We start from the raw sequence: 72089 nt of genomic DNA, 5'->3' as shown, positions 1-72089 counted from the left end.
CATCATATTATAAAATTGAGAACCAAAATAACTATTATTGTTACTTTGTCTAATATTTCAATCATAATAGTGTTTATGGAAACGTCATAGTAATACTATTTGTCCTACAACATACTAATGTTGGACATTAGTAAGTGTAATTGTAATCCATACCTTGAAATACAAATATGTCACCATTTATTAGAAGACATATTTTAAACACCAGTATAATAATGAATGGAAATATTCATTGTACTGCTATATTTCTCTGAGATACCTTAAATAAATAATATTGTATGCAGACCTTACTAAATACAAATTAAAGAATCAGAGAAAAGTTGGTGATGTTTCCTAAAGTTTACTCAGAGTGAGAACAATGCCAAGAACTAATGAACTGTAGAGAAACACTAGATATTGACCTTAGTTTTGCTGTGTAAGTGTTAAATAATGTGAATATTTGCCATTTGTCGATAGTTTGTTTTGAAATGATGGAGATTATATCAGCATGATCTGTACTCTAAAGAAGAATGAATATTCAGGGTCTGAATACACAAATTTAAAATTTCAAGAATATTTATGGTGGAAATCTGATCATAATGAAGCTGCTGATTTTCATTAATGAAAATTTATCACTAAAATATGTCATAAAAATATTAGATCTAAAATATACAATTTACTGCACTCCAGTGAACCCATTCTGTTCTAAGCTATAGCCTCAAAATTATAAAAATGCAGAACAAATGAAATTTCTAGGGAAGGATCACCAAACATTTACTGACAGTAGGCATATTATCATTGTTCTAGGTTTGCAACTATTTCAGAAAAATAAAACAAAAGCCTTGCTTCATGTTCAGAAAATGCCAACATCTGAGGCATCTGAAAGATATATACAACTTAGATAAGTATTTCTATGAAAACATGAAAGCTCAGGTAACACACACATGCTTTCTGATTATGTTAATAATCACACTGGGAGAAGATCAAGATGGCAGATAGCTGGCAGCTCCTGAGACCTTGACCTGCATGATTTCAGACAAATAATCCACATTTTCATGGTAGGAAACATCAGCTGACCTTGTTTTTTCTGCCAAATAAGATACCATCAATAAAAAGGGGGCACATAATATTCATTGACCAATCCTTACATCAGATTTTTATAGTGCATAACAGCTGCACACTGGGACAAGCAGCCAACAGTCTGATGGTCTGTCAGTCCACTGGCTGGGAAACTACTTTTCTTCCTTTTTTCCTTCTCTTTTCTTCCTTTTTTTCTTTCTCTTATTTCCTTCCCACATTGACTGGTGAAGCAAAAACGCAATGCAGAGACCTGCAGAAAGAGATCTGCAAGCATCTGCGAAGACCTGGACCCACCATAATAGGGGCATGGACAAAGAACCTCTGACTGCTGCGTGCCCACACTGCCCTGGAGTAGACTCATTTCCACTGAAGTGAGTGTGCGCCCCTGCCAAGTGAGGATGACACATCATCTGCTTTAGAAGGAACCACATAGTCTAGTGTAGCTTTGGGGCTGATTGCACCCTCCCCCTGGAAAAACCTGGTGGCAAGTACATTGACGGAACATTTCCCCTCTGCCTGGAGGGAAAGGGGAAGAACACTAAGCTGAATTAGCCTGTGTGGGGTGAGGTGACTCAGCAGCACTGTGGTGAAAACTACACATTGCACTGCCTTAGAGAAACTGGGAGTGAGCTGAAACATATATACTTGCCTCTTCTATTCTGTCCAGACCCCAATTTGCTTCTCCCTCTATTGTTCTATTTTCCTTTCTCTCCCCCAATTTTTTTCTCCTCCCTTTTCTTCATCTCTCCCTTCCTTCTTTTTCCTTACCTTCCTCTCCTTCCCCTCACTTTCCCCCTACTGCCCCAACACTCACCACAAATTGAATAGTCTATTATAGAAACTTTACACATTATCCCATCCTTCCTATCCCTTGGCAATCACTGACAATAGCACCGTCCCCACAATGACTGAATTACACTTTAACACACATTAGAGTCTTATTATCTAGAGCCACCACACCTCACACCCTTTTGCCCCTCACCTTATCCCCTTCCTGCCCCCTCCTCTAGTGCCATCTTTTTAATTACTTAAGTATCTATTATCACCCAAATCCCCACTGTTTATAGATAATATAACCAAGAGGTTCCCTATATAATATGTAAACAGAAGGTCTGGCATTGAGTCATTGAATGTTTTATTGCTAATCTATATCTCCAGGTCAGGGAACAGAAATAACACATCAACCTAAATCATGATTAAGCCAGTCATGACACAGTAATTAAGTTAAGGGAAATATAATATATTATTAAAACCTCCAAGTAGCCAATCAATAACATAAGAGCACAGCACAAAACAGAAACATGAGGAGAAGAAGAAAGCAGGGGAATTCAGCCCATCAAAAGACTAACAAGCCAGTAGAGGATTTAGGGGGAAATGAAGGAAATAAATACCCAGCTGCAGACCCCAGTTAATGATGATATTTGTCTAATGAGGTCCATAAAGAAATTCTCAAAGAGGAGTTCAAAAATGAGCTCATAGAAGTGTTAATGAAGGAGCTTCAAGTGAGGCTTAAAGAGAACATAATTTAAAAAAAAACTCAAAGAATATCAAGACAACAGAAATAAAAAACTTAAGAAGACACAGAAACAACTAAATGGACTCAGAAGTGTTCAACAAATTCCAAAATGAAACTAAAGAGATTATAAAAAAAAAAGAGATGCATGAAATAAAGAAGACAGGCCAAGGTATGACAAAGGAGTTCAACAAACATAGAAAACTTCAAAAAAAAAAATCAAACAGAACTCCTAGAAATAAAAAGTTCCTTAAATAAAATAAACAATACAGTTGAAATCCAGTACAACAGACTACAGTAAGTGGAAGAATAAATTTCAGGGCTGGAGGACAAAATAGAAACACTCAAGATCTGTGAAAGGAATACACAAGGACTCCCAAATGTTTTTAATCTTTGTTTAAGAGTTCTAGTGTTCTGTAGGAACTTTTCCCCACATGTACACTTACAATTGGAAGCTTTTCTTCTAAGAGAATAATAATTTTCCTTTTGAATATAGCTCCATGAAATATTATTCTGTTACTGCTACTGTGTACACAGCCAATGTTCTAATGGGAATGGATTTTACTGGCAAAGTTCTATGCCTCAACTATAAAGCCACTAAAAAAAAATAAGTAAAAAATTGACTAAGATATTTGAAGATAACTGCCGTGAAGTCTCAGGTAATATTCTAAATGTTATGAATGAATCAACATTTGCATTTAAAAAAAAGAGAAGTTATTAACTGTAGCCACCACTCCTCAATTTATCCACTGATTTTAGAGCTTTTCTTTTATACAGGAGAACATAAGAAGTGCACATTGCAATTCCAAGAATACCATTACAACCTTCAGCAGAAAGAGAGAAGACCATAAGTATTTGAGTAAATGTATTTTAAAAGATATTTCAGAAGTAATAAAAGGAAATTTTTTTTCTGAAACAGATACAAAGCTTTTTTTGGTAGAAATGAAGTCAAATAAGTCTGATAGGATAATATTAAAATTACCAAGAGAACAAGCATTAACTTTCTCTCTTGTATGATTTCCTTATTGATGTTGTTATGGAAATTCATAAGAGCATACCCCAAATTGATTTTGTTTTATGAAAGAGTAACAGAAGGGGATAAATTTGGTCTAAGTACATAAAATGCACATATGAAAATTTAACAATGAAACTTTTAAAATTTAAAAACCTACTTTAACAATATACATTGCATTGTTTCTTTTTATGCTTTCATTCACACCACTCATCATAAATTTGCTGCTGAGAGAGCAGTTGTTACCAAATGAACCAACACCCCATTGTATGTCTTCCACATGTGCCACCCACCCTTCTGCTTAATATCACAAGTAGAAACAACATAAGGCAGGCGCCAATGTGTTTCCTTCTTTTCTAATGATGTAATAGCTGTTACAACGTTATAGCACAAACCATGACTCACCGGAGACATGGAGTACCTTTCTAAAAAAAAATTCTGTTATCTTAGTTTTTAACAAAATAACTTAAAAGTCACACATATCAAAAATTACAAGTAGTTCAGAAGCTTATAGAATAAAGATATTAAAATATGTTTTTGTACAATGATACAATGTTGAATTTTAAATTAGGCACCACTTCAAGAATCACAAAGATTAAAAGGGTTTAAAAGTTTATAAAGAAAGAGTAAACTAGGTTAATTTATGATTAATGAAAATTTTGTTTTATAAATTTATTGTTGTGTAAGTGAATAGTGTGTGTAAAGTCTGCAGTAGTGCACAGTAGTGTCCTAGACATAAACATTTACTGAAACCTCACTCACTATTACCCAAAGCAAGCTCACTTCATAGCAAGTCTCTCTACATATGCACTATTTTGAAAAATTTTGTATTTTTTCAGTGATATTTTTCTATATTTATATATGTTTAGATACACAAAAATACTAGCCATTGTGATAAAACTCCCTTAAGTATTCAGTACAGTAAAATTCTCTGCAGGTTTATAACCTTAGAGATGTGAGCTAAACTATATAGCCTAGGTGTGTAGGAGACTGTACCATCTAGGCTTGTATAAGAACACTTTGTGATGTTTTAATCATGTTGGTTGTCTAACTATGCTTTTCTTAGAATGCATCATAATCATTAAGGTGTTCATTACTATCAACATATTTTTTCAAAAATTGTACAATCACAAGTATTTTGAAATAGCAACAGAAAGTGAATTAAGGCATAACTCTTTGGCACTGGATGGTAAGTATTGTATATGTGTCTGATACCCTAAAACAAAAATTTTACCTATAGTTGTTTTATCTTTTATCAAAGATATCCTCATTAGTTGCCATTGTGATCACCAATTATTTGAGACAATACACATACATATGTAAAAACTCAAACTATTTGAATTATTGTTGTCTCCCAATTCTTTATTGTAAAAACAAATTTAGATACATTTCAAATTTGAATGGCAAACATTTATCATTTTTATTAATTAAAATTAACAATGGAAGCATCATCTTTTTAAAGTAGAAAAAAATGTCCTATTAATAGACTGTCATCTTCACATTTAAAAAAATCGAGCTGTATAGCAATATTATCTCATTTTCATGCCAATATTTACATTGAATATAGCCATACAAAAGAAATACATTTGAAGAAATATTTCCTTCAAGAAATATTTATGGCTTTAACATCATATTTTCATTTTCTCCTTATAATACTGTACATGTGCTATAAATAATATATTTTAAAGAATTCAAGGAAATTTTCATTACCTTACTATACTGATTTCATTCTTTTCTGTAGTCTGTATTCTCATTCAATAAAGACAAGATAATAGAAATGCAAAGAATGTGCACATATGTGAATCATTTTTGGAAATTCTTATCGAATTTGGTTCAATATTAAGCTGGAAGAAAATAAGAAGAATTATATATATCATTTTATCAAAAATAAAACTATTTTCTATATCAATAGTTTGATTGTGTACCTTCAGGGGTCAAAAGTGGCAGTCAGCCAATTATTTCTGTCACCAGCAATTATAGTTGCATACTTTTGAATATAGAAGCTGTGACATATTCATCTAGTATTGATTAGTCTACTAAATGTCATTCTGAAATGGAGTTAATGATCCACTAAAAAGTTTCACACCATAATGGAACTTTCATAAATATTGAAGAAGCGGGTGCATAACATTGAAAGCAATGACAACTTTTACTTTAATATGCATATTTTGGATCATTATGTACATTTTTATAGTGAACTTGTTAAAAGTATCTTTCACTTGGAATAATAGGAAATAAATACATATATAACAGTTTATTTTTCATATATAAGTAATACAAAGAAGTTTTACTTTAAAAACATTAAACACTTTTATTTTACTGGCTATTTTTGTCTTATTCACTCCTGTAGGATGAACCAAGAAGAAATTATTGTACTTGTACACTATGCATAATATAAAGCATGATTTCAGTAAATTCTCATAATATTGCTAGAGTAAGAAAAAAATGTATGGACATGCAAAATATATACAATGATTACTTGAAAGAATTGGATTTCTGAATTTTTATTCACCATAAGTCTATAATTAATATGAAGGTGACAGTGTTATCACAAAAAGTAATTAAATATTTAAATAATAAACATCTAACTGAAATATATATAAAATATAATATCTTATGCCTGAAATGAAACTAATTATCCATCCTTACATAAAATTCTGATGTTAAAAAAAGTGAAATAGTCAAATCCAAAAAGCTGAAGGGATTTTTTTCCTACAACAGTATGGTTGTCTAGATAGTCAGAATAGTATTGTGAAGTAAGTAGATGTTACAGGAAGTATTGTTACCTTTATTTTAAACTGTTTTGCAAACAGGAAATCAAAGAATTCCACCAAAACTAAATAACAAGAAAACAAAAATAAATGAAATTTGGTAGGCATGTGCTAATTGTTTGCAACTACCTTGTGGAATGCTAAATAATTAGACTTTGTGTTGATGTAAGCTGGACAATTAAAATTGAGACATTCTAAATAACCTGCTCTAGGAGGAAGAGCACTCTTAACAAAAAGAAAACTTGTGAAACATCAATTATTCAGAACAAAATCTTCAGTAATAACATATTTATTCTCTTTGCTTTTAAAGTGAAATAAAAAAAGGTGACATTCATGTTTACTAGTAAAACTCAATATCAATGCCTATTCAGATGTCTTATTAATGAAATATCAATATGATTGGAAATTGTATAACCATGAAGATTTAAAATTGTTGATCCATAAAACAGGATGTCTGAAAATGAGCAAAATAAGACAATCACAAAACCCTATGCTTTCTATTATTTAGTTTCATAAAGTTTGAGCATTGTTAAAATAATAGTGTCAGAAAAGGGTTGTCTTGAAAGGAGATGACTAGAAAGCACAAAATGAGATTCTGACATATTGACAAAATTACATTTCTTGATGTAAATGCTGGTTACACAGTTTATCAAAATCCCTCCATATATACATTTACACTGTGTACACATTTCAATATACATATTCTTTCCTATAGATTCTGCATAAATTTGTTTACTTATTCATTTACTTATTTATCTTTCATGGCACTGAGAACAAACCCAGGGCTTTTCACATGCCAGCTCAGTCTGTTACCATTGAGCTGTACTTGTAACCTCATACTGCATAATGTTTTAAAAAATGAAGATTTGAATGTAAGTTATGGCCTCAATGTTTATACTTTGCATAGTGAAACTAGACACACTGGGATCAACATGCATCCCTTTATGGAATTCCATTCTCTGTTCTGTTGGATCTGCAGTGGTAGTTTTGGTTCACATCAGTCAAATTCACCACTCCAAACAGCCATATTATCCTGTTTAAAGTTTGACTTGGTTTTAAGAAAAAAATATACGCAGCACTCATTTTTATTGTTATTAATTATTATTATTACTTTCAGTACGATCTTCCAGTCACCTGATCACTGTCTTTAAAGTTGACCAGACATTTTCTTCCTGTTTGAAAGGAACATTGGTGAGTTCCTAGAAAATGACTGCCTCTCATTGCTCTTACCCTACCCAAGAGGAGCATCCAGTTATGCTTTTCCACTTACAGTCCGCATAAAATCCATTTTCAAGGCCCAAAGGAAACCTTACTACTTTGGGATAAGCGTTGTCTGTCTACCAAAGGGTTGAGTGCATGGTCATGATGCAAAATAAGTTACACACAAGTTACACAAGTAACATGGCACATGAACCATTCATATCAGTTGAGAGCCGTGTTTCAAGATGCATGACAGTTGGTGTGCAATAAAAGTCCTCGTAATTATCTTTTTGATGTTCTAGACAGAAATAATACCTGGTATTTTGCCATTCTAGGACAATGAAATTAACTCTTTTCTAATGTTTCATCCATACTCATATCTGCTCTAATCGAGAAAACCAAGCAGAATCTGACATGGAAGTAGGCTGTGAAATATCTTTGCCTTCAGACCCAGGCAGTTTTGTTTACAATATTCTATTTACAGTATTTTGCTACTCAATCAGTAGTCATATTTGCAAATGTATTGCTCAAATATTCCAGTTTTGATAATATGAGCTCATTCTATAATTACTTTTTTATTGTTATGCTGGGTTAGGGTACATTATGGCATTTACACAAGTTCTTACAATATATAAAATATATCATACTTGAATCCACCTCCTCCACCATTCTTCTCCATCTCCCCTCCCCCTATTCCTGAAATAATTTCAACAGGTATCATTTTTCAATTTACAAACATGTATATACAGTACATTTCCCTACCTCTTCACCCCTCTTACCAGTACCAAACCATCCAGGCAGGACCTGTTCCATCCTACTGTTCTCTGATTTTGCATAAGAAAAAAATGACATTTCCACTTGTTTAAGATAGCTAACATGGGGCACTTCCATGTATATGTGTATTATCGCCCAATTTGGTTTGTCTCCTCTTTTTTCTTCTTTCTACCTTACTCCCTTTCTATGGTGGTTTCAACTGTTTAAAACTTCTATATTCATTCTTGTATAGAAAGCAAATTAACCATATTCACCTCCTTAACTTCCTTTAACACATAGGCATCATTAAATTTTTTCTTTGTTTTCATGGGATTTGTTTTGTTCCCCACTCCCAGGTGTTTCCTAAGTGTGGCACTGAAATATATTATAAGCTTATCTTACATATTTACTGTCCTAAGATCAGCTATTTCTGTTTTATTTTAATAGATAATGGTTTCAGAAACCAAGATCTGATATTAAGCATGCTCACTGAATTTGGGAAGTCACCACTTTGGGCTTCCATTGCTGACAGGAAAAGGAAGAATATGTATGCATGCAAATCTATGAATATACTCATCTCTATACATACTGATGTATGTATATCTAGATGTATCTGTATTTCTATTAACTAGATAGGATTTCATACAATGTATCAAATTCTAATTCATCACTAACCTAATCATTGTAGCCTTCTTGCTTCTTTGAAATGTCCTTAATCAATTTTAAGAGGCCTAGTTCCAACAATCTAGACCTGCATAATTAGTTGCTCAATATTTATGCATTTCTCAGTGCCTTTTGAATTAGTAAGTTGTAACATTATGGAGAACAACTTTATTAACTAGATAGCAGTGCTTATTTGTAGTACCTTCACCGTTAGTATTAGATTTCACTCATTTATAAAGTCACTGATATGTTGGGAATTTTGAAATATATTATAGGTTGTTTTAACCAATAATTATAACTTTCTCTAATAAAGAGGAAACAGTAGTAACCCCTTCATTCTGACAGTGTTCTGGGGACTCTTATTAAACTTTTTCCATCCCTTACCATCTATCCCTTCCCAGTTTCCAGTGATCACTATTCTATTCTGGGATGAATTCAAGTATGATATATTTGATATACTGTAAGAACTTTGTAAATGACACAGTGTACCCCTACCCAGAAAGATATTAGTTTTCAAAAGTGAATAAGAATGTGAGGTATTTGTCTTTTTTGTGTCTGACTTATTTTACTTAACATCATGGCTTCCTGTTCCATCCATGTTACTGTAAATCACAAGATATTGCTTTTCAGGACTAAGTAGGACTCAATCATTTAAATGTACCACATTACTCTGACTGTGCCTGGTCTTTGAAGTTAAACAGAGTTAGATGTGGTTAGCACTTCATTGGGTTTGGAAATTTTTAAATATTACCATGCAGCATGACTAACTAAAAGTGGACAAGGTGCATACTTGCTTAAGATCTAACTGTAGGCTATAAGAATAAAATCCACCTACACTTCACACTAATACCAATTAAGCATTGAGTGCATATTGAATGAATATTACCGTTATAATGTTTTCTGTTGTGTTTCATTTTTCAATTTGTTACTTCACTAAAATACCAGTGACCACAACTGAATAAAAAATTTATAATAATCATTTCTCATTATCCAGCAGGTCATAAAATACATTGTGCACTAGTTTCAGTCTGCTATTAGAGACTATAGGAAATGGTCCTTTATCACATGCTGGGAACACATCAGAAGATTTTGGACCTTAACTCTGTCATCCCTCTACACACTGACATAAAAGGCAGAGATTTAGTACACTGCTATAATACATTTACTCTCAATAAAACTCAGCATCACTGACCATAGAAATTATTAAAGTGTCCTATACCATAATATAAATTTGAAATTTTCCTGTTTTACTACAAGTGTCCTTATTTATCAGTGACTTGCATTAGCTTAATTTTACAATCCTTATGTTACTTCAGTCATCCCAGTAAACCTGCCATTCCCTCCCCTCCTTAAAACTGTTTTCCTGGGCTCTGTAATAATACATATTGCTGACTTTATTGTCCTTATGTTCAGAACATTTATCTGTATCTTTCTTTAGATCTGTGCCTTCTATCTTAATTTCTACACTCACAATACTCTTACCTTTCTACTATCTACTGCTTTTTCATATAAACATATGTTTATTCTCTAGAAAATCTTCATAAAATGTTGGCATATTTTTCTGTAAAAAGTCAGAGAACAGTCTTCATTACAGTCAAGTTATGGAATCAGCCTAGGTACACATCAGTATACTAAAGGATAAAAAAAATGTGATGTCTCTCACACAGACACACATACACACACACACACACACATATACACACATATATATATATATGTTGATAAACACACAATGAAGTATTATTTAGGCATAAGGATGAGTTCAATTATGTAATTTCCAAGAAAATGGATGGAACTGGAGATCACTATGTTCATGGGAATAAAGCAGACACAGAAAGAAAAATATTACTTTTTATCTCATATGTGGAATCTAGATTTTAAAAATGACATGAAAGTAGAAATGTAACAGTTTGGAAGTGGAAGCAGACAGGATAATGGCAAGGGGCAAATATGATCAAAGTACATTTTATGTATATATTTGAAAATGTCATAATGAAATCAATTATTTCATGTAATTCATATATACTGGTAAACATGAGCCACAGAGTAAAGATTTATACTTTGTATACCATACAGATTTATCTTAACTACTCCATTTTTAATTTTTCAACCAACCACAGACAATATATAAATCAATTGCTATGGCACTGTTCCCTAAAACTTTAATTGACAAAAGTATGTTTTTTTTCTTTCCTTAGGTTATAGTTTAGTAACAACTGATTTTTCCCAAACCCATTCTATTTGTTTCTCTTCTACTCTCATACACATGATTCTTCACCAGGAACATTTTTGTTACCTTAAGAACCTTTGTTCACCTCAGTTTTTAGTATGTCCAATTGGCCATAAGACAAAATGTAAAATTCAAGAATTCAAATAATAAATCATAATTTTTTTGAAATTACTTTCTTCCATCTCAGGAAAAAAAAACAATTCCTTCTTCATTCACCTTTTGAAGGCAGAAAAATTATCACTCATATTTTACTTCTTTCTTCCTTGTTACTATTGCTTTCTTCTACCTTATTTGCTTTTAGGTACTGAACAGATTTCAAATAACTCCATATATGAAAACACCGATGATAAAGTTTATTTAGTTAACTAGTCTTTTCCTGAAACACACTGAAGAATTATCACACTCATCAAAGATATCATATTCATTGTTCCTACTCTGGGTATATGCTAATGTAATCATTCATAGATGATGTTTTGTTTGATCATTGATTTTATTCTATAGAGAACCAAGTTGAAAATATGTTCTCAAGTGTCAGGAAATTTATACGTTAAAATAAGTTGGAATCTGGTGCATTACTTTATCAGAGTAACCATAACAAAATTCCATAGTGGTGGCTTGCACAACAGAAATTCATTTTCTCTTAGTTCTGGAGGCTAGAAGTTTAAATCCATCTGTCAGCGGGTTTGGTTTATCTTGGAGCATTCTAATTGGCTGTAAATGACTATGCTGTGGCTAAGAGCTCTCCTCTGTGATTACACTTCCTGCACATCTCATTTGTATCCTAATTTTCTCTTTTTATAAGGATAATAGTCAGATTGGATAAGAGTCAACCCTGATAGTTTATTTTAACTTAATCACCATTTTAAAGGATGTATTTCCAAATGGAGAAACATTCTGCATTCTGGAAGGCTGGCTTTTAAGGTTTCAACAGAGTTTAAAAGGACAAAACTCAGTCTATAATATTTGGGAAACTGAGTCACATATATATATTAAAGCACACATTGCCATTTTGTCTTACAATTTCTCTTGAGAATTTTTGAGGACTAAGATAATCCCTACATTCCTTTCCGACCTTTTTGTATCCAATTACTTGGCACTTAGTAGAATGAAAAATAAAGCAATTTTATCCTGTTAAACTGGATTCAATGCCGCATTATAAAAGGAGGTATTTTAACATTGAAAAATTCATGTTTACTTACTATATACAAATCCTCAATATATTAATTGTGCAATATCCCCATAGAAGTTGACAAAGAATTAAACAACATTTTGTGATCATCACCTTCTACCAGCTCTGGTGCACTCTGTGATTCAAAGATCCTGATTTTTTTTTTTTTTTTTGGCTCCAAATGCAGACTCCAAGTATAGCATATGGATGGGGTTAGGTAGGACAGCTTTACTGAGAAAAGGGGAGTCACCTGTTCTACCGGGTGAGGAAAGGGAAGCAGAAGCAGAGGGCATGGTAGGTGGAGGTGGAGTCTGCCAGCAGCGAAGTGTACTTTTCTTTTTCAGGTGCCTTTAAAACCTACATTACCCCATGGTAGGGCAGGCCCAGAGGTTCCCATCTAATAATGAACGAGTGGGGAGGGGCTGGGTGGATTGTTAGGGTTTCTCATGTAGATCTGGGTTGCTCATGGAAATCTCATTCATTTGTATAGCTTGATAGCTTTATTGCCTCATGAGTCAGGTCCTAAAGGCTTTTACTCTGGAAGAGATAAATCTGATTTTAAAGGCATGACCTGAACATTAAACATTGAAAGGAGCAGCAGAAGGGACCCTGGGACAGGGTGTTCGTCCAATTAGAGAGTAAATGTCAATGAGTCATTCTGTACTGAAAGAAAACACACAGCATTCTTAAGCAGAAGTTAGATATAAAGTTATATTGCCTTTGTCTAAATAGAAGGCCTTGGCAAAAGACATGAGTTTGCATTTTGCTAAAAGTCTAGAAGGCTTAACTATTAAAGCACATGCATAAGAGCACTCTTTTTTAGTATGTTCTCCCTCATATGTGGACATTAGATCAACAGTAAACACAACAAGGGGATTGGACTTTGAGCACATGATAAAAGTGAGAGCACACAAGGGAGGGGTGAGGATAGGTAAGACACCTAAAAAATTAGCTAGCATTTGTTGCCCTCAACGCAGAGAAACTAAAGCAGATACCTTAAAAGCAACTGAGGCCAATAGGAAAAGGGGACCAGGAACTAGAGAAAAGGTTAGATCAAGAAGAATTAACCTAGAAGGTAAGACACAAGCACAGGAAATCAATGTGGGTCAACTCCCTGTATAGCTATCCTTATCTCAACCAGCAAAAACCCTTGTTCATTCCTATTATTGCTTATACTCTCTCTATAATGAAATTAGAGATAAGGGCAAAATAGTTTCTGCCAGGTGTCCAGGGGGTGGGGGGGCAGAGGGAGGGAACAGAGTGGGTGGTAGGGGAGGGGGTCGGGGCAGGGAGGAGAAATGACACAAGCATTGTATGCACATACGAATAAGAAAAAATAAAATAAAATAAAATAAAATCCCTTGGCTTTGGTTACTTTTTTGAGGTCTGGCATAATTGACTCCATCTGAATCTGGAGAAGTCCCCTCAGTTGTGTAGTCCTTTTGACCTACCTCAGGTGGCTGAATGACACTTGTTCCTCTGAGAAGGTGGGGGACACTACCTCTTAAACTGTTTTTCTGAAGAGTCATCTCTAAAGATTTTGCTAAGTTGGCAGTTCTGTCCCTCAGTTCTGGGGTGTTCCCTGGGAAAGTCTAGAAAATCAGATTCTGTTTCACAGAGGAGACAAATCAGAGGTCATTGCCAATGTGATCTTTTTGGCCAAATTAAGCAACAAAGAGATTTATAAAAAAGTGTCTCTTAGGCTGGGCTTAATTAATCTAATTGCTTGTTCCATAGGGGATGTACTGACACTGTTAAATTGCTGTAATGTGTTAATAGTTAATGGTTATAAAGTTTTACAGGAAAAATACAAAATGACCCCAATAGTTAAAGTTTGTCCTGTTTGATAGACAAGCACTTGTCAGAGTCATTTTTTATGGACCTGCCTATGACTGTTCTTAAAGGATCAGTGGTTAATTACAATTTAAACCTTGAATTTTGGCTAGGTAAAGTAGCAAGTTGGTGATTGTCAGAACTGTCAGTACAGTAATGACTGTTAAAAATGCTAAATTTTTCAATTGTTAAGGGAAAGCAGTAATTTTAAACAGTCCCTGTTTTGATGTTCAGTTATAAATTATATATAAAACGATGTTCATCAAGTTAATGTCAGATAAACCAATGTCCATCTGATAAACAGATGTCAGATAAACCAATGTTTAGCTGATCAACTGATGTAAGGTTTAAATGATAGAACTTTTGGCATTTGTCATAAAGAGCAGAAATGTTAAAGACCTTATTAAAAGGTATCTTTGATAAAAGAACTATAGCTGCTTTCATGTATATACTTTTAACTCTATAAATGATTTTATGACATTTAGACACAAATTTAAGGCACTAGGAGTATTAGAACCATTTAAGGAATTTTACTTAGTTTAAACTTAGTTTTTTTAGTGTTATTGAAAAAATACCTTAGGTTTTTGTGTTTGGCATGAGACTAATTTAAGCAGGACATAAAGAATAGTGAATACTCATAAATAGGCTATGAAGAAAACTAGTTATCTTATTTTAGTTAGCAAGATCAAAGCATCTCCCAACACGTAAGGATATAGCCAAATGTATATTTTGGCTTTATCTGTGCTGGCTGATAGAAATAGAGAGAGGGAAAGGGCAGGTGGATAGTTGCCTTTTCAGGGAAAGAAATACAAGAACTTTCTGGATCCTCAAAGTGTCCTTCTTTAATCTTCTGAAAGCGTCAATACAGGTTCTTCAACCTGTTTCCATCACAAGTCTGTGGAGCAAGGGAGTTTCAGGGTACCCTGGCTTGCAAGTCAACTGTTCGCTTTAGGGTCAGCTTCATCCAGTCCAGGATGAGTTTTTTGATGGTATTCCTATCTTGAATGTTGTCCCAACTATTAAAACAGCAGAGCTATTAGGACCAGTACAGAATCTAAATTGTACCAAAGTAAGCTTAGCTGATACAGACCCATCACTTGAAGTTAGTTTTTATATCAGGCCATGGGGTTTTAGTCAGCTTGTAAACTGAGAGAAATGGGAGAACATGTACAATTTTTAATAATAAACCAATTAAGATTAATGTCTCAAAGAATTAGATACAAAAACAGATATAAGGGGTTAAGCATATTACTACATCTAGAGGGTAAGCATTTCTTTGGTTTTGGTAAAATTTTGTACTAGGCTACAGCACCAAAATATCTTGATAGTTATCTTGATAAAACAGAAGCCCATTTTTAAATACATATTGGTATCTTAAATTTTAACCTTAGAAAACTTCTAGGCAAATTTTAAATTATAAACTTATACATTTAAAGACCTTAATTTGTATATTGCAATAGTCTTTGTAAAACCCAAATTTAGATAACACTGTTTTAAATAAAGGTCTTAGTAACTTTATAACTTAAAAAACTTAGGAAGAAAATCAAATTAAACCATCTTTTAACATTTGCATTCTATGAGGAACGATGGTTAATAAATCTAATTATAAAAGAGTTAAATGTTAATAACACTCATAGTAGAATAAAACAATTTGAAATTATTATTTATAAAATTTTCTTTAGTCCTAAGGGAGTGAATAATTAGGCTTGATTGGGATTAGAATTTTAGATAACCTTTGACACACTTATGCACATTAACATTATAAATGTAGCTTCAGAACCATCCTAAAGACATCTAAACATATACAGAGGCTCATAAATGTTATGATGTAGGCATGCCAAAGAATATAAGTGTGCATAATGAGCTCAAAATAGTAAAATTTAAGTGACCACAATTGGTAGGAGATAAAAACATACAGAAAACACACATAAAACAATCACATTGCTTTAGAGTACACCTTTAAACCATGCCTTTGTCATTGTTTTAATACATTTTAGCATAAATACTCTCCTTTTGGTCCAATCCTTAACAGATTAATGCATTAAATAACCTGTGTAGAAATTATGTTAATCTAGAAAATTTTAACCACAAGTTAGTCATAATTTTCCTAGAGGAAGGCAAGATATCACTTCTGAGTTTCCTATTCCTAGGGATAGATGGTAGGTCCTTCATGGTGGCATTTCCTGTGGCCATTTGGTCTCTTTAAAGGTTCTCACAAATGGAACACAAAGACACATTACATGCAACATAGAAGCTCGAAATAGCATTCTGCTATAGGAATAAAAGACATAGCCCCTTGAAATACAGGTGTCCATGAGTTAGGCATATTAATGAAAAGACCAGATAAATTGAAACAAGCTAAGGTGTGATTTAAAAGGTTTTACTATTGTCTAATTTGCTCTATGTGTGTATAATTAGATCCTGGATTTTCTTATAAATGGGTTTTATCATTACCTAGAAAGCTAAGAATCTAAAACCTATAGAACCCAATCATTTATAGATTTACAGTTTGGAAATCTGTAAGGACCTTAAATAAGTTTGGAATTTGACATACTACTTTGAGCTATACAGAAAAAAATTGTATGAATTAAAAAAATAATTAATTGTTAAGAATAATATCTGTAATTAAATTATCTATTTAAAATGTCCACATATAAAAATCCCATTTTCTTTACCCTCTTGGCTGTAAGCCTAATTTTATCAGCAGAGATCAGTTAAGGTTAGAATGTTTTTAAAGGTTTATTATATATTGCATTATAGAATAATAATTATGATGGATAGCATTAATTAGCACTGCATTTTGGTGTAATAAGATGACATTGTATTAATAAATTTTTTCTAATTTTTCCTTTAGAGTAAATGAATTTTAAATAAGTTACAATGCTTTTTTTCATATTATGGATATACTTTGTGGGTGATCAATGTTAAATCCTTAAATGGTACTGTTTTTAATTTTAGAAAACATGCTTTAGAGAATTGACATATATTTCACATTTAAGGACAGCAACAATTAACACCACAGCTACACAGAAGCAATCTATATGTTAATTTGGATTTTACCTTTGAATGGAATTTAGAATATATGACTAAGATAGGCTTAGAAGTTCTTGTTAGTCCTGGGACAAGGCAGTGTGACCTTAGTGTGAACATTTCTGTGACCCCCTATAGGCTATTAGGATAAGGTGAGCAGGCAAGAATTTATATAGGGTGGCTGGGATAGATAGGTATGGCAGGTAGGTGGGTAAAAGAGTGGGTTTCAGGAAGGAGACAGAGAAGAAGGCAGTTTGGTTAGGCATGGGAACTTGGTCACCAGACGTGGCTCCTCATCCACCTTTTCCCCAATGTCATGAGTTCCCGTGGCTTCCCTCCAGCTGGAGGCTGCTGGACAGAGGCTGCTGGTCCATGCAGTGCCCTGAACATACCCATAGGTCACTGTGCTTTATCTTTGTGCTTTGTGCTAGGCAGGGCCTCCAGCCCATACTGAGAAGAGAATGGGGCCTGTGCCTTGGGTAGGCCCAAGAGGAGGGATTGGAGGATCAAACCCCATGGCTGTAGGAAAGGAGGCTCTGCTGGTTGGTTCTGAACATCTAGTGGTGGGGCGAGGAGGAGGGATGGTTTCTGTGCCAGCAGTGGTAGGCTTTTGAGGGTTCTGAGCTGGGAGTAGCCCACTGTGTCCCTCCTGGAGTCATGGTCTCCAGAGGTGGGACTTATGGGTATCTGGAGGCATAGCCTCAGGGGGTGGGAATTCCACTGGTCCCAAGGGGTGAATCAAGAAAAACATGCCAGTGATAGCCTAGGCTGCTGTTTGGACCAGCCATCAGAGAAACTGTGTGCAAACCTCGTGAACAATCGGTGTGGATTCCACAAGCAGCCAGCTGGGAAGCCATAAAGCTGTGCCACGCTGCTGCGTGTCCCTGCCCCGAGGGGTGTCCCAGTAGGTTATGTATGCACACCGGTCCCTAGGTGCCAGAGGTAGCCAGGACGCTGCACTCTGGATGGGGCAGCAAAGTCTCCATTTCCTTTAATGCTGTTGTACTTCCTGACAGGTGTAAAACATGTAATTTTATGTTCCTCCAGCAGGTAGTGGTTGTGAGGGGCATGCAAGCTTCCCACCTCAAAGGTAGCAGTTTACTTTTTCCCTGTTTGCGTGGCTCCCTCTCCCATTTTTTGAACAATTGTGCTTTTTTTTTTTTCCTTAAAATAACCTGTTGCAGGATGGGCTGACCGAGGAGTGCCTGACACAAACCGCCAGTTAGGGAGGAAGAAAGTAAGAGAAGACTAGAAAGATGGGGAAGGGGCAGATAGCTTAGAGGGGTGATGGGGGAGTGTTTCTAATTGTCCCTAGACACATGGCAGGTTAGAGAACTTGGAGTAGGATCTCCCAAAGTGCAGGGAAGGAAAGGACATGGGGAGGGGATTAAGGGTTAGGTAGGGTTGGGGATGGGGCAGCTAGATTTTAATGTGGTCCATTCCCTGAAGCAGGACCAGGGAACTCAGACATGAAACCTGTGCCTTGGGGTGCTGGCAAGAGCTTGTGTGTCCTGCAAGGAATGTTGCATCCTGCCAGTCAGAGTGCAGTCCATCTGCTCCAGGACTCCAAATGAGTTCTGGGCATCAGATAAATGCCCCAGCTTGAGGATGGCTTACTACCTAAGCCATAACTGGTGTTTGGTTCTGAGGCATAATAAAGAATGGCAGAGATAGCATATTGGGATCTCACTTGGTGAGTTTCTCCTGGATGGCTTTGCAACAAATGTTACCAGAGTTGACACAATCTGTGATCAGAAGATCCTGATTTGTTTTTGCTCCAAATGCAAAAATCCAAGCAGAAAACCTGGAGGGGTTAGGTAGGATAGCTTTATTGAGAAAAGGGGAGTCACCTATTCCACCAGGTGAAGAAAGGGAAGAAGAAGCAAAGGACATTGTGGATGCAGGTGGAGTCTGCTAGGAGAGAGTGTATTTTTCTTTTTCAGGTGCCTTTAAAACCTACACTACCCCATGGGAGAGCAGGCCCAGTAGGTTCGCACTCAATAATGAATGAGTGGGGAGGGGCTGGGTGGTTCCCAGCCAGGTGAGGGTGGGCTGGCCCATCCCCAGGAAACCTGGATGAACCCTAAACTTTTCCAACCTCTAGCCTTCCTCAACTTGAGTCTTTAAATATTTCCACCTACCTTTTTTTTTTTCTTTTTGGGTTCTTAGGTTTATTTCTCTTAACATGATGACCACTAGTTCCCTCCATTTCCTGTTAAGTCTTTTTAAGAACTTGCTTCATCCAGGTCATGCCTCCTTTGGAGCTTACACATGTTCTCATTATGTTTTTTTAAATGTATTATATTTTGTTGTTTGCTGGATGGAGGTATGTCGTGGCATTTGCAAAAGCTCTTACAATATTTTAAATATATCAAACTTGAATTCATCACTTCACCATTTTCCATTCTCCTCCCCCCCCTTTCCCCCATTCTGGGAATGATTTCAACAAGTATCGTTTTTCTGTTTACATACATGTGTGCATGGAATTTGCACTGTCTTCGTCCTCCCACTAGTACCCCCAGGTAGGGCTTGTTCTCCAGTTTTGTAAAAGAAAGAAAACACTTCTGCTTTTGCTTATTAAAGATAGTTTGTTTCCTTTTGGCACATATATATAAATATATATAAAATATCTCATAGCCTGATTTGGTTTATCTCTATTTTTCTTCTTTCTACCTTAGTCTCTTTCTTATAATGGTTCCAAAAAAAAGATTTTACATACATTCTTGTATAGAGAGTACATCAACCATATTCACCTTCTTAACTTCCTTCTTTTACCCTCCCCCTCTCATATTTTATCTCCCCTTGACATGACCAGTATTTCACAATACTGCTGCATTTGTATTATGTCTATATTCCACATATGAAAGAAAACATGCAGCTTTTGGTCTTCTGAACCTGGCCACCCTCACTTAAGATGATGTTCTCCAGCTTTTCAGAAAACTTTATGTGTTAATGAAATTTGGAAGCTTTCAAAACTATTTTGTTTGAGTATTTTCAGTGTTGTACATTTTAATTTTCTAGTTTGGACTCTGCTGTGAGATGAGAGGAAAAAGGCAGCAGAATTGGCACAGATAAATAATGAAATTGAGTTCATATTTTAATCAAGTCTTGAGCTAGGGTTATGGCTAAGTGACCATGCACTTACCTGGCTTGTGCAAGGCCCTGGGTTCAGTCCACACACCACAAAATACTCATCAAACCTTATGCAATTTCTTGTATTTTTGCTCAGTAATAGTAAAATTGAGATTGTTTTCAGCATAAATAGTTCATTTTTATTATTTCCTCAAAACCAGGAATATATGCTGATGTCCAGTTATATCAATTTTTGGAAATAGTTAAAATATGCCTTACAGGTATGAGTTTAATCTATTAGTACTCTTCAAATAAATTCAAGATTTTTTTATTGTGGCTACATATATAGGATGGAATTAAATTTGGATTTTTAGAACATTTACCTCTCCTAGAAATGGAAGGTAGTTTGGTCATTTGCGGATATATTATAAGGAAAGATTACATCAGATAATCTCATATAAGTATGTACATAATGAATAAATGAACTCTAAAAAATTGTAACTCCATGTAAATCAGGGAACAAATATCTTTACAGTAAATGTTTATATTATTAAATTTAATTTTTTTCACATATATTTAACTTTTTTAAAACTTGAGAAATATAAAACTGTGTTTATTTCTTTGAAATATTACTATATATCCTTTATAAAAATTGAAAAGCAATGTTATTCTATTGGAAAAGCTACTTACTTGAATTTCTAAATTTTTGGGATGTGAACCTTTGTTGAATTTTTAAACTTATGTTTATGTTTAAGTAGCTGTGTATTGTTTATATTTGCGTGTGTGCATAACAGACTATATACATTTATATTTTACAATGTAACTTATTAAAACACTGGTAGGATTCATTTAGAGGACCCAGGCAATGCACATGTAACTTGGAGGGATGATTGTGTCAGAACACGTTCAAAGGTTTAGAAGTGTTCATGTGACTGTCCTATTTCATAATATCATTTGATAAATGAACCCCTTAGTGTCCTGACATTTTATATATAATCTTTAAGATGTCCAATTCCCTGGAGTGGATCTCATCCTCAAAGAATTTATAGACAACTAGGCAAAAAGCAATATCAAACAGGTAGTAGCAAATGTGAACAGTGTCATGAAAGGACAAGTGAACAAATTTCTCAACTGTAAAAAGATATTGGACACAAAACCAGCATTGGAAAAAGCAAGAATAAAAACTCTACCACTCAAAGAAGAAGCTTAGTCTGTTTGGGCACCAGATACTCCTTCCTCTGTCAGAAAATTGTTAAAAAAATCTGGTGCCATGGCTATGGGGGGGCTTACTTCATTAGTTTTGTTTCTCTGAGAGACTGTAACCTCTTGGTAAGATCATTTGCTTATGTCATAAAGGATTAGTGGGAATTTTTGCCTTTACCCATCACAAATTCTCAATGCCCTTTCAGTATTCTGCTTAAAAAATCATTGTTTTTGTGTTAAGGACTTAAAGAAAATCTTGCTATAGTTTAGTTTTATATTTTGCTTTTAGGCTTGCATTTATCTGTAGTCCACTGTAGTCCACAGTCTGATGTAAAAGTAAACATTTCTCTTTTATATAGATATTCACTATTTTTATAGGCAATTTTCCCTCAGTGCACCTCTTTGCAAATCTGCCCTAAATGAAATAACTACATTATGTGAGGGTTTGTTCCAACATTTTCTATTCTGTTCCATTTGTGTATTATCTAGAATTTCAATGATTTCATGCACTTTTTTGCTACTATATCTTCATAATAGGGTTGATATCTGATATGGTAATAAATCTTCCCACCTTTTCAAGATTTTTTAAAAATAATTGGACCATTTGGGATTCTCATATAAGTTTTAGAATCCACTTGCATTTTTTTCAAAATAAATATATTGATGCATTTGTACAGAATTGACACATAACTTTGTAATTGCATTGAGATCATTGAACCATTAATATCTTAAATTCTTCAGTTTCATCAGGGAACTCCCACTGATCCGCTAAAGGCAAATAATTGCAGCTATGTGAAAATATAGGGTAACCCCCAAAAGTTCCTTCAATTGTGTGTTGTATTTACATTATACCAAGATAATTTTTATGAATTTACTATCTTAGCTTCTTTTGTTACAAATCAAGATGAAGGGCAAACATAAAGATACTAATTTTCTAGAGCTGATTGATTAAGTACATAATGGATAAGTCTGTCAAAACCGATATTGTTGCCCTGATCTGATATTGGGTGGTGGCTTCTCCTCTTACATAAGATCCTTGCACTCTATTTCTATTCATATTTCCTAGAATTTAGCTGATATTAATTGCAAGCATTAGAATTTCTTATGCCTTATACTACACATACTATTTTATATGTTTCTGGTATAGCCTGCTGTCATAAGAGTATATATATACATCAGAAAAAATGAGAACTAACATGAAAGGAGCATAGGTAGAACTATATGCCCACATGAAACTATTTTACTTAAAAACAATGAGTGTTTGTTAAAAAGTAATTTTTATGTCATTGGATTGTTTGCTGAACAGATTTGATGTTAGCTGTATTTCTCACTGCAAAATTGATGGAGATTGTGAAAGAAAAACAGACAATATTTTAGGAAAGAAACTAAATTATGATTAGGTATATGCATATGTGTATAATAACCTCTCTTTGTACTTCAAATATACGTATGATTATAATTTGTCAATTTTTTGTGAATAGAAATAAATTGCCTTTCTTGACTCAATAGATGTCTCTATTTCTGTATCTCAGTATTTGTTTTCCCTTCTCTTCTTTCATTGTACTTTTAACCTACAAGAGGTTATGAGAGACAATGAGCTCCTCAATCAGAAGATTATATTCCTCTATTAGATCATGTGTATTAAGGCTAAAATTATCTTTGTTAAAAGTTCAAGGGCTTTCTTGTGTCACCATCTTCCACTTTACACTGCTTAAATGAGTACATGTAGAATTTAAGTCCATTACTGTGTCTTTATTAAAAAGTCAATGTTCTTGCTTCCTAATTTTTTTAACTAAAGATACTATATACAACTCTTTAAATTATGTATTTGCTTATAAGCTAAAAATTTGATTTTATTAAACATAGGGAGAAAAAAAACATAGGGAGATTAGCAAAGCCTTCATCAAAAATTATAGAACTTACCATTGAATCCTACTGACAGATATGCCTTGTGGGTAGCAAATAATTATTGGTATTTCTAGCATCTTACATAAGGCAAAATGAGAGAGGAGCTAAAAATAAATATTAATGATATTTCTATGGACCAAAAACAATAATATGTATCTTATAATACTGATAATTTAAATATAGTAGCAAATACTACAATAAATACTAAAATATTCAAGTTGTAAAAATATATTATAGACCCCTATAAAAACATTAATTAAAATGCAAAATGGAAGTACATAGTTCAAAAATTCTGATTCAATTTTATAAAGCACTGATTTTTACAGACTATAAGTAACTAAATAGAATATCCAAAATACTTCTTGAAGGGGCATGATATTGCTTACTAAAAATTTACAATAAATGTATAAAAATTCAGTCTTGAAGAGTTAGGCAGGATATATCTTCAGCAATTTTTTTAGGATATTACTTTAAGATGTCTGATCTTGGGGCAAGAATAAATGAGGAATTCAGGGAAATATAAAGGAGAGCTCCCAGTAGGATTTGGTCATGCATTCAAACTTGATAAATAACAGAGTTGGTATTGCAAATTAGTAGCAAAGATATCAATCATACCCAATAAATTGTGTTAATTATACTTTTTTTAAAAAAATTAAACTAAATTACTTCTCAAAAGAACAAAACTCTGTGAAACAGAAAATCATATGAGTTTGTCTTGGACTCTTTAGAGAAATCATAAAAATGCATGATACACACTAAGAAAGCAATTTCTCATTTACCAATGTACAAACAGCTTTCCGTATTTATTGATGTTTTGGGTCCTGGAATTACTATGCCTTTCACTGTTTCAAGTTCTCATATTTTTGCATAACTTCATCTTTTGCATCAATGTGTGTAGCAATTATTTTTTAAGTTGTGCTGGGCCTAACACCCAGGGAACTGTGCATGCACTTTACCATGGAGTTCCATTCCCAGTTCTTTTAACAATTATTTTTGAAGTTTGCCTTTACAATTTTGCCAACTCCATTTAGCTGTAATCTTTCATTCAATAATGTTATCTTCACCATGTCACCTCACATTTTTTAAATAATTAACTATTATTATGCAATTATGCATTATGTATTCATTGTATCTTTCTTTTATTTTTTAATTTGGTAAGGTGGTATTAATTTGTGTTTTGACTGCATGGACAATGGCAGGGTTTTTTTGTTACTCAACAGGCTCATCAATTTAATTTTAAATCCAATAATGAAAGGCAGGACTGTGCAGGCTACAGCTCCACTTCCTCCCTTTACTTATGTCTTTTACCATTTTACCTTTGTACACATACTAAAATGTATTATTTCAATCATATTCAATTTTTGGTTTTTTAGTCACTAAATGCTTCTGGGAACATTGGTGGATGATGTGAATTTGTTCTTCAAGAATAGAAAAAAACAGGTTTACATATGAGCCATGTCTCAGATAGAGCTCAAAAATTATTTCATTCCCTGTGACTCAATTTCTCTAAAACTGACTCATTTCCTCTTATTAAATGACTTTGTTTGATAACTCACACAGAAAATTAAGTCTGTCAAGTGTGAAATTAACATGCAAATTCTTTGCATCATACATGCTTATTTTCATTCAAACAATTTAATTTTCTTGGGTGTTTGCTTAATATTTATCACTTCCAATTGACTGAAGGCTGCATGACTTGGAGATTATTTGTTTTTCAAGTATCTGAGTGTGTCATCAGCTGAAAAAATGCATTTTTGAAGGGCTAAAATTCTCCAAATTTGTCTATCCCTTATGTATCTTCCATTACACTGACTTGATTATAGAGGAACATCCATGTCACTGGCTAAACATTTTGCATATGCTTAACCTCTAACTAGATGACTGCAATCAAAATTTTCTTACTTTTAAAAAACAAGCAGATTATTGGATACAATTGATGTATGTAGGCTACTTCAACTAAAAACAGAGTTCACATACCTGTCAAGCTTACATAGGACATTCATTAAGATGGAGCATATTTGGGTCACAAAGATATGTTAAAATATGTATGAATACAAATAAGACAATGTCTCCTCTCGGAACACAATATGATTAAAATTAATAATAGAAGAAGAAGTGAAAACCTTAATTACATGGGTATAGCAACATACTTACATAAATTATATAAACCAAAAAAACAGATGAAGAGAAATTAAAATATGTTGAATTAAATGAAAATGAAAATACACCATAAAGACTTTGTGAAATATAGTGAAAACAATGACAAAAAGGAAATATATCCTATTGAAAGATCTACTAGAAAAATAGAAAGATCTAAAACCAACCATCTATGCTGCCAAATTAAACAACTTAAATCTGCAGCAAGAAGAACAAAAGAAAAATTGAAGAAGAAACTGATGAAGTTGAAAAGGGAATATCAATAGATAAAATCAGGGAAACTGAAATTGGTACCTTGAAAAGATCAATGAACTTGATAAAACTCTAACCTTTTGTTAGCTAAGGTGAGAAAACTACCTAAATCAAAAATGAAAAATGTACACAAATTTTAAGACACTAAAGAGTAATATCTCTAATTAAAACAAATGCAAAAATTCTCAACAATTAGCAAATCAGATATAGCAGTGAAGAAAAATAAATATACAACATGATGAAGTAGAGTTTATCCCTGTCATGCAAGACTTGTTAAAAAATTAGACAATATCTTCATTCAGAACATAGTAATATTAAACAAAAATTTGATAAGAGAAAAATAGCTAGAAAACCCTAATACCTGAATATTAAACAAAAATTTCATTTAAATATGTATGTACATATTAGATTCAATGAAATTCCAATCATAATCCTAGTAAAATATCTTGCAAATATCTACAAAGTAATTCTAAAGTTTACATAGCAAATATAACAAAATATCCAATATAATGCTGAGAAAGAATGGAATAGAAGGACTGACACTACCTAACTTTAAAAACTAAGTGAAATTAGCCAAACCACAAACCACATGTTCTCCCTCCTATGTAGAATATAGACTTAATACAAAGGTATCAGTATTATGAAACTGAGGACAGGTCACCATGAGAGGAGTAGGGTAAAAGAAGTAAAATAAGAACTTGAATATGGTTGATAGACTCTCTATACAAGAATGGATCTAGAAATCGTAAACCAGCTAAAACCACCATAAGAAAGGGACTAAATTACAAGGAAGAAAATTAGGGAGATAAACCAAATGGGGTTGTGATACAAATATATACATATATATGTCACAAACAAGCAAATCTCAAACAATAAAAAAATGCCATGTTTTTCTTTTATACTTTATCTTTTTTCTTCTACAAAATTGGAGACCAAGAAGTTGGAACAGATCCTGCCATTGGGTGGGGAGGTTGTTGGCACCTGTTGGGGTACAAGAAAAGGAGGTAGGAATTGCTGCAAAAATGTGTATACATATATGTAAATGCAAAAAAAATATCTGTTGAAACTATTTCAGGAATCAGGACAGGAGGATAAAGGAGAGTGGTGGAAGGGATGAATTCAAGTATGATGTATTTGATACATTGTAAAAATCTTTGTAAATGCACAACAGTGAAGGACAAAAACATAATTACTATAAAACTACCATAGTGAAGAAAATGTGGTTTTTGTGCAATAATCGACATATAGAGCAGTGGAAAAACAATACAAGACAAGAAATAGACCTACATAAATATAACCAATTAACATTTGATACAACAAAAGTCAATAAAATGGAGACAAGTGGTTTCTTCTATAAATGATAATTGAACAACTGGACATTCAGAGGCAAAAATGGAAATTTAGAAACAAAATTTCTTCTCTTCACAAAGTCATTTGAAAGTGAATGAATGATCTAAATGTAAGATTCAATACTATAAAACTCGAAGCACTAAATATCTTGGATTAGTTTATTTTCCTTCTTTTACTCTACTCCTCCCATGGGCGACCTGCCCTTGGGGTGACAAGTGTTTCATAAAATTGATGTATTTATATTAGGTCTATATTCCACATAGGAGAGAGAGCATGTGGCTTTTGGTCTAGCTAAATTCACTTAGTTCATAAAATTGGGTAGTGTCAGTCCTTCTATTTCATTCTTGCTCAGCATTATATTGGATATTTTGATGTATTAGCTATGTAAAATTTAAAATTAATTTGTCAATTTGAATTTCTTTGTTAAAATTACTTTGACTTTTAAATTATGACACTTATGGTATGATCCATGAAAGAAAAAATTGTTTTCTTGACTTCTTTAAAATTAACAGAATTCTACTTTGAGAAAGATAGTATCATTAGAATGAAGACACTTCACAGATTGGGAGAAAACATTTGCACACAGGGCAATGGTTATGTTAATTATTTTTCCTATTGTTTAATCCAACAAAAGCATTGAATTTCTAAAACAGGTAGAAAGATTCCAAGCTGAGAAATAGCCTCACTTTCCTAAATGCTCTTGTTCTTATTCAATTGATTTAAGTTCACTTTAATTTACAAATGTGAAATCAGCACTTCACATTTCAGATTCCATTCTTTTCATAACCGTTGCCCATAAATAAGTCATCAAATATGTTTGAACACATTAGAATATAGGTAATTTGTAGGATATAATTACTATAAAACTGAAGTTAAATATATAAATATTCTGTAAGTAGACATACAATTGTAGGAAATGGCATTTATTAAGATGTTGTAATAAACATGCATGTGCTGTTGCCTTTGAACTAACTGAGTCATATTCCTTTGGGTATATCCCTAGGAGTGGTATTGCTGGATCATATGGCAGATATGTTTAGTTTTTTAAGAAACTTCCATATTATTTTCCAAAGTGGTTGAACTAGCTTACATTCCCACCAGCACTATATGAGGGCTCCTTTTTCCTCTGCATCCTTGGCAACATTTGTTTTTGTTGGTATTTTGATGATAGCTACTCTAACAGGAGTGAGGTGGAATCTTACTGTGGTTTTGATTTGCATTTCTTTTATTGCCAGTATCTGGTAGAGATGAACCAATTCAAGATGTAATGCACATGTGCATGAAAGCAATGCTAGGACTCTCTGTGTAGTTATCTTTATCTCAAGCTAGCAAAAATGCTATGTCTTTCTTATTATCTCTTATGTTTTCTCCTCAACAATATAGGAGAAAAGGGCAGAACAGGTTTTGCCTGAAAGTGAGAGGGGTGGCAGTAGGGGGAGGGAGGAAGGGGAGAGATGATCCAAACAATGTATGCACTTATGTATAAATGAATAAACAATAAAAAAATTTGTAAGGAGTTGCTTTTTTTCTATTGCTATTGGAAACTATTTCATCAAAGTGGGATTTTCTTTTCCCTCTCTAATTTCTCAACAATGTTTACTGGGTTTCATTATGCTGTCTTTCTATGTATATATGTAGTCCACTTGGATGCTGTTCAACACTCAGTATATCTTGAACAGTTACTTTAAGGTTCTTATGAAAATTAACCAAGTTAAGATTTTGAAGTATTGTATTAATATAAAATAAACAATGTTTGGAACATCGTTCTGTGATTCATATGCATATTAGGGTAATGTATTTGGACATAGCTGTATATAGGATGATGCTCTTAAAATAATAATTTTATCTTAAGAAAATGATAAAATTTATATATATATCTTATATATTTAAAATTATTTATTCTTATTTGACTTCTTGATATGATTATAAAATCAGTGTATAGTTCCATATTTAAGAGCTTCTTGGAATTAAAAAGTCAATCTTTGGTGAAAAAAAATTCTGGAAGGTTGGTTGCTTTTAAGAAAGTAGGGTCAAGGGGTTCCTGATGAGGAGCTTAAGGAAACTTTCAGAAGAAAGTTCTTAATTTATCTTAATAAATCATTTTACTGTTTCAATTAAACAACAAATGTAGTACTCAAAAAGGCATGAATAGTATGCATAAGATTTGTACATGTGACTGAATATAAAGTTTATCTAAGGAAGCATACCTATATTGACATCATGCAATTAACATGCATACTGAATTATCCAGGAGTAAAATGGAATTACATCTATAACTTAATTTGAGATGTACCAGAATATTAAAACATACGATGAGATAAAAGTAAGAGTAGAAAAATATTTCTGTAGTATGTAAAATATCCTGTGTTAATTCTAAAATGTAAGAGGTAGGAATATGTATGCTTTAATTCACTGTTTCTGATGAGATCAGGCAGCATTCAGGGTGGTATGGCCATAGACTGTAATTCTCTGTTTCTGTATGGTTAATATTTTTTCATAAAATATTTTAACAGTATACTGGAATGTCATCCTTCCACAAAATATTTAATTCACATGACTTATAAAGAATAAATTGAACATCCTGATTTTTGTCATTCTATAAATATCTGGAGCAGAAAAATATGTTCAAATTTCATGCGTATCAAGAATGAAGAAAATTTAAATTTTTCTTTTTCCTTTTCTTATTGTTGTGTTGGGTGAGAGTCAATGTGACATTTACAAATGTTCTTATAATATATTATACATGAATACATCCCCTCCATCATTCTACTTTCGAAACACTTAATACAAGGAATTCCAAATTTACATCTGTAACACAAACACACAAACACATTTACTTATAAGTGTGTTAAGCCCCAGGATTTGCTAGTCTGCACACTGGATATGCAGGGAGGCTGGTATTTGGGTTAGAGCACATGAAAGCTGCACAGCCAGGTGCATAGGTTCCAATTCTAATAAGAAAGCCTGAGAGACAGGAAGACAGAGGGAAAAAGCAGATGGATATTTCAGCTCAAGCAGTCGGGCAGAGAGCAAACTCAGCCTTCTACCATTTTTTACCCACAAGGGATTGTGTGTGATCACCTTATATTGTTGAGATTAACCTGCTACACTCAGGCTAACAATTTAAATGTTAATGTGTTCCAAAAACAGTCTCATAGGCACATGAAGAAATAATATTTGAGCATGCATTTGGGTATCTCATGATTTAATCAAGTTGGCACATAAAATTAACTGTCCTACCTATCATCTATCTGCCTCTCTTTATCTATGCATCAATCTATTGAGGGAGTAGTGTTTTTTTCTTTTGTTTTAACACTGTTTTTGAAAAGAATTGCTTTTCCAAACAAGACAGTGCCTAGGAGATTCCAAGATGGCAGCTAGAGGGAGGAAGCAGAAAGCGAGCCTCCTATAGTGAAATCTTGGAGAGAAGCTGGAGACACACTTTGCAGGCATAATCACTGAGAAGAGGCATAACTTTGACCCCTCCACACCTCCACTTCACGTTAAACGGAGAAATCAGGAGGGCCCCCGGGCTGCCAGTTGCCAGCGCCCAGACGGCTTGGGAAGATGTGGACCAGGTGAGCTTCACGGTACGCGGTACTCCCACAGACAAGCCTGGGCCAGAGCAGCATAGCCCCCTGGACAGACCAACCTCCACCAGGGGAAAAAAAAAGAAACTGAGTAATAAGCAATAAAAGCAATAAAGACACGTGGGAAACAAGGTGGGCCGCACTGAGTGCCTAAGATTGGGGAAAGGGAACCCTTCCTGGGACTGTAAATAAACAAACCAGCCTGGCCAGCCGGAGAGACTCTGGAGGGAGCGGGGGTGTGTGCCCAGCAACCAGGAGCGGGAAAGCTTGTGAGAGTGGCAGAGGGAGGAAAATTCCATAGGAGAGGAGGGAAGACCCACTTCCCACGTGAACTGTAAACAAACATGGTGGCTGGCAAGAGAAGCAGCACCGCCCAGTAATCAGGAGCAGGAAAGCTTGTGAAAGTGGCGGTGGGAGGAAAACTGCACAGGAGAGGGGGGAAGACCCACCTCCCACATGAACTGTAAATAAATGCGCAGGCCTGACAAGGCGGGTGCAGCGTCACTTTTCCCAGTGTGCTTGGAAAGGGGAAAGCTTGTAGCAGAGGCTCACTCACAGGAGAAATCTGAGCAAACAAAGCCTGCAGGGCCAGGTGAGTGCTAAGCTCACCCCTGAGATCTACATGTATAACACCTCCAGCAACAGAAGGCTGACAGCAGTGGGCAGGCAGGCCACAGCTGCAGATACCATTCTCAAAACTGTCTCCAGACTCTTCTTTTTTCTTTATCTCCCTATCTTTGAAGAGAGAACAACCAAATTACACCTGCAAGCTGAAAAACTTACTGAAACTGTATTGCATTTGAACTTGGGACACTTGGTGGGGTTTTTGTGTGTGTATGTGTGTGTGTAGTTTTGTTCTACTTTATGTGTCCCCTTTGATGAGACAACTACAGAACAACATCTGAGGCACCATCTCCAGGATTGGAGACTGAGATGGACACCCAAATTATTAAGACTGAAACTTTATTGCATTTGAACTTGGAGGTTGTTTGGTTTTTTGTTTTTTTTGGTTTTTGGGTTTTTTTTAATTTTCTGTTTTTTCATTTTATTTTATTATGTTTTTATATATAGATTTTTCTTTCATTTACTTATTTTTTATTTTTATTCTTATCTTTACTTTTTTTATTTTTGATTTTCAATCCTCTCTCTGTCTCTCTAATGTCTGTTCAGCTTACTGTCAATTATTATACTAAAGCTCCCTGTTTATACCTTTGAAACCTTCTTGTCTGATACCTTGTTCTGCTTTCTCCTTCCAGTCTGTGTATTTGTTTTTCCCATTTCTTTAACTTCTTGCTTTCCATCTCAGCTCACCCTTCCATTCTAAATATTACCATTGTTATTATTACAAGCTAGAAAATACTTAATTGCACACAGTACAGGGACAGTAACAACACCAAGGACAATGACGGGAAGACAGAAAAAACAGGGAAACCAGTTTCCCCACAGCAAAAAATTAGTACAGGAACCAGAGAGGAATGAAGAAAACAGGTACTCAGATCCAGACTCCAACAAAATGAAGATAAACTATGCCAAAGGACCCAATGAAGCCCACAAGAATAATTTAAAAGAAGACATACTACAGGTACTCAATGAGAATTTTATACAGATGATACTGGATAGGGTCAACCAAAATGTACAGAAAACACTCAAGAAATTCCAAGACAACAAAAATAGAGAAGTTGAAAAAGCAAAAGAAAAAATAAAGGAAACTGTAGAAGCACTGTATAAACACCAAAGTGAAAGAAAGAACATGATGAATAAGCCGATAAATGAACTCAGGACAAAAATAGACAAAATTAAAGAGGAAACCACCCAGGATATGGAAAACCTCAGAAAAAAGAACAAAACAGAACTGCAAAACAAAACGGAAGGACAATCGAGCAGAATAGAACAGAAGACAATCTCAGAACTTGAAGATGAAATGGTAATTAAAGGAAAAACCAAAGAACTATTAATTAAACAACTCAAGACCTGTGAAAAGAAAATGCAAGAACTCACTGACTCCATCAAAAGACCAAACTGAGAATCATGGGCATCGAAGAAGGAGAAGCGAAGGGGATGCATAATATATTTAACAAAGTAATATCAGAAAATTTCCCAAATCTAGAGAAAGATATTCCCATACAGATGCAAGAGGCCTCCGGGACACCAAACAGACCAAATCAAAATAGAGCTACCCCACGACATATCATCATTAAAATAACAAATTCAGAAACTAAGGAAAGAATATTGAAGGCTGTAAGAGAGAAAAAACAAGTAACATACAAAGGTAAACCCATCAAAATCACAGCAGACTTCTCAACAGAAACAGTAAAAGCAAGAAGAGCATGGGGTGAGATCTTCCGGGCACTGAATGAAAATAACTTCAACCCCAGGATACTCTACCCAGCAAAACTATCATTGAAAATAGATGGAGCAATAAAAGTCTTCCATGATAAGCAGAAACTAAAACAATATGTGACTACAAAGCCACCACTACAAAGGATTCTTCAAGGGATTCTGCACACAGAAAGTGAAACCCAATTTAACCATGAAAAGACAGGCAGCACCAAACCACAGGATAAGAAAAAGCAAGACAGTAGAAAGTAACCTCAATTTAGGTACACACAATCAAACCTTCAAACAACTAAGACAACTAAATGACAGGAATCATCACATAGCTATCAGTACTAACACTTAATGTTAACAGACTTAATTCACCCATCAAAAGGCACCACTTGATGAAATGGATTAAAAAGGAAGATCCAACAATTTGTTGCTTACAGAAGACTCATCTCACCGACAGAAATAAGCATAGGCTAAGGATGAAAGGCTGGAAGAAGATTTACCAAGCCAATGGCCCCCCAAAACAGGCAGGAGTAGCAATACTTATCTCTGACAAAGTAGACTTCAAACCTACATTGATCAAACGAGATGAAAAGGACAATCCATACTAAAAAAAGGGGAAATAGACTAAAAGGAAATAATAATTATCAACCTGTATGCACCCAAAGTCAAAGCACCCAATTTCATCAAACATACCCTGAAAGACCTAAAAGCATATATTAATGCCAACACAGTGGTTGTGGGAGACTTTAACACCCCATTATCATCAATAGATAGTCATTAAGCAGATACCTTAAAAGCAACTGAGGACAATAGGAAAAGGGGAACAGGAACTAGAGAAAAGGTTAGATCAAAAAGAATTAACCTAGAAGGTAACACCCACACACAGGAAATCAATGTGAGTCAATGCCCTGTATAGCTATCCTTATCTCAACCAGCAAAAACCCTTGTCCCTTCCTGTTATTGCTTATACTCTCTCTACAACAAAATTAGAAATAAGGGCAAAATAGTTTCTGCTGGGTATTGGGGGGGGGAGAGAGAGGGGGCGGAATGGGTGGTAAGGAAGGGGGTGGGGGCAGGGGGGATAAATGACCCAAACCTTGTATGCACATATGAATAGTAATAATAATAAAAAGACAGTGCCTACCATTCATAAGAAAACAAAATACATATGTACTGGTAAAAAAGAAACATAAATTAGGAAAGTAAATAATAGCATTTCATTAGAGGGCAATACCCTACTTCGCTCTCAAAGATTTGGAAGGCGATATTCACTTCTCACTGCTACGCCTTTACTTGACAATCCTTGACAATGTTTATGCCTGACTTAAGTTAATCTTTAAACAAATTTAACTATTAAAATAATAATATCTTTTAAGTCCTCCTTCTCCTCTCTTACATTTTTAGTGAAATTGAAAAATAAGACTAATAGAATAAATATACAATTTCATTAACATAAATGTGTAAAAATGAGACAGAAAACCCTCTATTGTTGAGGTGAATCATACATTGATCCAGGAGTCTATGGAAACAATATTAAATGAGATGCAATTAAATCTAGCACTGGGCTTAGTAGAGTCAGTGCTTATTTTTCATTAGAAATTAGAGAAGCACACTCCTGGGAGTACATTGTTTTAAGGGAAGTTTCTGGCCTTTGTTTTAATTAAAATCAAAACAAAACTCAGGCAGAGAAAAGAAACAGTATTTGTTTTTTTAGCATAGGAAAGCACTAGAAAGAGCTTCATGGCATTTATTTGCTAGGTATAACCTTGAGTTAATACTAACTCTAATAATTTATCACTCTGAAATAAAAAAATCAGTTCATTGTTTATTAGCTTCCAGGTTTAGGTATCAAATATTTTCTTCAGTTAGTGAATTTTGGTTCTTGTGTTGCATTTTCTTATTAATTATAAACAATGGGATATTTTGTATTCATTTATTCATTTATTCATATGTGCATACTTTGTTTGGGCAATCTCACCCCCTGACCCTCCTGCTCCCTCCCTTCCCCCTTCCCCAACCCCCCTCACTTCCAGGCAGAGCCTGTTCTGCCCTCTTCTCCAATTTTGTAGAACAGAAGGCATAAGCAATATTAAGAAAGACATAGCATTTGTGCTAGTTTGAGATAAGGATAGCTATACAGAGAGATTCCTAGCATTGCTTCCATGCACATGTGTATTATAATGCAAACTGTTTCATCTCTAACAGACCTCTTAAGTACTACCTGGTCAACCTCCCATAGTGACCTCTGTCAGTTTAAGGTTACTATAGTATCCTCTACATAGGGCACATCAAACACTTTCAAGTTTTGGGCTTCCTATCTTTCCCTATATTCCTCCTGTATGTGCTCTCCCCTTTATCATGTGACCCAAGTCCAACCACATTGCTGTATTTGACCTAGATCTAAAGTCTATATATAAGGGAGAACGTACAATTTTTGGTGTTCTGAGCCTGGCTAACCTCACTCAGAATGATGTTCTCCAGTTCCATCCATTCACCTGCAAATGACAAGTTTCATTTTTCTTCATGGCTGAGTAAAATTCCATTGTGTATAAATACCACATTTTCTTAATCCATTCATCAGTGGTGGGGCATCTTGGCTGTTTCCATAACTTGGCTATTGTGAATAGTGCTGCAATAAACATGGGTGTGAAGGTGCCTATGGTATAACCTGAGTCTCTTTCATTTGGGTATATCCCTAGGAGTGGGATTGCTGGATCATATGGCAAATCTAATGTTTAGTTTTTTAAGAAGCCTCCATATTATTTTCCAAAGTGGTTGTACTAGCTTACATTCCCACCAGCAGTGCATGAGGGTTCTTTTTTCCCATATCTTCACCAACATTTGTTATTGGTGGTGTTTTTGATGATAGCTATTCTAAAAAAAGTGAGGTGGAATCATAGTGTGGTTTTGATTTGCAATTCCTTTATGGCAAGAAGTGGTGAGCATTTTTTCTTGTGTTTTTTTTGCCATTTGGATTTCTTCCTTTGAAAAAGTTCTGTTTAGTCCAGTTGCCTACTTCTTTACTGGTTCACTGATTTTGGGAGGGTTTAGTTTTTTTGAGCTCCCTGTATATTCTGTTATCAGTCCTTTGACTGATGCATACCTAGCAAATATTGTCTTCCACTCCGTTGGTGTTCTCTTCAGTCTTTTGTTGTGCAGAAGCTTTTTAATTTTATGTAGTTCCATTTTTCCATCCTTTCTCTTAGTTGCTAAGCTGCTGGTGTTCTATTGAGGAAGTCCTCACCTATACCCACTGCTTCCATAATATTCCCTGTGCTTTTCTGCACTAACTTCAGAGTTTCCTGTCTGATATTTAGGTCCTTGATCCATTTTTAGTTGATACTAGTACAGGGTGATAGACATGGATCTAGTTTCAGTTTTCTTCAGGCAGATAACCACTTTTCCCAGCAGCATTTGCTGAAAAGGCTATCTACTCTCCATTGTATGTTTTTGTATAATGGGTATTTCTAAACATAAGGATGCAATTTTACATAAACAAGTTCATTCTAAAATGAAAAAGAAATATATTTTTTCTATGTTACAATTTTCATGTCATGCAGAAATGCTTCTCACATTTTATTATTGTACTGAAAAGCGTTTTACTAGACAGATCACAATATTATTCATAATTGTTGCCTGAATATAGCTATTTTTGTCATTACCCCCATAATGAATGTATGGTAAAACAATAACAATAATGAGGAAAGTTCCAATATTAAAAATATGAACAATATATTTACTATAAAATTTTAAGCTCTGAGAAATTACATTTTGTGATTTCTGTGTTCATTAACTTTAAAAAAAATTACTGAAAATGTGGCTGTGAACATAACATCAATTTTGCTAGTTCAAATTTGTAAAATATTAAGTGGATTAATTTTGTCATCTTCTTCCACCTGAAATTGTTGGGTTGCTATATACATCAGTTAAAGAGTCCCCTGGACCACTAATGATGTATATACTAACTTTAACATTTGTGGCTATTTAAGATAAATTTAGAGTACCTATAAAATGACAGTATGTGTTTTCTTTTACTCTCCATTTTCATTTTCTTCAGCAAGCTATTCAAAGTAAAATCCCTTTTTCATAATTAATGAGTTAACTTTTAAATTGACAGTGGTCGTGCCTATTTATTATATACATCATATGATTCTGAGGTATGTGCACGGTATGGAAAGACTAAATTGATCAGTATGTATTACATTGTATTTTTTTATTTGTAAGAGCAGTTAAAATCTCCTTTCCTAGAACTTTTCAAAAATGTAACACATTGTTATTAAATATTATTTTTATATTTAAGAACAGACCTCATTAACTTATTCTTCTTCTATAACACAAATTTCATTTTCTGGTCAAAATTTCCTTAAAATCTCCTCACCTCTGCCCACTTATTGGTAGACACCTATCTCCTTCCTACTTGTATGAATTCATTTTTTAAAGATTTTACATATAAGTGACATCTTACAGCATTTATCACTTTATGCCTAATTTATTGCACTTCCATAACATCCTCCAGATTCATCTCTCTCATCACAAATAGTGGACATTTTCCTTCCTTGTTAAGTTTGAATAGCATATATACCACATCATCTTTACCCATTTATCTACTGATAGAACTTTAGGTTGACTCCCTTTTTTAACTATTATATTGCTTCAATGAACATTAAAGAGCAATTATTATTTAAATGTATATATGCAGTAAAATATTGGGGTCAAATAGTAGCTATTTTAAGTTTTTGATGAATCTATACTATTTTTTATAATTATGGTAATAATTTACATTTATACCAACAGTTTTCAAGTTCTCATTTTTCTCCAAATCCTTGACAACAATTATTTTTCATTATTTTTTATAATTACTATTCTTGCTATAGTGAGATTACACCACAATGTAGTTTTAATTTGCATTTGTCTGATAAGTATTGATATTGAACATTTTTATAGGTTTCTTGGTCATTTTTATGCTTTTTACTCAGACATATCTATTGAGTTCTTTTTCTGTTTTTAAATAGGGTTATTTATTAATAACTATTAACTGTTTGAGTTCCTTAAATGTTTTTATATTAACCCTTTACCAGATACATTGTTTGCAATTATTTTCTTCTACTTAGTATGGTTCTCATTCATTCTGTTGATTGATTTCTTGGTTTTACATGTTAAAATTTTCATTTTCTAATTGAAATAATTAATTTTATTGCAATACATTTTCAAATAGGAATTAGCCACATCATTTCAATATATTCTTGAGCATGAATTATATGACTACTTTGCAAAATGTGAAATTAAAATAATTTTAGACATAAACATTTGGTTTTATCATTTTAAAAAATAGATAAAAATTATGTAAGCAAACTATATATTGACCAGATCAAATAAATTTCCAATCCCAATACAGAGTTGTTTAAAGAACTTTGATTTAATGCATGCTGTGCACTAAATATTTTAAGTTAAGATCAAAGAATTGGATAACTATTATACACAAACTCACATACACAGCATTTATGCATGCATATCTTTTAAATGTTAACATATTTAAATTAATAGAGATAACCATTTGTTCAATCAACAAAACCATTCTCACTTTCTAGTTACCTATGCCAGAAGGAAAATGAAACAATTGAAAGTAAAAAAATAAAGAAGATACTGTGAGTTACATTCCATATAAAGTAAGTGACTTTTCAAATGAGAGACTTAAAAAATGGAAAGAATATAGATACTGTCTTGCTGAAGTATTATCTAAAAAATAAGTGCAGAAAGCATTTATTTTAAGTTGATTTCCTCCTGGAGCAAAAATTAAATGCTGATTCTCATTTGGTACATAGAAACCTAGAGGATCAAAGAAATCCTGGAATTCACTGTGCCTGAAAAGAGTCAACAAGAGGCTTCTTTTTTTATAATTTAAAAAAATTTTTTTCTTTTATTCATTTGTGCATATAATGTTTGGGTCATTTCTCCCCCCTTCCCCTCCCCTTACCTCTCTGCCCTCTTCCTCTCCCCACCACTCCCTCACTACCAGGCAGAAACTATTTTGCCCTTATCTCTAATTTCAACAAGAGCCTTACATTCTAAATTATAGAGCAGTAGGATGTCTTGTTATATATAGGCATAGTATACCTAGAAGCAGTACCTCCAATAAATCAACAGGAGGTAGAACAGAGAAGAAATTTATGAGATTCACTCCCATCTCCTAATTTTCATGTTCATTTCAAGCTAGGGAGTAACTCACTTGAAATCTGGAGGTTTTTTATTTGGGCCCTTTGGTTACCAGTGAAGAGATTGGTTCCCATATTGTTAGGCAATAAATGACCCTATTATTGGCTGGCCATCTTGGATGCAGCTGAGAAACAAATCTCAGCACTAGTGGGCAAGCAACTTGCACAGCGTTGTTGAAGCATCCTATCAGCTGTGCAGACAGCTGAGGGTTGAAGTGGTGAACTGTTGGAATCTCAGTTGTTGATAATGTGCACCGCTTGCATATTATCAATTCAACCATCTTCCACATTATTACAACTTCCCAGGTTGAAACCTAAGGCTATTATGTTTGTTATTACAAAATAAATTCTAATAGTTTTCTAAAAAAGTAGGTATTTATCCAATTGATTTCAATACCCTTTTTCAGATGATTTTAAATTACATTCCCCTGGAAAACTTAGTGTAATAGGAAATTAAATGACAGTCTCTGCTCCTCCATTGTTCCAAAGCCGTGGAAGAAATTTCTTATGTCTCTTTCAAGAAAACACATTCACACACTCCTCATTTTTGTCAATGCTTTTGTCCATTTAGTTTGCTTGTTTGATGAGGTGACCAAGTCCTCCAGTATCCAGAGGATCTGAACACTAAATTTCTAATATTTTTTGGAATTTGATTTTTATAAACACCTTGTGAGTTATTACATGATTTGGAAACAATAAAGAAATTAAATAAACACCCTGTATTTTCAAATTATCAATTACTCAAGTGAGGTAACAACCTTATGTTTTCATGGTAATTATGACTGATTATTTTACTCTACATTTTCTTTACTTTCCCTACTTTTCCCCTATCAGGAGAAGCTCTAAGTAGTTACATATTGTACATATTATAAGTCAATAAATCACTTAATCTGTCCTCTTGTGAAACATTCCCTCCTTTCTGTAAGTCAGCACCAATAACCCTACAAATACCAAGTTCTTAAGAATGGAAAATCAAAATTCCATAAATGTATAACTGTGTGTTAGATGGATGCTAAGCAGATAATTCTACATCCTTCAGTTTAGAAGATCATCCATCATGGCTAATAAAGACATGATGAAATATTTTAGCTGCTGATTCACTGCATTAATCTCATTCTGGAAGACAACACAAAGGTCACATTCCTCAAGATGCTCCCCACCTGATTCTCCACATATCTTGCCAGATATTTACAGGTTTTTGTAAACAGAAAATGAACACTATAATCAGGAGATCATTATCACTCCTCCTTCAGGATAAGACATCACTTTTGTTTTGAGAAAATCATTTTTCAGACTTTGTTGATAGCAAACATAAATTTAGATACATACTGATTCCATTTAAGGAAGAATCACTTTCATGTCTATGGTGTGCCATACAAACCTAAATATTTGTCTCAGTTTTGGTTTAGTTGGTCACTCAGAAATGACAATAAGTAGATCTGTGTTTGTGAAAATAAAGATGCCCAAGTATTTTAACCATAAAAGATCCTTTAATGCAATAATGAGATCTTCTTATTCATGATTGCACACAGGAGTAGGCAAGGAGAGACTGGCTGGCCATGATGCATTTTTTCAGTAAAACTACTGTCATAAGTACTCTTAGATGGACATTGAATTTAGGCCTGAAGATCATTGCTGATAATATATAATCTGAAGGTTTCATGTATATATCTTTTCCCTAGATCCTCTTGGCTGTAGCTAGGAAGTAACTTCTGGCCTCTTTAAAGGTTTCAAAAGTAATGGCTTCCAGCTTTGTTTTTGATGTTTGGTTTTTGATATGTCACTCTGAGGAAATTGGAGGTGCACATCTCTCATGTCATAATCCACAGACACCTGGAGTATTAGAGTGTACAAAACATCTTCTTTACCAAACTATGTTCAATATAATTACCAATGAAAGTTATCCCATTTAATGTTATAAATTAAGGTAGAAAAAGTCCAACATCATATATACATTTTATATCTATAACTTATTCATAGCATGGACTTTTGTTCTGACAATGTTATGTCCTAATTCTACAACTCATTGAAATTTATTGGAAAAATTCTACAGTTCCAATTAAAATAATTCTTACCATGATGTTAGCATAAAAATTTCAAGCTGAATTATACGTTTTGAGTCACTAATAACTAATTCTATGGTTGAAATAAGCTGAAAACTTTTAAGTAGCTAATGTAAATGTATTCATAATTAATTTCTTCAATGGTATTAGACACAAATCATTAAAATTTACTAAAGAAATTATTTATATTTAATTTTAATTGAATGAATCACTACATAGAATAGACTGAATTATTTTATGTGTTCATTAATCCACTCAAGAAATACTCTGCATTTTATCATGGCTGCATGCTGAGTAGAACTTTCTTCCCTGCCCTTGAAGCATATATCATTCCTAAATATCATTTTTACATTATTTTAAAAATGCAATAGATATAGTAGCAGTGTGATATTAGTAGTTTCTCCAAGGTCTCATTTTGAGAAAAATCTAATTGACTTTTTAATATTTTAATAAGCTCAGTTAATGAATTTTTCTCTCACCTGAGACACAAATAAGTCTATACAAGGTAGACTTACAATCCCAGAGGACCTTGCAATTTATGAGAAAGGGCAATGAAACAATTATATAAATACATTCATTGAGATAAATATAAATATACATACTAATGTTTATTTCAAACAATGTAGTAAGTGATTTTTATAAGATAATGTGAATCACCACCATTTCTTGTGGTGATTATATTTACAAACTCTATGTTCTTTCTACTTCAAATATACTCTTAACTACAGTCACACTGCTGAGTAATGGAACACCAGATCTTCCTTTTACCTGACTATAACTTTGTACTTGTCAACCAACTTCTCTACACCTCTTTCTTTGTCCTCTCATGTAGATGGTAACCATCATTCTGTTTTTAGTTGTATGTGGTCAACTTTTTGTAGACTCCACATGTGTGTGAAATTATGAAGTATTTGACTTCTGTGTCTGTCACAATTTTACGGAATATCATATTTTCCAGTTCTATGTATGTTGTGGAAAATGGCAGGAGTTCATTCATTTTTATACCTGAGAAATATTCCACTGTGTATATTCACCACATTTTTGTTCATTAATTATTTAATGTACATTTAGATTTTACTCATTTCTTGGCTATTGTGAATAGTGTTGCAATAAATATGAGATTATAGACATCTCTTCAACATACTGATTTCATTTCATTTCAATATACACCCTGTAATGAAATTTCTGGGTCATATGGCAACTTCATATTTAATTTTTTGGAAAATTTCATATTGTTTTTAAAAATGTATATCACACTAATATATATTTCTACCAGGAGTGTGTAAAATACTCTTTTTCTTGGCAATATTTCAGTGTGTGTCCGAGGATAGAAACAAATCTTCAACTGTATTTAAACAATCTATTCATTGTGTCACAAATGAATTTATTTTATAAAATAGTTATGTACCTTAGCACAGTTATACTAAGTTATTTTGTGATAAATTTGGTTTAGCTAATCTAAATTACCATACCAGACATGGTGACACATGCCCGCAATCCCAAATAGTTTTGAGGTAGAAATGATGTTGCTGTTTGATGCTTGCCTAGGAAAAATCTAGGGAGACCTTATTTCAACTAACAAGCCCAGTATAGAGGAACATGCCTGTAATCCAGTTATATGGAAGATATAGACAGGTAGGGAATAGCAGTTTAAGGCCAGCCCCTGGATGTGCATCCACTACTGGTTCACAGATTTCTACCAATGTCCTCTTTCCCCATTTTAGAGACTGAGAAATATTACAATACAGTGTGGTACACACACTGAATCTGGTAGCAACACATAATGTATGCATTATTCATCCCATTATTTTCTCATTAGCCTGCAATAGTTGTTCTGATACCACCGAGGTCTGCAGGATTGCTATTACAAACAAAAACACAGCATGAGAACTACAGCATCCTTCTAAAACTACCTATTCACATAAACTGAAGCACTGGATCTAAACTGTGACAATGGTGTTTCACAGAAGACAATGTCTGGAGCCTCGTTTGTTTCCAGATTTAGTAAACAGAACTAGGACTGCTACCAAATAGAACCAGATGGCCAAGGATAATTCTGAGTATCCAGAAATAAATAAGACTTCCTTCTGCAACAACAGAAGCAAAAGTCGTCAAACACTATGTCAATAATGCCAAGGTATAGAACATTATGCTCATGTTTAATTTCAATAATGTTAAAGTGAAAAAAAGAATTTCAAATTATTATAAAGACAGATGCACTTGGAAATGCACAGGCCTGGCATTGTAGGAAGGTATGGTTTCAACAGATCAACAATGAAGAGGCCACAGGAGCTTTCCATGGCTTTATCATGACATTAAACTGTGTATGCACTGTCTACAGAGAATAATAGTTTTTCATTATAGTCAGGGTAGTAATTGATTGAATATCAGATACCATGACTTAGTTTTTGTAAATCCCAGAACAATAAATTTAATTTAATCTTCACTTTTACACACTAATTCATTAATTTTCAAATTTCCTCTCAAGTTTTTCTCCTTGCCACTTTCAAGTAATGATCTGTTAATCTAATTTGTTGACTAAAGGTAACAAGTACAGAGCTACATAATCCTCTCTGAATAAAATTCCACCTTTCCTTGAGTACACATCTATTTTATCATGCAACCCAATTATCTTAAGGGATTTTCTTTTGTCAAAGTCAAGTCTCTACCTAACTTTTCTTGTTCTCCTTCATTTATGTATGAAAATAGGACAATATAACCCACTGGAGACTATTAAAAAAGATGGGTAAGGAGGAAAGAGACTAATGAAGAGCTATATAGATAGGGTTAATTTAATAAAAGGGTGTTATATGAATTTATTAAGTAACACAATGAAACTGCTTTGAACAAGTAATTTATTTTAATAATTTTTTTAAACAGAACATTTGAAGGACATCACTCCAATGGTTATTTCTTTCCCTATTTCATTAATCTTGCCCTGTGCATTGTATGAATATGACAAGATTTAAATATGCTCTATGTTTCTTTTAGCTTAACTAGAAAGAAAAATGGAAAGAATTAGCTAGGTGTCTGTCTTAAGTATCTGGCCCAGAAAATAAGTAAATTTTGTCACCTTCCTTATTCTAACATTAAAAGTTTTTTCTTCCCATCAACTCTTTAAGATTCACTATATAAGTATAATGAAACACTAAACCTATCCAAACTTTCATTACAATGAATTAACACTTTGGAACTTCCTGTGCCTGTATTGCACCTCTATTTCTTTATTACTTAGTTTATCTTATACAAAGTAAAAAGATATAATCAATGTCTTTGCCTCTCTCACATTTTATTTTCCTCTTAAATCATCAATGTTTTTAATTGGATCTAATATGACTATTAACTCCCATTAAGTCTAAGTCAATCATTAAAATGTGTTTCTTACTGCCAGGTTATGGGACTCTGATCCTGCCCCCAAAAGATAAAAATATTTCATTCATATTTATATTTGTATTAATTTTCATATTTGTATCTGAAGAAGTCAGCCAGAAAGATTCTGGAAAAATTATTCCCATTGATAAAACACAGCACACAAGAAGAGTTATCCTCATTTTTCTATTAGGTGTTCTTATAGTTATACACAGCAACATAGGTAGCTATTTTACTCTCATGAAGGGAAGAAGTTTGAGAACAAATTGCTATGCAGAGGAGGGCAGGTCAGAAATTAAGGGAAAAAGATGGGCTCTTGATGATATCATTAGCCAGTGAATTAAACATCCTGGAGGCACCTGACCTTTGGAGTCTTCACTATCATTTTCTTTACTGAGCTGGGAGTTTTTATTTTTTTCCAGGCAAAAATCATATTTACTGCAGTGTGTATGTACAACTTGGTGAAATGATTTACTAACTTAACTCTCATATAGAAAATAGCAGTCCTTGGGATATAAAATACTATAAAAATGACAATAATTACTACTAAATTTCTTATTTTTTGTTGTATGAATATTAGCATCATGGTATAGCCCTGTTTCTATAGTTAAGTAAATGTAGTTGCCTTAACAACAATGTAATGTATTGTTATGAAATAAAAAATAAACAAAACTAGATACCAGTGGCTCAAGTCTATAATCCTAGTTACTTGGGAAGTTGATATTGGGAGAGTTGTGGCTTAAGGCCTACCCAGGAAAGAAAGGTTGCAAGACTCCCATCTCAGAGGAAAATCTTGTCATGGTGATGCATGCATACCATACCAGCTATGTGGGAAGCTTTAAAGAGGAGGATCACAGTCTTGGCTTAGGGGAAAATTTAGACCATATCCCAAAATAACCAGAGTAAAAGTTGGCTGATGTGTGGCCAAAGTGGGAGAGCCTCTGCTCAGCAAGTATGAAGATCTGAGTTTACATACAAAGGTAAACCCATCAAAATCAAAGCAGACTTCTCAACAGAAACCTTAAAAGCAAGAAAAGCATGGAATGAGGTCTTCCAAGCACTGTATGAAAATAACTTTAATCCTAGGATACTCTACCTAGCAAAACTATCATTCAAAATAGATGGAAAATAAAAGTCTTCCATGAAAAGCAGAAACTAAAACAATATATGACTATCAAACCACCACTACCAAAGATTCTCCAAGGAATTCTGCACACAGAAAAAGAAAGCAAACAAAACCAATAAAGGGCAGGCAATACCAAACTACAGGAGAAGAAAAGGCAAGAAAGTAGAGAATAACATTGACTCAGCTACACACAACCAAACCCTGAATCACAAAGACAAATACATGACAGGGATCACCACATACATATCACTACTAACACTGAATGGTAATGGACTAAATTCCCCCATCAATGACACTGATTGGCAAACTGGATTGAAAAGGGAGATCCAGCAATCTGCTGCCTACAAGAGACAAACTTCATCGAAAGAAATGAGCACTGGTTTAGAGTGAAAAGATGGAAGAAGATTTACGAAACCAATAGTCCCTGAAAACAAGCAGGGGTAGCAATATGTATCTCGGACAAAGTAGACTTCAAACCAACATTGGTCAAATGAGATAAAGAAGGACACTCCATACTAATAAAAGGAAAATACACCAAAAGGAAATAACAATTATCAACTTATATGCACCCAATGTCAATGCACCCAATTTCATCAAACATACTCTGAAGGACATAAAAATATATATAAACTACAACACAGGGGTAGTGGGAGACCTTACTTCCCCCCATCAGCAATAGATAGGTCATCCAAGCAAAAAATCAATAAAGAAATCCTAGAACTAAATCACACCACAGATCAAATGGACCTAGCTTATGTCTGCAGAATATTTCATCCAACTTCTACAACAATATACATTCTTCTCAGCAGCCCATGGAACCGTCTCCAAAATTGATTATAACTTAGGGCACAAAGCAAGTCTCAGCAAATATAAGAAAATAGAAATAATCTCATGCATTTTATCTGACCACAATGCATTAAAACTAGCAGTCAACAACAAAAATAGCAGTAAAATCCATGCAAACAATTGGAAGTTGAACAACATATTGCTCAATGATCAATGGATCATTGATGAAATAAAAGAGGAAATTAAAAGGTTCCTGAAAGTTAATGAAAATGAAAAGATGACCTACCACAACCTATGGGACACAGCAAAGGCAGTCATAAGAGGAAAGTTTATAGCAAGGAGTGCATATATTAAAAGGACAGTAAGATCTCAAAACAATGATCTAATACTACAGCTCAAACTCCTAGAAAAACAAGAACAACCAAATCCCAAAACAAGCAGAAGGAGAGAAATAATTAAAATAAGGGCTGAAATCAATGAAATAGAAACATACAAAAAAAAATACAAAGAATTGATGAACTACATAGCTGGTTCTTTGAAAAAACAAGTAAGATTGACAGACCACTAGCAAACCTGACTAAAATGAGGAGAGAAAAAACCCAAATCAGTAAAAACAGAATTGCAAAAGAGGAGATAACAACAAACACCACGGAAATCCAGGAAATCATCAGAGAGTACTTTGATACCCTATCTTGAAGACATGGACAGATTTCTAGAAACTTACAACTGAACCAAGAGGATATTAATCACCTGAATAGATCTATAACACAAAAAGAAATTGAAGCAGCAATTAAGAGTCTCCCAAAAGAGAAAAGCCCAGGACCTGATGCATTCATGGATGAATTCTATCAGACATTTAAAGAACTAATACCACTCTCTTTAAAATGTTCCACGAAATAGAAAGGGAAGGAACACTGCCTTACTCAGTTTATGAAGCCAATATAACTCTAATCCCAAAACCAGACAAAATACCTCCAAAAAGGAGAATTATAGGCCAATTTCCTTAATTAATATCGATGCAAAAATCCTTAATAAAATAATGGCAAACTGAATCAACAACGCATCAGAAAGATCATACACCATGACCAAGTAGGCTTCATCCCAGGAATGCAGGGGTGGTTCAACATATAAAGTCAATAAATGTAACAAACCACATTAATAGAAGCAAAGAGAAAAACCACTGGATCATCTCAATAGATGCAGAAAAAGCCTTTGACAAGATCCAACACCACTTCATGATAAAAGTTCTAAGAAAACTAGGAGTAGAAAGAATGTACCTCAACATTGTAAAGGCTGTATATGACAAACCTCAGACAACATCATACTTTACGGTGAAAAACTGAAACCATTCCCCCTAAGATCAAGAATGAGACAAGTGTGCCCACTATCCCCACTACTACTCAACATAGTACTGGAATTTCTAGCCAGAGCAATTAGGCAAGAAGAAGAAATAAAAGGAATACAAATAAGTAAAGTGTCAAAATATCCTTATTTGCAGATGATATGATCCTATACCTTAAAGACCAAAGAAACTCTACCCAAAAACTCTTAGACACCATAAACAGCTTCAGTAAGGTGCCAGGATACAAAATCAACCTATAAAAAATCATTAGCTTTTCTATACACCAACAACAAACAAACTGGCAAAGAATATATGGAAACAATTCCATTCACAATAGACTTAAAAAAAATCAAATACCTAGGAGAAAATTTAACAAAGTATGTGAATGACCTCTAGAAAGAGAATTACAAACTCCTGAAGAAAGAGATTGAGGAAGACTACAGAAGGTGGAAAGATCTCCTGTGCTCATGGATTGGCAGAATCAACATAATAAAAATGGCTATATTACCAAAAGCAATCTACATGTTGAATGTAATTCCCATCAAGATCCCAATGACTTTTATCAAAGAGATTGAAAAATCTCTTTACATTCTTATTAGCATTTGTTAGTTTTTATTTTGGGGAAGGTAGCCATCCTTATCAGTGTGAGGTGGTAAGTCATTGCAGTTTTAATATGTGCTTCCCTAATGATTACTGATGTTCTGCACTAGTTCTTACTGGCAAATTACTCACTTTCTTTGTAGAAAACATTTTTCAAGTCTTTGACCCAGTTGTGACCTGGATTTTTCTTATTTTCAAGTAATTAGGAATTTTCTGTTCTATTTATCAATCATTTATCAGAAGCATGCTTTGCAAGTTTATTTTTCTGTGGGTTGTGTTTTTACTCTTCTCACAGTATCTTTCAATGCATGATTTTTCTCCAGTTTTCTTGTAGTACAATTTGTCTACTTTTCTACACCATGATTTTCATGTAATAACAAACAAATACCAGTCAAATATTGTGAATATTTTTCTGTATGATTCTTCTAAGAATTTTAGTTTTGTATCCTACATTTAGTTTTTGAAACATTTTAGTTAAGATAAGGGTTAAACTAAATTTTTGAACGTATGTAGTCAGCTTTCTGAGCACCATTTGTTGAAAAGACTATCCTTTCCCCCTTGAGTGACATTGGCATCATTATCAAAACTCTGAACTTCCAGGCATTCTCAAAGTATTCTTATGGGAATAAATTTACGTGGAAATGGCAAAGTACTTACATTTTGTTTGAAATTTGAATAACTTAAAAAACATAGCTTTTTTCTCAATCTCTAAGGTGATCCATCCCAGGATGAATCAATTTTTCTCTTTATTTTATCTAATGTACTAATACATACTCATACTCCTTTATCCCTCAGTTTTTATAATTGTCTCTTTATGGGGACATCTATGCTTATTACTTCCCATGGTAAGAATGGTATCCTAGATATATATTGCAAGCTTTAATAGAAAGAAGCTCTTAAAAAGAGTCCAGGAAAATATCAGAACCATTACAATTTCCGGCTATTAATAAGACACTGTAAATGGAGATACAGATATTGTAGATATGTTTATGTCTGGGATCCCTGGGGAAATATTCACAATATATTGGTTAATGAGAAAAAAATTCTCTTTCATGAAAACAAGTAGAACTATCCAGTTTGCATTTTGTGTGCAAATACAAACATACATATTATAAGTATTTCACATCTATATATACATATAAATATCAATATCTATAGTCCAAATTTTGCCTGCTTTTATCCTCATTATTTTACAATCACATTTTTCATTTTTAAGTACATTTTTGTTCATATCATATCACTAATTTTGATCCACAGGTACTTAATTTTAAAGAGAAATGTATGATCTAATTTTCTAAATAGTTATATCAATTAAGATGGTATCTTCCAACATATTTTTGTTCGTGGAGTGTATAAAAACAGAATGTATAGGACTGGAATGTAACTCAGTGGTAGAGCACTTGCCTTACACACATGAGGCCCTGGGTTCAATCACAGCATCAAAAAAGAAAGGATATAAAAAAAGAATGTATAAAATTTAAAATTCTAGCCACAGCTTTAGATATACGTGTTAACATATACATACAAGAAATGAATCCCAAACATTATAGCAAGTTAAAAATTAGTTTATAAAAATCATAAAGTATACCACAATATATAAGGGCTTTTTAAATTGAAGTAAGCTAAATTTTATTCACAAATGTGATCTGCAATCTTTTTTCCTGTTAATTGCCCTGCATTGATCAGAGGCTAGCATTGGTCGTAATGATTTGTAGAAAGACATATTTGATTATTCTGCAAAAGTACTACCATAAAGTAGATAAATTCAATCAATTTAAAGCAATTTGGTTCTTTGTTAATAAACTTCTAGCTTGAAAGAAAGATTTTTAAAATGTTCTGAAAGTCTCTTGTCAGGTATATAAAGTTAATTCAGAACATTGAACACTACAATAAGTAATTTAGTTAGCAAAATTTTCCTTACTCATTAAAATAATAGAGTATTATGAGGCTTCTAATGTTTTGTCATGGTGAGACATTTAAGAAATTAATTATTCAACAGAAAACTAGATAACAATTAGATTGAGTAATAATTGAAAATTGTCATTCTAAAGACAAAATATATATTTTAGCAAAAGTTTCTGATACTTTTAAACACAAAGTATTCATATGTTCTTTCTTAATACAACTAATTATATGTTTTAAGGAAATTCTTGTCTGTATACGATAAAATCATTATCCCTTTTATGTTATTTCCTTGAAAATGTCTGGATTATAATAGTAAATACTGTTTAACTTTCAGAGCCATAATTACCAAAATTTAAGATCATGAATCTTTGTATGTGCTGATCATGTCCTGTGATATGTGCAAGAATAAGAAGAAAATATTAGAAGGATAAAAGTAAAGTTGAGTGGAGAGTGGTGCCCTTGTAAAAAGAATGAGAGTCAAGGTGACAATTTAGAATGGAAAGCTAGAAAGAAAAAGAGAAAAAGGTTTTAATGGAATCAGTCATATTTGATTGCTTAATTAGAATTTGTGAGATGTCTAAATGGATCTCCAGTACTTCCTCAAATGTTAGGCAAGTTAACCCTTGCTTTGCTTTAATTACTGATGTTAAATTGAAACCTTTATAATCGACTACTCTCCCTATATTCTTCCCTGAATATGTTCCCTATATTCTTCATATAAAAAGGAAAACAAAGAGAACATTTTTTTATTTTAAATATATGACAAATGAGGATCCCAACTTTATAATATTACCATCAGATCTTTGGGTCCAAGTTTATGGAGACTAAAGGTTGACTATAAAGTTGTCCAACCAATATTCTCTACTATGTCAATGATGCTGAAATCTCTTCAGGAAACCTAAGAGGGTCAACTTAGAAATAATCACAGCTAGAGCTAATGTCGATCTGTTAGATAAATAGAATAATTTGATAGGTCAGATTCAGGCTCTCACTTCCAGCACGCAGGATTTTGGCTTTCCTAGTGGTAGAATGGGTTCAAGTTCCACTTCTGATGTAGCCATACTGTGTTCTTGGGACTGGAAAAGTGCAGCTCAGTGTTAAAGCATATACCTAGCAGGCATGAGCCCATGCTATCATCACCAGCACTCAAAATTTCCCAAATGAATGAAAGTTTGGTGGACCCAGGATGTAGTTCAGTGGAGAAAGCACCCACTCAACATGTGTGAACACTTGAGTTCCATCCTCAACTGTACAAACACACACTGGTAGTAGTAGATTAAGATATAATTCATATTTCCTCGTTTGAAGATTCATGCATTCTCCAACATAAATAAAATTTGATTCATTGTAATGGAGATATCATTTCTGTCTCACAGTAAAAAGCCAAGGAGTATATAGGGTATGTATAGGAGTATATACAGGAACAAAGGATAATTAGTTTCACAAAAATTTATATACCACCTCAGTAAATAATCAAAATATTGACTTGAATCATGGGCATTATATTATGTACAGACATCAAACTAATATTTCAATGTATAATGACATGTAAATTTTCTTGAATACTTTCATCTGGACATCTTAATATCCACATGGACAGATTCCTTTTGTCTGATAAATGAAACTGAATAGAATAAAGAATTAAAGCAGTCTTTAGAATCTGATACAGGACTGTACCCTAAGTACTACTTTTTAAGGCCATATAAATTCAAACTAATATGCAAAATACCTTTTAAATATTGCATATATGGATGTATACATGACTCTGTCCCAGATGTAACATATAGTAGAATTTTGGACTGTAGCTTCATAAAACATGCCATGTCATTTCCATTGACTTCAGAAGAGAAAGCTGTAATAGAGACAGGTCATGTAACTTTTAGAATTAAAGAATTGACCATGTCACTGGAAATGTTAGAAATATTCATTTCGATATTGGATAAGCAACTGAGCAGTATTCACTATTGAAGTGTAAATTGAAGATGTAAGAAGAACTTGCCAATGATAGGTCTAGAAGAATATATCATTTTCATGAAAAATTTGCCACCCTGTTTCTGGAAAGAATAACAAAACTCCTAGAAAAACTGGTAATTGTAATGATAAATGGTCAGAAATTTAATATTATCTCCTTGCTAAAACAAAGCCAACTGCTGAATGTTGGCAGACTATATCACTGCAAAACCTGTCATTTTGGCCTGAGTATTATTTTGCTCTGAAAGCATTGAGAAGATTTAGATTCCAGAAAAATAATCTCTACTTATTTCATTAAAACAGGAGGGAAATTTACAAGGGTGTTTCGCCACCTTTCAATCAAGGTGAGATAAAGTATATCAGCTGAAGACAGCTTTTAAAATATTATTGTCCTGAAGATGACACCCAAAATGCACACAATAAACTTTAGTAATAAGCTTTTATCTTCCATATATTTTCCTTCTTCCAATTACTACTTCTGTGGGAGGACTTCATATCTTTTCCTTTTACCTTGTCATTTACATTATGTATTATTTGGTAAAGATGTTGTATAAGTCACTTCTGTGACCTATATAAGCCAAATACTTGAAAAATATCTATACCCTGGATATCTCCATTGTGTATATGAAATAAACATGTCAATAAGATTCTGTTCTTTTTACTCTAATTATATTGTCTTTTGTTATGGAATTTGAGTTAATTCAGGAAGGTAGCTCTTTACCCCCCAATCCATTCCTACCCAGGGTCAGTGAAAATTGAGTCTCAAATTAAGGGAAGTAAACATTTTAGAATTATGAACCCATCCTCTCCACAAATGAAAAAAAAAAACAACAATTAAAGAAATCAGAACAATTAATGGGAGGAATTAAAGGATTGTTAAAATTTGGGTATTCAACAACTTTGGAGCCATGAAAGGTGGTGTTCGGTGTTCACATATTGGGGCACATACTGGCACTCTGGTCAATAGATATTCCATAGTTACTGTAAGTGGTGCAAAAGTGGTTGAGATTTTCACTGTACTTTGGAGAAAGGCCTTGCAGTCATCAAAAGTATTTTAATACTCGAGAATTTTTGAGTCAAGGAAATTCTGACAAAAATACATACCATAGTGGTTTACCAATCTTGTCTCTTATGATTTCATTGTAAAGTTATCATTGTATTATAAATAAATTGTTTTATTTCATGTTGAAATCCCAAGTAAGAATTAAAGTGGACCATGTAGACCATCAAAAATTACTTGCTCAGAAAGTGGCTGGCATGCCCTGCTAAGCCCCTGGACTCAGCTCCTCAAAATTAAAAAGCATGGAGAGGCTCAAGTTTGAAACTTTAGATATATATAAAGGCTGTACACTTCTATCACCTGGAAAAGCTGTATAATGAATAAACTGTAGAGGATGTCGCAATGAATGATGGATATGAATAATATTTCTTAAGTAGAAATTTCTATGATTACCTGGGAGTTGTATTTTACAGGACACATATCAAGAGCAAGAGGTCTTGTAATAGATTTTAACTAGAATAGATATGCAATTCCATTTGTGTGCTTACTGTTTACCTGAATCAACAGCATAGAATACTATTAGAAGTATGGGATAAAGTATTTTTATCATCAATTTATTCTCCACAGTTAAATATTGTCAGAGTAAGCAGTATATTTTCTTTATGCTAATAATCCAAATATATTTTTTAAAGTATTACATTGAATATATCTCTTTTGATCTTAAAGGTTTTTGATTTGAGCTGGGTGCTAGTGGTTCATACCTATAATCCTAGCTACTTAAGAGGCTGAGATTGAGAAGATCGTGGTTTGAAGCCAATCCAGGCAAAGAGTTTATGAGATTCCATCTGCAAAAATAACCAGAACAAAATGGACTGGAGGTGTGGCGCAAGCAGCACAGTGCCTGCACTGTAAGTGTGAAATCCTGTGTTCAAACCCCAGTCCCACTTAAAAAAAATCTATCTTATTTGAAAACTGGAATGCAAAATTAAATGTATATATTGATATACATGAAAAAATAGTGTGGATGGAAAGTGTCTATTGAGTCAAAGAGATTAATTTCTTCTTTATGTTATTGGGAGGGTGCAAAAGGGAATACCTCTGCAGAGGGTTGGAGATGGTAGTAGTGGGGTGTAGTACTTGGGTATAGTACATTGTCGAACAATGGGGTGTTGGAATATCCCCACTCTTTTTCTCCCAGCAAACACATTATTCAATTTTCTTGAAATAGCATTGGCTCAGGATTCTTTTTTTGTGTCTGGACATAGAAAGACGATTTTCAGAAAAATGATTCTGTTTCTCTGAATTTGTGGATTTTCTAAAGTCATATAAGCTGGAAGAGTAATATCATACATACTATTGATTATCTGAAGAAAAAATAATCGTAAATAGTGACCATTAGTTCAAGAAACAGCCCATCGTGTTTTATCTTCTTCTTATTAAGAATAAACAGCACAAAAAATGTAGCAATTCAAATCCTGCAACCTGAGTTAGGGATAGCTAGTATGACTTCAACAGAGACTCCCATTTGCATCATGGGTTATGAGTTACAAAAATTAATAATTGGCAAAGGAAAATTTAGAAATTGTGGCAGTTGATAATGAAGCACATAAATTAGAAACTTTGTTGGAGAAAATACTCTTTTTTTCCCCCACAATACAGGGAAATAAAAAACCCATCTCTGCCACTGTCACATATGCTCCAAGGCATACTTGATGCTGAAGAAGCTCACGGGCTTGACTTCCTGTACATTATTACATGCAAGCCAACTTACAAGATTTTTAAAAGCCCTGTATGTGTGATTTAGAGAAAAGTCATCAACCAGCATCATTTAAGCACTAGTTTCAATAATAGCTCTTTGATACTGATTTGGCTACTTTTACTTATGCCTATTTTATATTTGTTCTATTTGAGATTCCTACCTTAAAACTATACTGAATATTTTGATACTGCCAGTGGGCAGCTGATACTCTGAAGTGCTATCAATTAGGATGTCGTATCTTCAAGAAAGCTATGTGCATATGAAAAGATACACATCACTGGTGCTTAAGTATGGCCGCATCTCTATTACTTTCATACTATGCCAGATTTTCAAAAATAAGGTTGGAACAATACTAGCTGCCATTTAAAGAATCAGATTGACTTTGGAGAAAGAAACAAAAGTGAATTTTTCGTTTGTTTAAGATAGCTGCACAGGGACTTTCCAAGAGCAAGGAAGAGCAGGTGCTGCCTGGTGGGGGCACCATTGTGAGGCGAGAGGAGGTGGAGAAAGGGTATGGGAGAGCGAATACAGTGTGAATACTGTGTATACATGTATATAAATGGAAAAATGATACCCATTGAAACTATTCCAGGAGTGGGGAAAAGGCAGATAAAGGAGAATGGTAGAGGGTGTGAATTTAAGTATGCTATACTTAATATATTGTAAGAACTTTTGTAAATACCACAATGTACCTCCACCCAGCACAACAATTAAGAAGAAAAGAATCAGACTGAGTTTGGATTGGGCAATATGGTAGTCATATATGTCATTATTTATATCAAATATTCCAGAAGGACAATTTTGAGGAGCTTTATGACATATTCAGATAAAATTGTATCAATATAATTTCTTAATAAACTTTCAGAGAACATAACATCAGTTGTGCTTTCAAAACATCTTTATTGCTTTCACATCTCACCATGCACTGGCAATATTTGTGGTGGTTTAACCAACGCCAATTCCAAGGTCTAAGGTGTCATGGAACATGACATGTTAAGTAAAAGACAGATTGTTTTTTCTGGACATTCAACACTACAATGAAAAGCTTTTATGAATCTAGCTCAGGGCAGGAGAAGAATCTTTAAGGAAAACTAGCAGAATATGGTAATTGGCCAAGTACTACATTAAATTGTTCATAACTCTAAGGGATACAGAGAAAGGATATTAAAAGGATAAAAAGTAATGCAGCCATCAATGCCAAGTTTTTACAAAGGATTAGAAAAGGAATTTGGTGGATTCATAATTTGACATTGATGCTGATGGATGAGTCCAAATTAATCAGACAAATATGTGGAAAATTTTTGCAGATGAAATGCTTGTTAAAGCATGTATGAATTTTTCAGTGATACCCAAAATGTAAGACAGGCTGAATTATTTGGTTTACATGAATCAAATTAACTCCAGATCAAATATTCACAAACCAAGTGACACAAAAGTGATTCTGTCTTATGATTTGCTGGAGTCATTCAACACATGCTGCCCCAATAGTGGGAAATAGCTCTGTTGTACTCTGCTGCCTTCTTTTCACAAATCACAACTATTCTTTCATCATCTCCATGTATTGTCCTAATTAGGAAAAATAGTTTTTTGAGGTAAGAAGAGGTATAAAGGTACTCATTATGAAATGATATCTGTTGAAGAACTGTATGTAATATGATGATTCATTTGTTAAGGATTATTTTGCTATACTCAGTATTAATTGGTCATAATATCATGATGCATATGAACTCAGTGTATAGCCACTGGTTACTGAAAAGAGGCTACCTTTAGTCCCTTGTCACTAAGGTGCCTCTAACAAGGTGGACTGCTTCATTAAAGCTGGTGTGTCAAGTAGGCACCATAGAGTCTTGTTTCATTATAACAATAACCTCTTCAAAGAAGTGTCACCTTTTCAATATTGCTGTACTCTGCTTTTTTTAGGAACAACTTATTGAAGGGAAATAACTTAGACAAGGTCGTGAGGATAGACAGCAGGAATCACTGGAAGCCATCTTAGAGACTGTGTAACTCAGTGTGTGTGTGTCTGTGTGTGTTGAATTCCTTCCTTTCATAGATTGCTCTTGCAAACTTGGTTTCAATTTCTTGTTTCTTTTGTTTTAAACCTCTTTTACTGCTTTTATTCATTATTTTATTTTGCTTTATTTTACAAATGTTATATGGTTTTAAGAGTGTATGCCCATTTAAGGACTCAGTGTTGAATATTCTTCCTTTTTTCCTTTATCTCACAGATTAGATTTCTGATACAGGAGTATTTTAACCTTTTACCTTAAAACTTTAAGAAGGAATGGGCTGTATAATCCACCATGATTACTTCAAAGCTTGAAAGGAAATTGAACTGAGATGGGGGGATTTCTTAACACCAAGTTGATAGATTTCTCTGAACAGGCCTATTTGTGCAGGAAACCTCATACATTTCTAAGTAAGATTTCCTCTTTTCATACTTCCTACATTTTTTGCACTCTAAGAACAGGGACCAAGTTTTCTTACACTTTTTGTAGATAATTATCTTTTTTTCTCAGTGGGTAGATATCTTTGCCTGTCTGTTAGGTAGAAGTGTAAATAATACTTGTTTGTTTTCTGCTCCACTTTCACCTCAACTGACTGTGACAGTTTCTCTCTTCAGTTTATGAACCATCCTGGAGTTCATTTTGAGAACTTTGAATTGTTCAGGGATTATATCAGAAACATTTCAACTTTAAAGAATTTTCTAAAGCAATAATTACCTCTTGTCTATTCTCTTTCCAGAATTGTTCATATTGTTGCTGTTATCTTGTTTAGTTTTGCAAATCTTTATTGGTTTATTCTTTTTAAATTTTATACCTTTCTTTTTTATTTTAGTGATTGTTAGGGAAGAATTGAAGTAGACATATATGTTCAGTGCTACTGTGTTTTCCAGATGTCATTACTCTTTTTATTATATTTATTTTCAAATCACTTTGTACATCTGTACAAAATTATTCTTCAAACAGGTGATTCATGTCTTTCTTAATGAATTTCACAGCACTACCAGCATTTGAGAAGAGTCAAATACCTTCTTAAGCCACTTTTTCCATTGCATTTGATTCATGTTTTCTCAAATGTGACATCAGATTTCTCTTCCATTATGTCGTCATATTATTTATGAATTCAGACCACCTTCACCTTCCTTCTACAATTATCTAAGCAAACGTACCACTACTTTCATTTACAACTGAGGTTCTCAGGAAGGACTAATGTATTTTTCAGTGTCAAATATCAAGTACATTTCAGAGCCAAACTTTATGTCCACAACCCCTTATGTCAAACCACCATTTCTCTGCATTACACCAGGATGAGGTGTAACTGAATGTGCAGGTCTAAAACCAATTGCATCTATACAACATTACAGTGTTTTAAAATCAAGCTATAACATGAAATTTTCCTGAACAAAAATTCTCTCTGAATTTCCTTCTTTGCAAGTAGAAATTGCAAATGAAAATGCCCCTGAAAGGGTACTGACATGGAAAGAGTGTTCTTTAGGAATAGAACCAACAAATTGATTATTCCTGCCACAGATTACTATTTAGGTCCCTCTTTGTCACAGATGTTTCATTCTCAGCAAAACCTAATAATTAGGTTCACTATAAACTATCTGTTGATTTGTGCATGCAGTAGTTATGTTTAGCAAAACTCATAGCACCACTTTTTTAAACTTTTTTGTGAGTATATCTCCAAAATTTCTCTATATGGCTGTAAGGAAAATTTTATAGGGAAAATTATTCAAATTTTCTGTGATTTGGGTTTATTCATATTTTTTAAGTTAAAGTAACTATTCCAAATTGCTTATTTTGCATATGTGTGTGAGAGAGAGCAAGAGAGAGAGAGAAAGAGAAAGAGAATTAAATCACACTGTATCTTTAGCAAATAGAAGTTAAATGATGTGATTTTTAAAATTTTGCTAAATACAAGCTAAAGGTACTATTGTGCTTGATAAATCCTGCAGAAAATATTAAACCAAGTTGAGCCATGCAGTTGTATATGCTGCATATTATAGGTGGAATTTCTGAGCATGTTGGATTGTGATGAGTAAGAAATATGGTTCCATCAATTATCAGGTTATAAAACACCAAAGTACAATTGCAAAATAAATGAACAATATGTACAATATAAAACAAATTACTATTTATTCAAAATTTACATCTTTATTAAGGATATATTCCCATTTAATCAAAGTTTTTTCTTTATCAATTATAGTATATCTCCATGATATATTTTCATGTCATATAGTATATTTTCAATGTATATTTTCATGTCATTTTGAAAGATTATTTCATAAAAATGATGATTCTATAAGTTCTCAAATATAGAATCATGGTTAACTCTTATTAATATTAACCATGAAGTTGAATATTATCATTTTCACACAAAACAATATGTAGGCATATCTAATTTTTTATTTTATGACCAAAGAAAAATGTGTAGAATATTTAAGTAACCTTAAGTCACATGTTTGTTTTCACTGTGTTTCATTGCTCCAAGTGGTACAGTCAGATTTCATCTCCCAAAATCTGAAATTAAAGACAACATTTTATTTCATATTGTGAGAGATGGGTTAAAGTCTATAACATTTGATTAAATTACACAGGAGAAATAAATAGTGGAGATCCATTAAACAGTGAGGTGATATAAATAATAATGATGTAGAGAAAACTAAAATTGCTAAAAATAAACTTTAAATATTTTCACAAAAATGTAAGTATATGAAACTATGAGTCTGTAAATCAGCTTCATTTAAAGATTCTACTATGTCTGCAAATATCAACATATCATATTGTTTCATATTACAACATTTATTAATTTTTTTAACTCCAAACCAGTGTCCTAGATGGAGGCCTCTATTCCAGCCACATGGGCTATCCTCAGGTAGCAGAATTGGAATCACTATGTATGAGAAATTACTTAAATATTGTGAAGTCTGCAGATTATTTACTTCTCTATTAGCAGAAAATCAATACTATCAATTGCATGCTTTCCAGATTCTTTGTTCAAATTCCTAAAGTACACAAGTTCATACCACCAAGACATGTTCTTCAGATGTGTTATGTCCTCCAGAGGTCCTTGTGACAAAAGTTGATCCAAGATTGGTACTATTAGAACATGATTGAAATTTTAAGAATTGGTTCTAGTTGAAGGCCTCTAGGTCATTGGGTATATGTCCCTTCCCCTTTTCTCTCTCTTTTACATACTAGCCATGAGTTAACCAGGCATTCCTAGCATGATATGATCCAAAATAATGGACCAATTGATTCTGGAAGGTATCATCTGAAACATTAAACCAAAATAAAACTTTCTTCTTTTTAAGTTGATCATCCCATATTTTTTGTACAATAATGGAAATCCAAAAAACAAACTTTTTAATGAGAAATAATCTTGAGTGTACAGGTATACGCTAACCATCAAGTTATTCAGAAAAAAATATTAAAAGTTATTTTGTATTATATAAAATTACTTAGGTTTTAAATATCCCACTTGATACCATCCATCAAAACTGTATTTGTAGTTGAATTTCCTTTAACGTCTCATTTTAAAAAGCATCAGTGTTGACAAATTTTATTCCAAAATAGCTGCAAATAATTATAGTTACCAGGCTGAAATATATCAAGATAAGTAACAATTCAACACATGCCAAATAAAAGGTAGCATCTTAAGTAAATAAAGAAAGAAACCTTGGAAATACCCATCAGAAAGCTGTACTGAGGTCATCTGTGTAGAAATGGAAATACATTTTGTAGCAAATTTTGGAAACAATCCAAAATGTTAATCTTGAATTTCAAAATGAATGTTTACTTTATCAACTTCATTCAAATAATTTTACATAATAGTTTAGCAAGTACTGACAATCAGATGTGCTTTTCTTAGGACGATTGTTGTGGCAATGTGAGAAAGATTTTTTAAATGCAATGTGAGATTTTTAACATTGTTTTAGTATTTGAAATTATACAATTACAATATTTGAGACAATAACATCAAAAAAAAATTTAAGAACAACAAACAATTTAAATAAAAGTTATTCTCTAAGAAGGAAAATCAATGACATTTTGAAAGAGTAAATATAATACAGAAAAATGAGTTCAAAGACATAAAGAGCATATTTCAGGTATGATTTTCTGTATCTTAAAGAATTGAGTTTGAAATTATCATATCATACAGCTGGACATGTTAAATGCTTACTTTGGGGAGAAAAAAACGAACCATTTTCTTACTATAGGACCTCAGAAAAGAGTTTAGAAGAGTCCAAAAATAACATGTTAATTTTTTCTTTGGTGGGACTGTGGTTTGAACTTAAGACTTTGCACTCATAAGCAGGTGCTCTTCACTTGAATAACACCTCAAACCCATTTTTTTCAGGTTATTTTGGTGATGGTGTCTCACAAACAATTTGCCTGAGCTGGCTTCAAATCTCTTTTTTTTTTTTTATTGGTACTGGGGTTTGAACTCAGGGCCTTACACTTGCTAAACAGGCACTTTACCACTTGAGCCACTCCACCAGCCACTCTCAAATCCCAATCCTCCCCATTTCAGCCTCCCAAATAGGATTACAGGATGTGCTATCTGCATACAGCACATGTTAATTTCAATTAAGGAAATATTTCATATGTAAACAAAAAATGCCATTTTGTTTAACACTAAAGCTAGTTTGATGCTGAGCATGTTGGCACATGATTGTAAGTTCAACTATTCAAGAGCTATAGATAGGAGAATCATTGTCAGAGGCAGGCCTGGGCCACAGCACAAGAGTATATGGAAAAAGCAAACCAAGAACTGGGGCCTGACCTGAATTGTAGAGCACTTGCCTTACAAGTGCAAGGCTCTGAGTTCATTCCCCAGTACTGCCAAAAGAAAAAAATGCAACTTTTGTAATCAACAAAAAAATATTAGGAGAACACACTTCTAAATATAAGAATCACTTTTTGGTCATGCTCTGTCATTAATTATCCAATAATTATATGTCAAACAAAACTCTACTGTTTTGTTTTCATTGTTACTGAGTTTCCACAAATTGCTGTAAAAATAAATTTACTTAGCAATATTTAGCATAGAAATCTGTATGTGTTTTCTTTTTACCACTTTTTGTTGTTTTGCGTAGTCTACTTAACTAGCTGACATATTTTGCTTAGCAATTAATATTTCATTATTTTCAGAAAATTGAGTGGCAGCAAAAAGTGTAAAACCATGCTCAAGACACAATCGCATCCTCTAATATGTCATTTCTATGACATGAATCATATTTTGATATATTTCTCTGGCATGCTGAAATGTCATATTTTAATGATGAATAGGGCAGATTTGCAACCAATTCTCTCAATTGAGAAATCCAGTATATTTGGTACACTTGTTAGATGTTGCATAGATAAAAGTCAAAGTGACAAACTTGAAAGTTACCTCTTTTCAGAACAAATCATACACCTGTAATGAACCAGGAAAACATCCTGCTATTATTACAGTCAAAATTAATTAAAGAGTCTCTTCTCAAAGAACTTATATTCTGTATGTAAATTCATATTTTCTATTCCAAGTTATCACTAAGATTAGTAAAATATCTATTGGTTAACTCATTTGATACTGGCTTTTTTTGAAATGGGATCTGTATATTTGGTTTCTTACTATATTATACCACAGTTGTGACCAATCCCTTCTGGGTAACAGAATTGTGCTCTTGTTTTGTGGTTTCCAATATGCCCTTGGCTTAAACAGAAAATGAAAGGATTGTGCAACAGAGCTAGGGGCATGCAAATGTGCAGTATGCAATTAGCAGACATTATTTACTCATAAATTCTATATTTTTTGGGCACATTTTGCAATTCCAGAAGGCGATCATAAAGTTGTTGGATCAGCAGCAAGTGGAAATTGTTATAATGAAATCATTAAGCTGAGGCTATGTCTGATAGCCTGAAATAACCCTCATGTTGAAAGGAACATGAAGGAGTCTGGCTCTCACACAAACACTTGATACAAATACGGAAAATGGATAAGTGCTTTGTCAAACACTGATATTGATTCTGTAGATATACTACACAAGAATACTCTGATTGCTTTGGTTGCCCCAGAATTGCTTGAGCTAATCAAATGTCCATCTTACATTGTCAATGGGGCATGGTGATATTACAGAATCATTTGATTAGAACAGAAAATTTCCTCTACAGCTATCTCCTATTGATGTTAAACCTAAACATCTCATCAGGAAACTGGAGGTAAAATATCTCAAACATACACATCTCCAAATATTGGACTGTTAAAGTGTTAACTAGAGTCATCTGTAAAATGGAGTATTCTGTGCCAAGAAACTGGAATGTGTTCTATTGTACAAGTATTTTAAGCAAATTTTGAGGAATATATTTTGACTTGTTGAAGGGCCTAAAATAAACATAACAATTAAACTAATTTTTTTCTCTTCTACAAATATATTCAAGAATTAAATAAAATGTTTAACCTAAAGGATATTTCAGTGCTACACATAATTAGAAGTACAAAAATGGAAAAATAATAAACTGTTAATATTTGTTGATCATTTACTACATGAATGGCCCTCTCTGTGCCTTGCCCTATATTATTTGATCTTGTTAAAAACCTAAAAAGTTGTGTCCAACTATTATATTCATTTTGAGAGTAAAGTAACTGAGACTTAGAATGTTTAGGTAAGTTGTGCAGGTGGAGAAAAGGATATATGCTTTGAGTACAAACAAATCTGACATTTTCAGTATTCAAGAATTAGTGAATGCTAATGTAATTTGGAATGCATTGCAAAAAGTATCATCTAGACTACATTAACTTAAAATATAGCTCAGAAAAAATTGAGCATGTCTTCAAATATGCATATTGTACACAACTCTTGGTCTGTAAATAAAATGTACAAGAAATAGACTGTGATTATTTTTAAAATCAATCAACACTCTGGCCTTTATTTCATCAGGAAATATGTGTAATAAATACATTCTTAGTCAGTCCTAGAATTGCCTGATATCTCTAGGCAAGGCTGAATTTTGGGGTGACGAATGAGTACAGTTGCAAATGTACAATCCTCAGAAAGGTCTGAATTTGGAGTTTAATTATCAGTACTGCAATTCTGAAATTCTTAGTAATGTTATGTTTGAATTTGTATTTTGTAAATGAGTTTCAATTGGTTAATTAAGATGACCATGTCATGTCTGGGACTTGAAGCAGAAACTTCCTTGTCCTGACACCGAATGTTCAGTGTCCCACAAGACTCTAGCCTTACTGTCCAAACTATTGACCTCTGTCTCCATCCATGCTCTTCATATTAGCATGTAGGTTGTTTTGAGGCAGCAAAAATCTTTGTTTGTGTTGGCAGTGCCAAGATGGATTTGGTGGGTTTCTCTGTTGAGTTGAATCTCTTGATTACATTTAAATATAGTACATTTATGCTTAAAGTTTCTTGTGTATTATAACTGAAAAAGATCTGTTTCTTTAACAAAGATATCTACCTATGGAAGAAAAACTCCATAGAGAAAGGACTATGGTACAAAGAAAAGGTCTGCCACTGATGCTTCTAAAGAGGAACAAGAGTCACATGAGATTCCACAAAAAGCTTCCTCAGTCATTTTCATAACATTTGTCCCAATGACTATTTATTCATCCCTAAAATGAGGAGTTTTGTCCTTAATATCTCATGCTTCTAACAGCTTTATCGCTTAGCTTCGTGGCTCTGTGTTCTTCTTTGACTTGGGTTTGCAGTTTCAAAAGTCTAATTTTAAACTGAACTTAGAGAATATAAGTCATATAAACATACACACACAAGACACAAATACACACATATATTGCTTTTTTAAAATAGTGCTTAAAGTTTTGATCTCTTCTAGTTGTTTTTACATTTCTAGTCAATTTGTAGTATGTATAATAGCAAAAATTATTTGTGCAGCACTTGACATACATACTTCCTCTGTTGTCAACAAATTCCTTTTCAAAGTGGCATTAGATCTACCCCTATAGTTGTCCAGAATTAAACTATTACTCTTTATTTGCATTTTACTCTAAATTAACATTTTCCTTACTTCAAAGCAGCAATGGCCACATATAACAAGCTGGCAGGTAAGGTTACACTTAACAGTGAAAAATTAAAGTATTTTCTTCTAAAGTGAGTAATAAAACAAAGATAGCAATTCTCAAGATATTTTTTCAACATAATAGTAGACCCAGAAAGCCATATACTGTATGACCCAACTTGTGGATGAAATATTTAAAGTGTAATCTCATGAAAGTTGAGAATAGAATGTTGGGTGCTGGGGGCTGGATGTCTGTACATGTGTTGGGGTGTGGGGAGACACAAAATTGAAATGAAGTTCAGTTATAGGAGGAAAAAGTTCAGGATACAGTCCATATAACATGGTGACCATAATAATCATGATGTATTTTATACTTGAAAATCTCTTACAGAATAGATTTTATATGTCCCCACTGCAAAAATATGTGATGTATTGTTATATTAAATTGATTTAGTCATTTCACTGAGTGAATATTTCAAACCATCATTCTGTACATAATAAATTTAGACAATCATTGTCAATTTAATGTTGGATAGTTTAAAAATGTGTTTCCCCTACATTTCCCTTTCTCTATTTATACTCATGATTATCATGAATATGTTTACTTTTCTAAGTGCACAGAGAGAGAGACAGAGACAGAGACAAGATCTATCTCTTCTCAAACTGAGAAGATTTGGTAGGAGAGAAGAGCAGCAGTGGCCACTTTAAGTTTTATATGGTCTTGTATACTAAGTGAAATAGTGCATTAGGTTTCAAAACTTCTGAAACAAGGGATGAGATTGGGAATGAATATAGAAATGGGAGTCATTAGAAGATACTTTATGAGACTGAGTTTGGGTAATTTTATTCTGGGAAGATAGTATAGATGGAGAAGTGAGGAATGTTTAAGATTTTTCTTTTTCTTTTCATTCTCCTATATTTAAAGACATAGGAGAAGGGAAGGACTCATCAAAAGAAGCAGTAAAAACATATTTAGCATGACAATAGGGAAGAGGATATTCTTTTGTTGGCAAAATGACTAATTCTGAAATGGAAAAAAACCTAAAAAACTTATATAACCAAGAGTCCATAAAATCTGGAAAAACAGGCATAAGAGTTTACATCTGTAATACCAGCAAAAAAGAGCCTAGAAAGGATGGTCATGGGTTCATAGCCAGCCTGGACTCCATGGTAAGCTTTAGACCAGCCTGCTCTACATAGGAAGGTGTGGGCTACATAAGAAAAATCTTTTTCAAAAATATGAGAACAATAACAAAAAACAAATATAAGCAATGGTGGATGGGGTGGAGAAACGGCTCAAATAATAAATAAAAATTTTTTAAAAATCAAGTTTTTCTGGAGAAAAGAACATTAAAACAAAATAATTTTTAAAAATTAAAGAAAATGTCAAATTCTAGTATGTAGACAAGGATGAGGAATATTCAGTATTAATAAGCTATGGTATCAACCTATATATCTGCCAATTGATTAATGGATAAAGAAAATGTGGCATATACACCATAGAGCATTAGTCAGCCATAAAGAATGACATTTTGTCATTTAGAGGAAAATGGGTAGGATATCATTGTGTCAGGCAAAGTAAGCAAGATTAAGAAAAATACCACACACTCTCTCAGATGAGGACTCTAGATTGTGTGTGTGTGTGTGTGTGTGTGTGTTAATGGGAAAGGGATATAGATGATGTTGGAGGTGAATATGTTCAAAGTATGTTATTTATGTATGAAAATGGCATGAAATTATCTTTTAAAAATAAGTGGAATGGGGAGAAAAAAGTAATAAGGTAGTGAACATGATCAAAGCACACTTTATGCTCATATGTCATTATCATAATGAAAGAATATAGAGTAACAAAAGAAAATAGCACTAAGTATTAATTACAAATTTTGGCAAAATAATAATTATTGATGAGACTATTAAGATTTCAGCTCCTTGTGGGGCTAAAGTAGAAGATTGTTGAGACATAGGGATGTGAAGTCAGTATTTTATATAGCTTTTATTATAATATTTGCTGTAAAAAAGCAGCAGCAAAATGAGGTGACGGACAAAAGTCTGCATGTATTCAAGGGACTGTCATTTTTGCTACTTAAGAAGGGGGATAATAGCATGAGCATATGATAACTGGCCAAGAAAATACTGAATTAAAAAGTGAGATCCTCCCAAGCTCCATATTGTATGACCGGATCCATGTACTGCCAGGATCCCTGCCCCTCGGGCCCCGCCGAGTAACAGCTCCACATGAGAAAGGTCCATCCCCTCCCTGCTGGGATCCCCACCCTCAGGCTGCACCGAACCACAGCTCTAAAGACTTGTCAGATAACCGCTCCACCAGGCTCCTTCTCAGGCTGATACAGGAGGGCTCCAAACCTGCCTAACAGACACAGACAGACAGGACTGGATGCTAAAGGACTAACATAACAACTAAGATGGCAATTCTACTGCTCCAGAATTGGTGATTTTTTTTTTCCTTTCTTTAAGGGTTTGGTTGTCTGGTTTGCTGTTTGATCACCCACCATCTCTCCCATTTTTTCACTTTTTTTTCTTCTCTTCTTTTTTTCTTTTATCTTTCCTTCTCTTTCTCTTCTTTCTCATTCACTCTTGGTTTTGTTAGTATTAATATTGCAACCCAGCTAGTACTAAATCACACAGAGTCCAGGGACAGAAATGGTACCTAGTAGAAATATGGGCAGAAGAAAAAGGGATGGAAACAATTCTCCCCCCAAAAATAAAGTATTACAGGATTTAGAGTGAAGTGAAGAAAACGGATACACAGATCCAGACTCCAACAAAACAAAGAGAAATTATACCAAGGAACCCAATGAAGACCACAAGAACATCCTGAAAGAAGAAATCCTACAAGTAATTAATGAGAATTTTATAGAGATGTTACTAGACATGGTCAACCAAAACATACAGGAGGCACTCAAGAAATTCCAAAACAACAAAAATAAAGAATATGAGAAACACAGAAACAAATAAATTAAATCATAGAAACCTTAAATAAACACCAAACTGATATACAGATCACCATAAACAGAGAGATAAACAAATTACATGTGATAATTGACAATATTAAAGAGGATGTAACCCACAATATGGAAAACCTCAAAAAAAAGAATGAAACAGAAATACAATAAAAAATGGAAGGCCATTTCAACAAAATAGAACAAAAAGAAGAAAGAATCTCAGAACTTGAAGATGAAATGGTAATTAAAGGAAAACCTGAAGAAGTATTAGTTAAACAACTCAAGACCTTGAAAAGAAAAGGCAAGAACTCACTGACTCCACCAAAAGAGCAAACCTGAGAATCATGGGCATTGAAGAAGAAGAATAGGTGCAAGCAAAAGGAATACGTAATATACTCAACAAAATAAGAACAAAAAATTTCCCAAATCTAGAGAAAACTATGCCCATTCAGGTACAGGAATCCTCCAGAACACCGAACACACCTGACCAAAATAGAACTATCCCACAGCATATTATCATTAAAAAAACAAGTACAGAGACTAGAGAAAGAATATTGAAGGCTGTAAGACAGAAAAAAAAAAAGATACAAAAGTAAACCCATCAAAATCACAGCAGACTTCACAATAGAAACCTTAAAAGCAAGAAGAGCAAGGAGTAAGATCTTCCAAGCATTGAATGAAAATAACATCAATCTTAGGATACTCTACTTGGCAAAACTACCATTCAAAATAGATGGAACAATAAACTACAACAAACCACCACTACAAAAGATTCTCCAAGGAATTCTGCACACAGAAAATGAAAGTAAACAAAACCAAGAAAGATCAGGCAATACCAAACCACAGGAGAAGAAAAGGCAAGAAAGTAGAGAGTAACACATTCAGCTGCATACAATCAGACCCTTAATCAACAAAAACAACTACATGACAGGAATCACCATGTACTTCTCAATACTAACACTGAATGTTAATTGACTAAATACCCGCATCAAGAGACACTGATCAGCAAACTGGATTAAAAAGGAAGATCCAAAAATCATCTGCCTACAGGAAACCCACCTCATCAACAGAAATAAGCACTGGATGAAAGTGAAAGGATGGAAGGAGATTTACCAAGCCAATGGTCCCCAAAAAGAGTCAAGGGTGGCAACATTTATCTCAGACAAAGTAGACTTCAAACTTACATTGATCAAACAAGATAAAGAAGGACACTCCATTCTAATAAAAGGGAACTACACTAAAAGGAAATAACAATTATTAACCTATATGCACTCAATGTCAATGCACCCAATTTCATCAAATGTACTCTAAAGGACCTAAAAACATATATAAACACCAACACAGGCATAGTGGGAGACCTTAATACCCCCACATCACCAATAGATAGGTCATCCAAAAAAAAAAAAAAAATCACACCATAGATCAAATAGACCTAGATGATGTCTACAGGATATTTCATCCAACTTCTACAACAATATATATTCCTCTCAGCAGCCCATGGAACCTTCTCCAAAATTAGTCATAACTTAGTCCACAAAGCAATTCTCAGCAAATACAAGAATATAGAAATAATCCCATGCATTCTATCTGACCACAATGTATTAAAACTAGAAATCAACAACAAAACCAGCAGTAAAAAACATGAAAACAATTGGAAGCTGAACAACACATTGGACAATGATCAATGGATCATTAATGAAATAAAAGAGGAAATTAAAAGGTTCCTGAAAGTTAATGAAAATGAAAAGATGACCTACCACAACCTATGGGACACAGCAAAGTCAGTCATAAGAGGAAAGTTTATGGCCATGAGTGCATGTATTAAAAGGACAGAAAGATCTCAAATCAATGATCTAATACTATAGCTCAAATTCCTAGAAAAACAAGAACAACTAAATCCCAAAACAAGGAGAGGGAGAAAAATAATTAAAATAAGGGCTGAAATCAATGAAATACAAAGACAAATGAATCAATGAAACAAAAAGCTTGTTCTTTGAAAAAATAATTAAGATTGACAGAACCCTGGCAAACTTGATTAAAATGAGGAGAGAAAAAACCCAAATCAGTAAAATCATAAATGCACAAGGGATATAAGAACAAACACCACAAAAATCCAGGAAATCATCAGAGAGTACTTTGACAGCCTATAGTCTAATAAATTTGAAAATCTTGAAGAAATAGACAGATTTCTAGAAACTTACAATCACCCAAAACTGAACCAAGAGGATATTAATCACCTTAATAGATCTTTAACACAAAAAGAAATTGAAGCAGCAATCAAGAGTCTCTGAAAAAAGAAAAGTCCAGGACCTGATGGATTCACTGCTGAATTCTATCAGATGTTTAAAGAAGAACTGATAGAAACTCTCCTTTAACTGTTCCACAAAATAGAAAGAGGAACACTGTCTAACTCATTTTATGACATCAATATTACTCTCATACCAAAACCAGACAAAGACACCTCCAAAAAGGAGAACTACAGGCCAATTTCCTTAATGAATGTTCATTCAAAAACCCTTAATAAATAATGGCAAACTGATTCCAAGAACACATCAGAAAGATCATACACCATGACCAAGTCAGCTTCATCCCAGGGATGCAGGGGTGGTTCATCACTGCAAATCTATAAGTGTAATACAGTACATCAATAGAAAAAAGACAAAAACCATTTGATCATCTCATTAGATGCAGAAAAAGCCTTCAGCAAGATCCAACATCACTTCATGACAAAAGCTCTAGGAAAAGGAGGAATGTACCGCAACATTGTAAAGACCATATATGACAAACTTACAGCCAACATCATACTTAATGGTGAAAAACTAAGTCATTCCCCTAAAATCAGACATGAGACAAGTGTTCCCACTACCCCACTCCTATTCAACATTGTAGTGAAATTTCTAGCTAGAGAAATTTGGCAAGAAGAAGAAATAAAAGGAATACAAATAGGTAAAGAAACTGTCAAAACATCCTTTTTTGCAGACGATATGATCCTATACCTTGAAGACCCAAAAACCTCTGCTCAAAAACTTTTAGATAATATAAACAGCTACAGCAAGGTGGCAGGATACAAAATCAATTTACAAAAATCATTAGCTTTTCTATACACCAAAACCCAACAAACTGAGAAGGGATATAGGGAAACAATTCCATTCACAATAGTCTCCCAAAAAATCAACTATGTAGGAGTACATTTAACAAAGGATGTGAATGACCTCAAAAAGGCGTATTACAAATTCCTGAAGAAAGAGAATGAAGAAGACTACAGATGATGGAAAGATCTCCCTTGCTCATGGATTGGTAGAATCAACATAGTAAAAATGGCTATACTACCAAAAGCAATCTACAGGTTTAATGTAATTTCCATCAAAATCCCAATGACTTTCATCACAGAGCTTGAAAAATCTACACTAAAGTTATTTTGGAAACAGAAGAGACTGTGAATAGCCAAGGCAACATCCAGCAAAAAGAGCAATGCTGGAGGTATCACAATACCTGACTTAAAACTATATTACAAAGCAATAGCAATAAAAACAGCATAGAACTAGCACAAAAACAGACATGAAGACCATTGAAACTGAATACAGGACCCGGATATGAATCCACTCAAGTATACTGACCTCATTTTTGACAAAGGTGCCAAAAATATATGATGGAAAAAACCCAGCCTCTTCAACAAATGTTCATGGGAAAAGTGGTTACCTGCCTGCCAGAAACTGAAACTAAATCCATGTCTATCACCTTGTACTAATATCAACTCAAAATGGATCAATGACCTAAATATCAGACATGAAACGCTGAAGTTACTGCAGGAAGGAGCAGAAAACACTCTTGAACTAATAGGTAAAGGCAAAGACTTCCTCAATAGAACCCCAGCAGCCCAGCAAC

The sequence above is a fragment of the Castor canadensis genome, chromosome 6, assembly GCF_047511655.1.
Source record: "Castor canadensis chromosome 6, mCasCan1.hap1v2, whole genome shotgun sequence".
Classification (NCBI taxonomy): Eukaryota; Metazoa; Chordata; class Mammalia; order Rodentia; family Castoridae; genus Castor; species Castor canadensis.
Note: the sequence above shows the minus strand (reverse complement) of the source record.